At 42.7% G+C, this 66,762-nt stretch overlaps 12 protein-coding genes and 1 pseudogene across 22 annotated transcripts in view; 9 read left to right on the top strand and 4 right to left on the bottom strand.

Moving 5' to 3' along the window:
• Nucleotides 1-641: 641 nt before the first annotated feature.
• Nucleotides 642-4,598, bottom strand: Spn42De (Serpin 42De). Of its 2 annotated transcripts, none has more exons than XM_044393330.2 (4): nt 4,517-4,598; nt 2,667-3,586; nt 2,073-2,214; nt 642-872 (listed from the first exon to the last, which is right to left on the bottom strand). In XM_044393330.2, exons 2-4 carry the CDS (start codon nt 3,537-3,539, stop codon nt 742-744), a joined length of 1,146 nt encoding a protein of 381 aa, XP_044249265.1. In that variant the 5' UTR covers nt 3,540-3,586; nt 4,517-4,598; the 3' UTR covers nt 642-741. The 2 variants fall into 2 exon arrangements, with proteins under 2 accessions (XP_044249265.1, XP_070070081.1); XM_070213980.1 differs by lacking the exon at nt 4,517-4,598 and adding an exon at nt 3,661-3,810.
• A 1,326-nt stretch (nt 4,599-5,924) lies between these two features.
• Spn42Dd (Serpin 42Dd) lies at nt 5,925-7,548 on the bottom strand. Its single transcript, XM_044393328.2, has 4 exons — nt 7,407-7,548; nt 6,346-7,196; nt 6,146-6,287; nt 5,925-6,082 (listed from the first exon to the last, which is right to left on the bottom strand). Exons 1-4 carry the CDS (start codon nt 7,417-7,419, stop codon nt 5,964-5,966), a joined length of 1,125 nt encoding a protein of 374 aa, XP_044249263.1. The 5' UTR covers nt 7,420-7,548; the 3' UTR covers nt 5,925-5,963.
• A 10-nt stretch (nt 7,549-7,558) lies between these two features.
• On the bottom strand, nt 7,559-9,893 carry Spn42Dc (Serpin 42Dc). 2 transcript variants are annotated; one of them, XM_070212253.1, is made up of 4 exons: nt 9,773-9,893; nt 8,302-9,183; nt 7,853-7,994; nt 7,559-7,795 (listed from the first exon to the last, which is right to left on the bottom strand). In XM_070212253.1, exons 2-4 carry the CDS (start codon nt 9,175-9,177, stop codon nt 7,596-7,598), a joined length of 1,218 nt encoding a protein of 405 aa, XP_070068354.1. In that variant the 5' UTR covers nt 9,178-9,183; nt 9,773-9,893; the 3' UTR covers nt 7,559-7,595. The 2 variants fall into 2 exon arrangements, with proteins under 2 accessions (XP_070068354.1, XP_070068355.1); XM_070212254.1 differs by lacking the exon at nt 9,773-9,893 and adding an exon at nt 9,251-9,390.
• A 247-nt stretch (nt 9,894-10,140) lies between these two features.
• Spn42Db (Serpin 42Db) lies at nt 10,141-11,695 on the top strand. The gene is made up of 3 exons (XM_070212255.1): nt 10,141-11,004; nt 11,067-11,208; nt 11,279-11,695. Exons 1-3 carry the CDS (start codon nt 10,150-10,152, stop codon nt 11,470-11,472), a joined length of 1,191 nt encoding a protein of 396 aa, XP_070068356.1. The 5' UTR covers nt 10,141-10,149; the 3' UTR covers nt 11,473-11,695.
• A 173-nt stretch (nt 11,696-11,868) lies between these two features.
• Spn42Da (Serpin 42Da) lies at nt 11,869-14,903 on the top strand. 6 transcript variants are annotated; one of them, XM_070212247.1, is made up of 4 exons: nt 11,869-11,996; nt 12,496-13,424; nt 13,482-13,623; nt 13,717-13,945. In XM_070212247.1, exons 1-4 carry the CDS (start codon nt 11,972-11,974, stop codon nt 13,890-13,892), a joined length of 1,272 nt encoding a protein of 423 aa, XP_070068348.1. In that variant the 5' UTR covers nt 11,869-11,971; the 3' UTR covers nt 13,893-13,945. The 6 variants fall into 6 exon arrangements, with proteins under 6 accessions (XP_070068348.1, XP_070068353.1, XP_070068352.1 ...); XM_070212252.1 differs by lacking the exon at nt 11,869-11,996 and adding an exon at nt 12,204-12,412; XM_070212251.1 differs by lacking the exons at nt 11,869-11,996; nt 13,717-13,945 and adding an exon at nt 14,715-14,903 and having other exon boundaries at nt 12,204-13,424.
• Nucleotides 14,904-14,998: 95 nt separating this feature from the next.
• LOC108061938 (nose resistant to fluoxetine protein 6) lies at nt 14,999-17,690 on the top strand. The gene is made up of 10 exons (XM_044393327.2): nt 14,999-15,143; nt 15,200-15,649; nt 15,728-15,868; nt 15,928-16,469; nt 16,541-16,620; nt 16,671-16,784; nt 16,842-17,182; nt 17,240-17,382; nt 17,436-17,550; nt 17,605-17,690. Exons 1-10 carry the CDS (start codon nt 14,999-15,001, stop codon nt 17,658-17,660), a joined length of 2,127 nt encoding a protein of 708 aa, XP_044249262.1. The 3' UTR covers nt 17,661-17,690.
• Nucleotides 17,691-18,132: 442 nt separating this feature from the next.
• Nucleotides 18,133-29,127, top strand: coro (protein coronin). 4 transcript variants are annotated; one of them, XM_017148358.3, is made up of 7 exons: nt 18,133-18,314; nt 23,866-24,120; nt 25,728-25,994; nt 26,057-26,470; nt 26,540-26,833; nt 27,572-27,781; nt 27,842-29,127. In XM_017148358.3, exons 2-7 carry the CDS (start codon nt 23,923-23,925, stop codon nt 28,067-28,069), a joined length of 1,611 nt encoding a protein of 536 aa, XP_017003847.1. In that variant the 5' UTR covers nt 18,133-18,314; nt 23,866-23,922; the 3' UTR covers nt 28,070-29,127. The 4 variants fall into 4 exon arrangements, with proteins under 4 accessions (XP_017003847.1, XP_017003846.1, XP_017003848.1 ...); XM_017148357.3 differs by having other exon boundaries at nt 18,134-18,330; XM_017148359.3 differs by having other exon boundaries at nt 18,135-18,330; nt 27,593-27,781.
• A 2,404-nt stretch (nt 29,128-31,531) lies between these two features.
• Nucleotides 31,532-33,938, top strand: LOC123002686 (putative N(4)-(beta-N-acetylglucosaminyl)-L-asparaginase GD10667; annotated as a pseudogene).
• Nucleotides 33,939-35,473: 1,535 nt separating this feature from the next.
• Nucleotides 35,474-36,520, top strand: LOC108061924 (putative N(4)-(beta-N-acetylglucosaminyl)-L-asparaginase GD10667). The gene has a single exon (XM_017148360.2). It carries the CDS (start codon nt 35,492-35,494, stop codon nt 36,518-36,520), a length of 1,029 nt encoding a protein of 342 aa, XP_017003849.2. The 5' UTR covers nt 35,474-35,491.
• A 22,118-nt stretch (nt 36,521-58,638) lies between these two features.
• On the top strand, nt 58,639-59,116 carry LOC108061911 (uncharacterized). The gene has a single exon (XM_017148327.3). It carries the CDS (start codon nt 58,787-58,789, stop codon nt 58,997-58,999), a length of 213 nt encoding a protein of 70 aa, XP_017003816.1. The 5' UTR covers nt 58,639-58,786; the 3' UTR covers nt 59,000-59,116.
• A 206-nt stretch (nt 59,117-59,322) lies between these two features.
• LOC108061945 (probable basic-leucine zipper transcription factor Q) overlaps nt 59,323-66,762 on the bottom strand; it is a 9,185-nt gene continuing 1,745 nt past the window's right edge. The window contains exons 2-6 of the mRNA XM_017148404.3: nt 64,982-65,283; nt 64,135-64,207; nt 62,956-64,064; nt 61,586-62,162; nt 59,323-61,129 (exon numbers count right to left, since the gene is read on the bottom strand). Coding sequence (XP_017003893.2) covers nt 60,963-61,129; nt 61,586-62,162; nt 62,956-64,064; nt 64,135-64,207; nt 64,982-65,283 — 2,228 coding nt within the window. The 3' untranslated portion in view covers nt 59,323-60,962. The remainder of the gene's footprint in view (nt 61,130-61,585; nt 62,163-62,955; nt 64,065-64,134; nt 64,208-64,981; nt 65,284-66,762) is intronic.
• Nucleotides 65,787-66,238, top strand: LOC108061947 (uncharacterized). Its single transcript, XM_017148415.3, has 2 exons — nt 65,787-66,012; nt 66,085-66,238. Exons 1-2 carry the CDS (start codon nt 65,801-65,803, stop codon nt 66,185-66,187), a joined length of 315 nt encoding a protein of 104 aa, XP_017003904.2. The 5' UTR covers nt 65,787-65,800; the 3' UTR covers nt 66,188-66,238.
• The window catches only part of LOC108061946 (uncharacterized), a 505-nt gene continuing 497 nt past the window's right edge, over nt 66,755-66,762 (top strand). The window contains exon 1 of the mRNA XM_017148414.3: nt 66,755-66,762. This exon is cut by the window's right edge and continues 246 nt beyond it. The gene's annotated coding sequence lies outside the window, so the exon portion shown is untranslated.

The raw sequence follows: 66,762 nt of genomic DNA on the forward strand, positions 1-66,762 counted from the left end.
TGTGGGCTAAATGTTTGTGGGCCGTCATCGGTCAAGGGTCTGGAAAATCCTCGCCGAAAAGGAGACCAGGAAAAAAGCAGGCGAACACACAGAGAACAACAATTTAGCTGCACTCATAAACATTGGCTCCTGGGAAACGGAAGGACGAACAGGAGCCAGAGGATGTGTTGTTGGATGATTGCAGCAAATTGCCAACACAGTTGTTGACTTTTGGCCATGTGCGTGTCCCTGTCTCCGCAGGTCCTTCTCTGTCTATGTGTGTGTGCTTGGACTTTGGCCACTTACCACTGGCATTCAAATTGCCAGTTCTTCTTCGCTCTCGACTCTTTTTGTCCGCCGTTGTGTCATGGATTGATAGCTATACTAACTTTGATTTATTGCCCGCTGCACACACACACAGAATCAGGAGACTGATACAGGACTGCCAAACAGCCTGGCACTCGTCCAAAGTCGAAGGATTGCAGTATTGGAGGTTCGGAGGCCCTTAATAAACTATCAATGTCAACTGCAACTCTCGGATGGCTCTAATTACAAACAAGTAGCAAAGGGCAACCAGCAACCAGCCAGGCCAACAGCATTATGCAACCCCAACTAATCAACCAACAAGGTTGACATACCTGTCGGTACTCGTGTCCCTGCTCTTGACATCGAAAATTGGCATTTATTGGATGCTGACAGAACAACATATTGGGTTTCAGGTTTCAGTTTTAGGGAGGGCACAACTTATCGCACAACTCCGACTCAAAGTTGGCTGACATGGCCCAGGAAGTAGGTGCTCTGTGCGTCCTTGATGGCGAAGAAAAAGGGATGATCCGCAATAAACTCGAATACTTGCTCTCCTTCCAAGAGAGATTCCACCTGGGCCTTGACAACTGATAACACAGGTACACAGCCAAAAATTTCCACGAACCATTTCAAGTTTTCCATGATATTTGGGTGCTCCTGAGTAAAAGTCCCATACAAAATTATTTTCCATCACCTACAGGTTCCGCGGTATAGCTAAGAATACAAAAAACCGATGTTTGCCGACATTTTGAATTACGTGGCCTATATAATTGGACTAACCTTTATTATTTTCGGTAGGACCAACTCTCAATACATCACGGCATTCCTAGAAAATAGTCCCCATTGTGAAGCATTGCCCATGTCTTTGGAATTCGACGCCAAAGTTGAAAATCCCAAAATTGTAGAGCTTTTTCTGATGGAAAAACAATTCTGAGGTTTAAATTTTGAATGGAAGTAATTTTAACTATTCGTTGTATCTATTGTTCATTGTATGCTTTAATTTCGGTTTAAAGCGTTTTCATGAGGACATTTTATTGGATTTCTTATACTAATAAAACCTTTTTTTTTATTTTATTATCTACTCCTAAATGTTGTCAAATTTTAAAAAAGTCAAGGCATCCTACAGAATGGGAGTAAACATTTACATTTCTTTATGTATGTTCAGTGAACGTATTTTAGTTTCTTAGTTCTAGAGGTTGCCATGACTTATTCGAAATTTGACAACATTTAGGAGTAGATAATGAAATAAAAAAATCGGTTTTATTAGTATAAGAAATCCAATAAAATGTCCTCATGAAAACGCTTTAAACCGAAATTAAAGCATACAATGAACAATAGATACAACGAATAGTTAAAATTACTTCCATTTAAAATTTAAACCTCAGAATTGTTTTTCCATCAGAAAAAGCTCTACAATTTTGGGATTTTCAACTTTGGCGTCGAATTCCAAAGACATGGGCAATGCTTCACAATGGGGACTATTTTTAATGAATGCCGTGATGTATTGAGAATAGGTTCTACCGAAAATAATAAAGGTTAGTCCAATTATATAGGCCATGTAATTCAAAATGTCGGCAAACATCGGTTTTTTGTATTCTTAGCTATACCGCGGAACCTGTAGGTGATGGAAAATAATTTTGTATGGGACTTTTACTCAGGAGCATCCAAATATCATGGAAAACTTGAAATGGTTCGTGGAAATTTCACAAAGTTTAATTTTGTGTTCCTGTGTAATAAAAAAAAAACAATTACAAATGTTCCTTTGTTATTTTTCTAGGATAACTCACAGGTAGTTCCACTAGCAGTAGTTCCCTTCTCGTTCACCTCGATGATGGCCTTGTGCTTCACCTCCGAGATCCGAAGTGGTTCCGATGTCTGAAGTAGACTGCTGAGGTTCGCCTCGGGAGCAAATAGTTTCTTTATTCCCAGCTGGAAGGATACAACAATTTAAGGTTATTTCCTGTATACTTTCTTAAGAAGACAAAGTCCACACAACTAAAATTTTTTTTATTTTTAAACACATACATTGGCCATTGGATAAATTCCTTGAAGAAAGGATTGATGTCTACGATTTTCAAATGGTTTTTTTTTTAGGACTAATTATTTTGGAATATTTTCAGTAAAGAGTCATTTAAAATGCTAAAGAGTTTGAAACCCCGAAGAGAGATTATAAAAACAATTCCAAAATTATTAAAAGTTTAAAAAAATATATGAAATGTTCCTACTTATGACTAACTTTCTCAATTTCATTATCATTTCTTTTGATTCAATAGAGTATTCAATTTATTAATTATAGTTGGGTTATTATAGTTGGGTGCTAACTGGGCTAATATTTTAAAATGATATAAATATTTTTCTCACGAATACTATAGAAAACTCACCTCCTCGAGGGCCGGCTGCAGGGGTACATCGAACTCGAATTTGAACTTGGGCAGCTGCACCTGTACTTTTTGCCTGCTCAACTGGGAGCTTATTTCATTGAGGTCCAGACCCTTCAGCTTCTCCTCAACGAAGGCCAATCCCTGCTCCTCCTGGGGCAGAATGATAAGGAAGACTATATCTGTCCCGGTGTACGGCAATTCCAGGGCCTTAGCCTTTAACTGCGGCAGCTCGCCGAACCTGAAGTAATCCTCTTGGGACATGGTGTCCACGCTGACCTTCTGACCTCCGTGATTGACAAAGTCGCGGCCAAAGGTGGCGTAGTCGGGGAAGCTGCTCTGCCAGTCGGCCTTAAAGTAGATGGAATTGACCAGAATGGCAGCCGTATCTTCGTCGAGGGAGTCCGGACCGATGAGGTTCTTGATTTGCTGATGGGTCTGCTCCTCCACCCAGGAGTTAATGCGCTTGGCAGTATCGGCACTCTGGGCGAAGTCCACATTCTCGGCAGCTGCTGCAAAGTTTTTGCTGACCAAGTCCTGATAGGCTTGGGCCAGCTGAAATCTCTGAGCCACGTAAATCCGATTGGCATACTTCAATTTGGGTCCATCCTCGTCCCCCTGTCCTTTCGCCAACAGCTGGGCGAATTTCTGGGCTACCTCCGATTTGTCGGCCCCCTCCAGGCCCAATCCCTGCTTCAGCTCGTCGGCGGTGCTGCCCTCGGCGCCCAAGTAGGCCAGAGCCAAGCCCGTCCTAATGGACGAGGGTGAGAGGACGATATTCCGTCCTGGCTCGGACTTGGCCAGCTGGCCATAAAGCCTCGAGGCAAACTGGGCCTCCCCGGCAGCTCGTTCGGAGTAGTTAACAGTGTTGGCCATGGCCAGAATCAAGCCCTGGAGCAGCAAAAGTGAACACGTGGCCTTGACTGCAGGACAAGTGGACGGGGAAAAAGAATAACCAAAAAATTAGAAAAGGGCGAAATGGGAGCATCTTTCCTACCTGACATGATGACACGAACTGAACTATTCCGATTTTTTGTTTGAACTGCGGTTAGATTGTTAACTGAGCTCAGACAGGTTTTATATGAATTTTATTTCTGTGTTCTGCTGTAATTCCCATAACCCACAACTGGTTTCTCCTATTCTTTCTTTTTTTATTATGATTTAATACGTAGGAAAGATATTTGGTTTTTTCGATAAATAAAACCACAATTCCTGGGTAAAGTTTTAGTACCACAAAGTTGGCTTAAGTGTACTATAAAGTTCTTAATTAGAAGTATTAGAATTAAAATACCGCAACCACACATTTTTTTTTAGATAGTTGCTTTATTTCCCCATCTAATCCTTGTTATAATTAGTATTGAATTTTTTCGAACACAGTTTCTGTGCTTTCTTAGTAAATAAGATTAATATTTAATATTAATATTTTTATTTATTCTTAATATTACGACTTTAATTAAAGTTTTAATTAGTTACCTTTACAATCCAATGTAAACTAAAGCACTGTTTTAATGAGCAATAGTCGCACTGACAAAGTTATAATTTCCATTTCCCCATATCGTGACTAAACCCCATTAAAATTAGGAATAAGATTAAGAGCAAGTATTTCACCCACAGCTCTCTTTACTGTGCTCTCTTCATTTGTGGCCATTCTCAGCACTCTTACTATCCGATATACTCGCAGTTGTTGACAAACAGTGATGTCATTTTGTTTACAATTAAAAATATTTCTCTCTGCGGAAATCACTTCGAAAGTGAAAGAATGGTTTATTAACTAAAAATATTCTATTCAGTATATCAGCAAACAAAAAAAATACAAATGCATAGATGACTGCATAGGATTTGTCAATACTTACAGCTAAATCCAATGGATTCAAAAGACTGTGTGGGTTTATCGAGCGGTGCGAGGCCTTCTGCTTTCCACAGAGAACTGAATTTTGTTTGGGCCCCACAAGAGCACTATTTGTGGAAATATTTGTTAATTGAATAAGATACATCAAAGTGTTTTTTACTGCATCGCCCTAAACTCAACCAACGTATTTCAATAGGAATAGTTCAAAAGATGCCGCCCAAGATAAATGTGTCCCAAAATAGTTCAAGACCCCTACATGGCGGTGTTCAATATTTCTTCTTCAAACTTTTTTCTTTTTATTAAGCTAAAATGAAAATCGAATTCAAAAGAATTTGCATTCGATTTTTAAATTAAAAGTTAAAAGAAACCACTATTTTAATCAATTACATAAACTATTTTAATCAATTACATAAACTAGTGTAATTGATTAAAATAGTGGTTTCTTTTAACTTTACATAAACTAGTGTAGTTGATTAAAATTGTGGTTTCTCTGTGGTTTACACTCTCGTGGTTTTTCCAAAACAATAAATTTATACAAATGGTAAAGTTCATGATGGGGGTTTTTCCTCCGTATCTGTTAATCAAGAACAATATTTTTTGACCTTTCACAGTCATGACAACGTATAAAGCTAAAAGTTCTATAAAAATGATAGGCGACGAAGAAATGCTTTAACGTTGAAATTTATTTAAGGTTTTAATTTTCAATCTGTCGGGGAAGAATATTTTCCCTTAACAGCAGACTATGAAAATACTCTTTATTGTTAAAATAAGTATCTTCTTCGAGTCCGTATGCACTATAATTAGAGGTCTAAAAAGCGGACTGAAGACCTGGGGGAGATTAAGCGGGAAAGAACTACTCGATATGGATATGGAAGTTTGGAGAGCGCATAGAGTGGGTATGCTACCGACAGTGCGATCAAGCGAAATGGAGATGTGAAAAACCTAAAGTTGACTTAACATTTGACATTTTAACAAATAAATAAACACTTTGAAACAATGCAATGTTGCCAGTATGAACTTTTCTTCTGTTAGGGCTAGTACTCAACCCAACAAAAAGTCGTCCAAAACAAAAACTTCATATGAAACAAAATTTTTTGACGTTGTTTTTCATATGAAGTTTTTTGTTTTGGACGACTTTTTGTTGGGTTGAGTACTAAGCCTTAGTCCCAGCAACATATTAGTTTTTATAAAAGAATATCAAATTTCTAAGCATCCCATTTGAGCATCGGTTTGATTCATAGCACTTGATTTCATGATTAATTTGTTTTCCTCTGTTTTCTAAGATTAATCATTTGTTAGTCACCCATTGAATAGATTTGATCAACACACAATCACTAACAATCTAATTGGGAAAATCAAATTGCTATTAGCAATTTAAATTGTGAGAGTAGCCTAAGGCTTAATCAACATGCTTTATAATACAAGTCAGCACTTTAGTTTTTTCCATTTATTTAAGGACTGACAACATGGCCCTGGAAGTATATGGTGTTCGGATCGCGAATGACGAAGGCGAAGGGATGATCGGCGACGAAGAACATAGAAAAGCCGGCTCGATTCGTGACGGAAACAGCTGGGGATTAGCGTAAACAGTGAGTATATAGTACGTAGTAACGATAACCGAATCTCTACTCACATGTGGCAGCCGCGGCCTCTGCCCCCTCCTCGTTCACCTCCAGGAACGCCTTGTGCGAGACTTGGCTGACTTTTCCGCCTGACTTATCGGCGAACAAGCCACCTAAATCAGAGTTGTCGGTGAAAAGCTCTCGGATGCCCAGCTGCAATGGAATTCTAGAGTAGCAAAACCAGATATTTTTTGTTGTACAACCGACTTACCTTCTCTAAGGTCTCTTTAAGTTCGTCTCGAAACTCGATTTTGAACCTGGGCAGCTTCACATACACCTCATTGGCCTCCAGCGGCCGGGCGAATCCAGAGATCTTCTCCTCCAGCGCGCTCAGGCCTCCAACATCGCGGGGCAGGAAGATGGTCATGGACAGGTTGGAGTTCTGGTACGGCAGCTCGATGACTTGTGCGTCCAGGTCTCGGAAGTAGTTGGCCCTGAAAGTCCCCATCTGCATCATCATTGGGACAGTGACATTCTGGTCGGCGGACACTTGGAAGGTGGAGGATCTCGTTTTATCTGGCTCAAACTTGGACTCCCACTGGCCCTTGAAGTAGATGGCGTTGACCAGCAGGGCCTTGACATCGGACGTCATGCTGCCGGGATCGATCATGTCCTTGATCTTGCCACCCGTTTGGCTGAGCACCCACTGGTTGATTCGCCCAGCAGCCAGGGGGCCATTTGCCAGACTAATGGACTCCGCCTCGGCCTTGAAGGGTTCCCGCACAGCCAGATTGTAATCCTCTTGCAGGCCGTACTGATCGTTCACGTAGATGCGGTTGGCCAGCTTCAGTGTGGCTCCCTGCTCCTTCTCCTGACCCTGAAGTTGGTTGAGGAGTTCCGCGTATTTGGTGGCCACCGCCTGCTTGTCCCCGGAAGGCAATCTCAGGGCACTTTGCAGCTCCTGCGCCGTCGACCCTCCTGCACCCATGTAGACCATGCTGAGGATTACCTCTATGGAAACTGGCGAGACGATGAGGTTCTGGTTGGCATGGCTCTTGGCCAGCAGCTGGTAGATCTCCTCGGAGGCCTGGCAGGCCACAGAAGTGGCCCACAGAATGAGGACTATGGCAAGGAAAACAAATATCAATTCCCACTTAGTTTCACACAAGGTAAAAAAAATGCCTCGAGAATAAAAGCTCGATATTTATTCCAACTTGTTAATTAATATGATAAATATCACGTATCAATTAAAATCAAAAATTATAATTTATAACCAAACGATTTGGTTTTCCCAACAATTTATTTCACTGGCTTCCAGCGATCGCCACTTACACAAGTAATACATTTGACCGCCTCCGACGAACTGGTCCCCGAGATAAGTATCTCTGTAAACTGAGCGGAGAGTGCCAAGTCGAGCTTATATATGCACTTTCGCAAGTGCCGCGAACTGCGCACACAGCTCTCTTAGATTGAAATTCAATGACTACTAGTGGGGATTTCCTAGCTGAGTTTTATTTGGTCTCACTGCTGTTCTGGGACATTGTACATGCTGGCATTGGAACCTTCCCTCGAGGCACCCTCCTCTTTTAATCCAGACCTGGGGTTCGAGTATCTCCCGGCAAAGAAGACGGCCTGCGAGTTGCGAATGTAGAACACAAACGGGTGGTCCACTTTGAAGAGCTTCTTGTTCATGTTCAGCATCATGGGTACGATCTTCATGACTGCAAGTGGGTGTTAGAATCAGTATGGGAACGTTGGGAGTAGCGGATTCTACTTACAAGTGACGGCTGCTGCCTCTGATCCCGCCTCGTTTACGTTGATGTAGCCACGGTGCTTCGCCGCCGAGATCTTTTGGCCAGTTTTCGAGGTGAAGAGGCCGTCCAGCTTGGCATTATCGCTGAAGACTTCCGCAATGCCCAGCTATTGATAAGCAGTTAAAGTTAGTAACAGGCATTATTAAATTACAAATAAATAAATAAACCCAAAAAAAACCAATATGAAACGTAGATTTTACATTATTTAAGATCAATTTTAATTTGATATGCGCCAGGTAAATTTGAAGTGGTCGAAAAGAGTGTTTCATGTAAAAACGACATGGGTTTGCATGGCCATATTGATTTAACGGAAACATGCTTTTTTTTGTGTGTAGTATAGGCTCTAGTTTAAAATTCCGTAATAAATTCGCTTTTAATATTTTTCACTCCACCAATTCCAATCCAATTCTCACCTGATTTAGTATTTGTTTGAGGTCCACGTCGTACTCTATGTCCATCCTGGGCAGAAAAATCTCCACATCCTGCAGAATCATGGCCGCATCAATGTCAGCTAGATCCACATCCTTGAGTTGCAGTTCCAACTCCTGCAAGCCGGAGATTTCGTTGGGCAGCAGAATGAGCATATGGATGTTAGAGTATTCATAGGGGAGCTGGACAGCCCGGGCTTTCAGCTGTGGTAAATCAGCGAACCTGAACTTGTCCTCCTGGTACATCATGTTCACCTCCACCCGCGTGTCCGGGTCCACGTGGAAAGCGTCTAGCGAGGTGGTCTCCGGCATAAAGGGTTTCTGCCACTTTCCCTTGAAGTACAGGGCGTTGATGAGCACGGCGCTGGTCTCGTCGTTCACGGCGTCCGACTGAAGCAGGTTGGTGATCTTGTGCTCCGTCTCCAGTTCCACCCACTCGTTGATCTGCTGCGTTGCCCCTTCGGAATCGGCAAACTTGGCAACCTCCGCCTTCGACTGGAAAAAGTCAACGGCAATCTCGTTGAATTCCGGATGCAGTTCCAGGCTATCGTTCACGTACAATCGATTCACGGACTTCAGAACGGGTCCTCGGTCGCCATAATTGCAGTTTGTCCGCCAGAATTCCCCAAAGGAGCGGGCTATGTGATGACGATCTCCTGGTCCAAGTTGCAGTCCATTCCTCAGCTCCTCGGCCGTCGATCCTGAAGCTCCCATGAAGGCCAGGGTCAAGCAACTTTGGACGGAAGCGGGTGAGAAAACCGTGTTTATTGGGGAATCTCTGTTTTGCTGCAGGGCATCTTTGGTAATGGTGTCTATCAGGTTGCGGGAGAACAGATTTCTACTTTCCTGGGGGTCGCTCATCTTGATCTGCAGATAGAAAACAAAATTCTTAAAAAATTTAAAATATATTTTAGAATAAGAAACTCAACAGTACCGTGCTTATTCTACTTTACCAGAAGTAATTGCAAATGCTTACAAAAATACTGCCTACCGTTCATGACGTTTTCGAATCAAACTACTACGGTGTACTTTTTATTGCCGAAAAAATATTCCACAAATTATAATCAATTCAACTCCATAAAAGAAAAAGTATAATAAACAAATGGGCAGGCACTAATTGCTTTCGTCATTAAAAATGGCTTTATAACAAACGCCACGAAAGCTAATTAAATGATAAAAAAGGAAACACGTCAACTGATAAAGTTGTTGATGTTTATATTATATTTTCTTATCGCTCATAATGCACAAATCTCAAAAAAAACAGTATAGTGGGTGGTGCATTCTTTCTCTCCTATGAAACACTACTCATTTGGCTTACCATAACCTAGTCTACCAGGAATCTGATAGATTAAGCACTACATGGAACTGGTAATATAATTTCTGATAAGCTGCTGGGCTCGGTGAAAGAGGTGAGGAGCGTCTTTGATTGATAACTATTTATTCGCTGATAACTTACACCGGAAAAGAGAGCCAAACGGAGGCAACTGGGGAAGGTGCGTGAGGTCTGTCAAACGGCGCGGAACTGACTAACGCCCGGAATTGCAGTGACTCAGAACTGAACGAACCGTGCCTCGATTAGATAAATTCCAAGAGAGTCTGGAGTGGCAGGTGCTCTTGGCTGAGAGAGCCTGCTGATTAGCCAGCTGGAACAGAAGCTTCCTATCAGCATATCCGCCAGGTCGATAGCTTATCTGGCTTCTTATTATAATAATTGCTCGATCATAGGGTCTTATCAATCAAGTTCCCATTATTTACTCTTATGTTTCCGAAAAAAGAGTAGCCACCGACTCTTCAATTGCAAAGCTGAAATAAATTCTTCTGCTTTTCTTCACCATGAAAGATGAGGAGTTTGCCCAGGGCTTGGAACAGTTTGCCTTTTGTCTGCTTGACCAGTTGTGCCGGGCCAATCCTGGCCAGAATATCAGCTATTCTCCTCTATCCGTGAGGACCTCAGTAGGCATGCTGCGGATGGGAGCCACGGAGGGATCGGCTACAGCCAAGGAGTTGGACGAGGGTCTCCGTTTCGGAGGGAAAGATGTGCAGGAGGTAGCGGAGAATTTCGAGACTGTGCTCAAGTCCTACGAACAGTGTCAGGTCCTTAAAATGGTCAACGGGCTTTATTTGATGAAGGGCCTCGAGATCGGCGGGCAGTTTGGCAACATTGTGGAAAAGAAATTCCACTCCAAAGCAATGGAGATTGACTTTGGCAGCGATCAAGCTGCCAGTATGATTAACAAATGGATGGAGTCGCAGACCAACGGCCTAATCAAGGACATTATCAGCCCTGGAGTTCTAGACAAGGACTCTCGGCTGTTGCTTATCAATGCTATTCACTTCAAAGGAAATTGGTCAATCAAGTTCAATGAAAACGACACTCAAGAGGAGGATTTCTTCTTGCAGTCCGGTAAATCGGTCAGAGTGAGGATGATGCATGTGACCGGAAACTTTTCCTTTGCCCCGCTTCCCAAGCTCCAAGCAACTGCCCTCAAAATGAACTATAGTGCTTGTAATCTGGTCATGATCCTCATTCTGCCAGATGAGAAATCGAATCTCACGAGCCTGGAAAGCAGACTAAGTCGCACTTCTCTACAAGATTTGTCATCCTCTATGAACCTGGAACAAGTTGATGTCAAGATTCCTAGTTTTAAAGCGGAATTCCAGCAGGAACTATCAGAGACGTTTAAGCTGGTGAGTCGAAATCGTCGAGTGATTAGTTTTTAGTTATATATTTGCCTCCTGATTACTCACAGATGGACATCAAACGTATTTTTAGCGAACAGGCCGAGTTTGGCGCTATGCTAAAGTCCCAGGCACCTCTTTTTGTGTCCAAGATCATACACAAGGCCTTCATCGAGGTAAATGAAGTTGGCACAGAAGCTGCAGCCACAACAGGTGAGCCAGGGAAAATATAGGTTCAAAAAATATTAATTTTGGAACTTTTATTTCGAATCCTTTCTTTCAGCTGTGGTTGCCACATTTAGAAGCGCAACTGCTAAGCCTCGTCCTCCAAAGTTGTTTCATGCTAATAGACCTTTTTTCTATGCGATCTATGACAACTCCCATGGTCTTCTCTTTGTCGGACACTTTAACACTACGAAGTTTGAAAAGCGGGAAAAATGTGATGCCTGTACTTATAACAACGAATGCAAATCCTGAGGAATGTGAGGTGTCTGTGAAATAGATAAGAAACACTCTTTATTAGTAAAGTAGACATCCCCAGTTCCAAAAGTCATTTTCGTGGAACCTTTTTACATTGTCAGTAAGGATGCCACTAAATAACTTATGTTAAAAATTAATTATTAATTATAAAAGCAACTTAGCTCTATTGGTTAAAAATTTGACAGGAAAAAGGGGTAACCTGTAACCCCAATAAACTCAATCCTATTGTTAAACAATACAAAACTGAACCACTCTGGTTCAACAACATTCACATTCAGCTGGAAAATAATTTGAGTTTCAGCATTCTTACGTTATCAGTGTGCTAAAAAAAGTTGTATTATTGTCGAAGACAAAAACAAGCTCAAGCGGAGCTTTGCTGATAAGGGCGCAGTAAATAGTGTGGGCCTGAAGTCAGGTCAGTCTATAAAGCACGCTTCAAACAATAGGTTACACAGCGATCAAGTAATATTATTATTAAAACGAGAATAATTGAAAAATGGGGAATACTACAAGGTTATACGGTAAGTTATTCGATAAGCAGACATACAAGACTATAGAAAATAAATGAAACAGAGAGTGCCACATGATATAAATGTAAAGAGAGAAAGCAAAACAGAGAGTACTAAGAGCTAAGAGAAAAACCCGTTTGGTAGGTGAATCAAAGAGAGCACGCTGTTGTGGGGCAATAGATATGCGGGCATAAAAACAATGGGAGCTCGTTGAGAAAATTCAGTTGTTGCTCAAAGACCTCCTCATAAAAGTCGAGGGCGGCACCCGCTTGAACAGAAATCGAAAATACCAAATAGAAGCCGCTGGAGAAAGCTCGTCGAGAATCAGCAGGTGCAGGCTGTCCAATATACGTTTCCGATAAGCGAAGCCCAGTGAATCCCCGGCGAAACGGCATATCCCAGAGCTAAAGCGCAGAACATTCGTGGAGGTGACTCATCGGTCGACTGCAATTACATAAATTTATGAAACCAAGCACATCCACTCATCCACGGTCGATTTGGGCACTTACAGCTTGCTGGTCGCTTCTCCTAGCCCTCTCCCTTTCCCTCTGCCCGCTGGTCCGCCCATCTGACGTCACCATGACCGACGCCGCCCGCCAGGAGTACGCCCGCCGGCTGGCCCTCTTCTCCATCAACGTCTACGGCAAGCTGACGGCCCAGAAGCCCGGCGAGAACATCGTCTTCTCGCCCTTCTCCATCCAGACCTGTGCGGCGATGGCCCGCCTGGGCGCCGAGGGCGAGACGGCCGCAGAGTTGGACCACGGCCTTGGATTAGCCTCCAGCGACGCCGGCCAAATCGCCCAGAGCTTCCACCAGGTGCTGGCCGCCTACGAGAACAGCCAGATCCTGCGCATTGCCAACAAGATCTTCGTGATGACGGGCTATGCGCTGCGCCAGGAGTTCGATGAGTTGTTAACCAAGCAGTTCCTCTCGGCGGCGCAGAGCGTGAACTTCGCCAAGAATACCGAGGCGGCAGCCACTATCAACGGTTGGGTGGAGCAGCGCACCAATCACCTGATCAAGGACCTGATTCCGCCCAGCGTGCTGAACGCCGATTCGCGACTGGTCCTGGTGAACGCCATTCACTTCAAGGGCACCTGGGTGCACCAGTTCCCCAAGCACGCCACGCGTCCGGACACCTTTCACCTGGACGACAAGCGCTCCGTCCAGGTGCCGATGATGGGCTTGAAGGAGCGGTTCCGCTATGCCGATCTGCCGGCGCTGGACGCCACGGCCCTCGAGCTGCCCTACAAGGACTCGGACCTCTCCATGCTGATCGTCCTGCCCAACAGCAAGACGGGTCTGGCCGCTCTGGAGGAAAAGCTGCGCATCACAGCTCTGTCGCAGATCACACAGGCACTGCACAAAACCCAGGTGGTGGTGAAGTTGCCCAAGTTCAAGGCCGAGTTCCAAGTGGAGTTGACAGACGTTTTCCAGCAGGTGAGCCTGGTCTTAGCTACATAAAGGATTAAATATAACTAAAACCCCTTTCTCCAGCTGGGCATGTCAAAGATGTTCAGCGACGCAGCTGAATTCGGCAAGATGCTGCAGAGTCCCGAGCCTCTGAAGGTGTCAGCCATCATACACAAGGCCTTTATCGATGTGAACGAAGAGGGAACCGAGGCTGCGGCTGCCACGGGTAAGTGATCCTTTAGTAGTTCTTGGCATCCATCATCCTCTGCATGTCCCATTTGTTCATCCGTGTCTGTGTTGTCTTCTTACCATCCCGCAGGCGCTGTTGTGCGTATGAAGCGCTCTGTTATCTCGCTCGAGGAACCGATTGAGTTCCTCGCCGATCATCCATTCACCTATGCCCTTGTCCATGAGGAGGACCTGCCCCTGTTTTGGGGCTCAGTTGTGCGGCTCGAGGAGAATGACTCCGCCAACAGCGAGCACGATGAGCTCTGATGGTACCTTATTTTATGTCAGACCAATAAAGGCAGCTATTTAATTTACAAGAAGATGTCTGCACGTTTCTAATACCTGGGGGTAATCTGAAATGGATCAAAACAATCACGACATTAACCAGCTTCATTTGTAAGAGTTGTCCAAACATTACCCGCATGACCATCTGCCTTGAAACTAACTCAAGTTTCTTAATCACTTGAGCGCCGACTTTGATGTTCATTTACAGGAATGGTCATGTGCCGCGCCACGATGCTCTCGTTCGAACCGCAACCCGTCCGATTCCATGTCGTGCATCCATTTAACTATTACATAATCAATAAGGACTCGACAATTCTATTCGCGGGAAAAATCCTCAAGCTCTAATTCATCATTCCATTCACAATCCGCCAATGGTCTCGTTCATTGAACTGAATTCCGCTGTCATCTCAATTCGCAGGAATGGTCATGATGCTATGTTCGATGCCCATGCCGGAGCCGGATCCGAAACGATTCTACGTCGACCATCCATTTAACTTTTACATCCTGAATAAGGACTCGACAACTCTTTTCGCTGGCAGCATACAGAAACTTTAAATAATCCGGGGTGCCTTCTACTAATCAACCATGCAAATCGGGTGTCTCATCTTCATTCGTCGTATATTGATGTCCTGGTTCGGTAAGGAGGCCACTAAAGCTCCAATCTATAATCGCAAACCAAATTTAATAAGCTTGAGACTGCGCACAATCGATGATCTTATATTTACACTTACTATTTTTGTACTAACCAACCAAGCATGTAGCCACAATAAAGTGCAATTGTCTAAAATTCTCCATCGCTTTTAGGATTCCGGGTGATGCCCGTGGCGGGTTTCAGACGCAAACACTTCATTGCTAACCATCCCTTCGCTTTATACGTGAAGTCTGATATTGATCTGCCGATCTTTGCTGGTCGACACTTGGGTTAGGCAATCTGAAGATGCCAAGGAAGCTAATTTAAGTTCAATGAAAATATAATAAATGACTGCCACTTAATAGTTGTGATCTCGTCAAGTCGAAGTAATTTATAGAAATACCTTTTGGGAAGCGCAGTCAGGCCTGACGGCTTAGCACGCTATCGCTGAATTAGTATGGCAAATCGAGCAAAGATTCCCAATAGTTGTTCTTCAAGTGCTAGGCGAGATACTCCTAATATGATTATGTGGCTGAAAATTTGTGTTCTTTTGACGATTTTGCCTTTGGGGAAAGGGAACTTTTTGTCTGGCTCATTTAATCGTAAGTAGCGGGAGCTCTGTATTGAAGAGATCATTTAGGAAGAGCTCCATATGCAGTGACCCTCTACAGGCAAATGCCCGCCTTGCATTATCTGGATGACTACGATCTCTGCCTGGATAGTCCCTCGGGTAGCTACTGCCTGGTGTATGTGGAGATTTTACCCAATGCTAGCTCTGCTTTGTGGCACCAAATCAACGAGGTTTCGCTGGACTCCAAGCATCGCTTTCGACATGATCGCGTATTTAGAGGAGTGTGTTTGGAGAGGTGTAAGCAAAGTGTAATTGACTTTGCTAATTTGAGGGAGAAAGGGAAAGAAGATATCCTGGACAAGGAACTCCGCTCTTACTACGCCAAGGTGCACCGGCGATCAGGGGATTCAGAGGAGCGCCTCCTCTACGAAGAGTTGGTCAACAGCTGCCTTAATCTTGAGTTCGTTGAGAAGTTTTCTTTAAGGGTTCGCAGCCTCATTGAGTATTGTGTGACGGCAGATGAGCAATTGGACCTAGGTAAGTAAAAGATTATTTAGTTGGTAACTTCAGATAATAATAGTTAATAGATAAAACTTTACATAACTGCTATAAAAGATGGACTTGATCTTACGTTTTACGGTCTGCTGATCTGTATGGTCCTTCTAACTTTGTGCTCCTCTTTCCACGACTACCGAATGAGCAAGAAAAATCCACAACAGACTGATAATTTCTATCGGGAGGCACCAAATAGTCGTCGTAAGTTTATAAAATCTGTGGAAAACAGCCATTCATACGTTGATTTGGGTTGCCAACAGGTGAGCAGCTCCTCACCTCCTTTTCAGTGCTTCGAAATTACCATCGACTGACCCAATCGGTTGATTCGGATTTCTCGCGTGACGTGAGCTTCTTTGACGGATTTCGCGTGATCGGCGTGTTTGTGGTAATCTTGGGCCACACGCTAATGGTCTTTATGACGGTGCCGATAGAGAATCCCGAGTACTACGAGCAATTCTTGTTCAGATTCGAGACCTCGATATTCCAGAACGGCAGTCTGGTTATTCAGATATTTTTCGTAATGAGTGGCTTTCTGCTCTATGTGAAATTCACCGAACGCCAATTGATTCAACCCACGACTGGCACCCTCGATTGCATTGCCGTGTACTTCCGTGTGTTTTTCTACAGATACTTAAGACTCCTGCCCTCGCTCCTCGCCCTCATCCTGTTCAATGGAACTCTGCTAGTGCGGCTCCAAAACGGACCCTTCTGGCGGCATCTAACCGAGGCCGAGCGGGTTTTCTGCCGCAGCAACTGGTGGAAGAACGTGTTCTTTGTTACCAATCACATGCTGGAGGATAGTGTATGTTCTGATTTTACTTAGAGAACCAATAGGTTCTGTATAAGATTACATTTTAGCAACTTTTCCTTTAGTGTTCCCATCAAACTTGGTACTTGGGGGCGGATATGCAGCTATTTGAGCTTTTTCTGATCGTGATTGTTATAACCAAAAAGTAAATACCTTTCTGTTGTTGGAATATTTGAAAAACTTGTGTGTTTTTAGGCATCCCAAGCTAACAAAGACGATCTACACAACTATTTCGGCCCTCGCTTTAGCAGTGCCTGCAATATTGACTTACATTCTTGAGTTGGATGCTATCTACCATCTGCGCCCAGAGTGGGTTACTATAAGTTTCGAAAGATTCCTCATATATTGACAAGTGTTTAACCCTAGGACCTATCGCTACTTGTACTTCCGGCATTCCGACACATTCTACCAGATGTATCCGCCCTTTTACACAAATTTAGGAGGCTTTCTATTCGGATTCCTCTGCGGACATCTTTACCTCGAGCAGCGTTGCAGGAAAGTAGTGCTTCGGGGACTTCTTAAGTACGAACTGGCCATGTGGCTGCTGGTGGCGGCCACTTTGGGAGTCCTTTTCTCAGGCTACATCTTCATCCGCCACGACTTTGAGAAGCCTTCTTTTTGGTTGGCCTTGTATGCCGGTCTGCACAAGAACTTGTGGGTGCTGATTTGCTCGGGTTTCGTGTTCCTCATGTGCTGCAAGGTGGGAGGTGGGTTGAAGAATACTTTTTGATGAATGTTTCATGTTACTCACGAATCTCCGATAGGCGTGGCCTATAATTTCTGCACCTTGCCGGTTTTCCGGCCGCTGGCAAGGATCTCATTTCAGTCCTTTCTTTGGCACATTGTAATCCTGCGAATAGTAGCGGGATATTTTAGGCAGCCGGTCTACGTGTCCAGCTTTTACCTGGTGAGAATTTTCATTGTAGCAAGTTGCCTTACTTAATTTTAGCCCACTTTCAGCTGTGCAACGTGCTGAGTGTCTTCTTGCTCACTCAATTTGTGGCTGCCGCGGTGGCACTGCTGCTGGAATACCCACTGGGAGAGGTGTTGCGCTGCTTGATGGAGCCGGAGAAAGGTGGGTTGCATCGCCGTCTAAGGAAAAATTCCAATTTAATGCGGGAAATTGCAGGTCAGAAAGAAAGCCAATCGGAAATTCAAATGAGAGGCGCGCAGTCAGCTGTTTAAAGTGGCCGTACTCCGACCAGGGATGCAGGCGAGGGCTGTATAGCATTGCTGCCAACTTTTTTGGCTTGTTTTTAATTAGCTAAAAGGATCATTGAAAATTTTATAAGTATTATGTCAATATTGTAATTAGCATTATATTCAACAAATTGGATGAAAATCGGTTCTTGAAATATATTCTCTTCCTTTTGAAGTTTTTTAAAATATTTGGGCTTAGAAAAATAGCACACTATAATATATAATAGAAAACCAATCTTGACTTGAAGTAATTACAAAACTTGTTAATAAAATAAGCTAAAGACAACTTATTATAGTTTCAAGATATGTACAAGTTAAAAATTCTAAAACGCCAAATAAACCCAAATATAAATCCCCCGAGCATCTCTGGAATGAACCCTAGCCAACTCTAGCTATCTCCCCCGCGGGTGGCAACTCTGCGCGGGTGAACGCGGCGCGGTGAACGCGAACGGCGCTGATATCAACAACTCGCCTCGAACAACAGTGTCGAACTTGCTCTTAGATGCTCTGCGCGCTCTCGTCGGCATTTTGTACTCGTCCCGTCTTTCTGCTGACTGAAAAGTCTTGAAGTAGTGCCTTAAGTTCCCAGTCGTGTGCAAAATCTTTGGTGGAAATCCCCCGCTGAATGCGCTGGCCCCAGTGAGTGATAAATAAAGTGAGTGGTGGTAGTGGTATTTTGGTGTCGTTTCTTGCGGCCGCTTTTCCAATGCGCTGCCTGCCTGCCACATTAAATGTCAAAGCGGTGGGGCAATGAATCACGGCGGATTTTTTAGCCGAGTATAAATACTCCCGATTGGTGTCAGCGGCAGCTGGGCATTTTCCAAGCTACGTTGCGAGTGGCCGATGCAAATGCGGCGCTTAAGTAATAAACGCGCGTATTACAAAATCATTAAAAATCACGGTAAAAAATAAGTGCGACAGCCGCCTCTGCGACTGTGTGAGTGCGCGTCTGTGTGCGCCGAGTGAGGCGTGCGTGTGCTTGTGTGCGTGCTTTCTTGTGCGAGCGGAGCGGCGAACGCAGTGCATGTGAAGAGTACCGCTATAAAAGTTCAGCCATCTGCTCTCCCGCTCGCTCACCGTGTTATATGAGTCCAACACCCAAAAAAGGGAATAAAGAGAGCGAAGCAGCGCCAGTGCCGAAAAACGTTGCAAAAACGAGCGAAAGAAATCAAATTTGTTGCTTCGCACTTGATTGTATTAATTGTTTTTTTTGTGTATTTCTTTTCCTACTTTTTTCCCTTCCTCGCATTTCGCTGTAATTTGTGTGGCTTTTCCGGCTCTCACTTGTTTACGCTGAGGGCGAGCGAGAGAGAGAGCAGGGAGAGCGGGTGCGGAGCGAGAGAATGTGCCAATTGTTGCTGGCAGAAGCAACAAGTTACTGGATGTGGCGGGGGGCGTGGCGGGGGGCAGAGCGTGCCGAGGGCGCCAAAATGAGCCAAAATTTGAAATACGGAATATTGGCCAGCCACAAACGTGGCTTCCAGTTGGCCCCAGCGCAGAATTACGGTTCATTTGGTGTGTGCGAGCGAGAGCAAGTGTGAAAAACAAGCGACCTCCAGCGGCGTCTTGGAATGGAAAGTGCGAGCGAGCGAGAGAGCGCACAGCATACGCCCCCACGCACAGCTATTTCGGTTGCTCCCCAAATGGGTTAAGCAGCGAAACTTAGCCAACACCAATTAGTGACAAAAATATGAGAAATGCACTGGAATGAAGCCGACACTCACTCACACACACTCGCATGTCCGGCGATCGCGTTTATGCGTCAGCCAATGTCGCGATTACTATGCCGCCAACAGCTGTTTGGCCACGATCGCAAAACAGACGCACGTATAAACGCCGATTGGGCGACTAACAAACATGCCAATTGGCCACAGTCACTCTAAGAAAACTGGGAAGTCACTGTTTGCATACCCTAGCAGTTTTGAGAAAATGTAAAGCTTCAAAGTAGATAAGCATACTTCAAATGGTCATTGGAAGAGAACTAAGCTGTCATATCTTATAGAAAACTCCACACAAAAATGTTTTTAAAGATTTCAGTAAGGTTTAGAACTTTTTGTAATTTTATCTTGTTTTAATGTCGTTTTTTGTTCTGCTGGATCATTGGATAAATTTATCGAAAGGACTAAGATAAGGATAAGCTTACCTGCTGGCACTGGAACTTTTTATTAGGCGTTACTTAAATACGGCTATAAAACTATAAACAAGTTACTCAGTGTAAATAATGTAAATTCGCATATTTACCAATGACACCTTGTTCAGCATCTTCTTTACAACCGTTATAGAAGAAACTTTTAAGATAAGAAAGCGACGGAAATTTGTTATCTTCCTGAAAAAACTTACAACTTGTAACCTACAAAACATTAAAGATAAGAAATGTTGCTTCCGTTATAAGAACTGACCGATCTCTTCACCATTCACCAATGTTTATTGCTACCTAGTTACAATAGATACATATATGTTTTTATGTATTTAATAGGCAAATCCATTTCGCCATTTTACGGTAATGAAATACGCACATGTCACATCTGATAAGAATCATAATACCCGTAATACCTAGGGTATGCGGGTTACTGCAACTGCCGCCCGGTCTGACTAACTCGAATGGAAATGCAAAAAATAGCAACAAATGGGCGACGGAGTGGGGCATAGGTGCAGAGTAGAAGAAGAAGAACGAGCGGCAATTAAGACAGCAACAAAAGCCAGCGCCACTTGTGACAGCGAGAGGGAGGAAGAGGGGGGAGATGGGGGCTGTCGGGTGGGGCACTGCATATACATGTGGTTAATTTTAGCAGCAGAGTTCCACTTTCACTCGGCCAGCGACGACACCCACTGTGCAGCAAGCCACCAAGTCTGCCGCGACACTTGCGCGCTTTTTGTCAAAAACTTTGGCTAATCGCCGTCAGGCATGCACACTCTTCAGGCAGTTTGATGAACCCTTACACACACACGCGTTGCACATCCAATGACGTTGCAACTGCACCAATGACATCATCATCATCGCCATCACCAACGAGTCGAGTCGATCGGCGAAAGTTTCCAGTGCAGCAGACGCCCGATAAACAGTGGTTCTCTTATCACGGATGACTCACACATGTGGCACTGTGATCATTGGCCAGCTGATTAGGCCTCGCCAGCAGCGGTGCACTGGGGAAAAATGTTAGCATGATTTTTTTAAATTAAAGTTTATACCAGTGTGATAAGGATAGTTGTTGACCAGATACCGATAAGCAGGCAAAGCTGAAACGATTTTTTTACTTTACTTACTTTTTTTTATTTAGCAGAAAAACATCAGTATAATAGTTTAAGGAGGTGGAGGTGAAACCATATTCCAGTTTTTCACAATTAAAAAAATGCTTTGTCAATAAGTTTTAAAATTAAAAATGTTCCTAACAAAAAAAATTTTTTTTCACGTTTGCTTTGTTTGTTGAAAGTTTTTAATTGGCCTTCAACTGTTATATATATATTTATTTTATATATTTATTCATGGTATTAGTTAGTAGTTCTCGGCAACTAATAAAGGTTTAAAAAACCAAATAATGTTGAAAATATCATTTTTTCGAGTGTATATTTGAATGGAGATGTCATCAGAGCGGACGGGGCCCTTGCAGCCACAACTGGAGCAGTGTCCCATTCCATCACCACTTTATTTTTACCCAAACACTGTTTTATTTTTGCTCACGCCCCATTGCACTGTTGCTGGAAACTACTCGTACTACGCTTAATTGACTGCACACCCAAGTCACCAAGTCAATCGAAGGGAGAGGGAGTTAGAAGGGGGCCCCACTGCGTTTTAGTCACGCCGCCAAGAAACAAGAACAAAACACGACAGCATTTGTTAGCAATTAGAATTGGCCGGTGAACACAACGTGTCGACAAAGCGCCAAGATTTGCAATCAAGCATTAAGTCAATTTGCGGCCAGTCCCCGATCGCTGGACCATCGCGATCGCAGCAATTGAGCAGCAGTTGCATCTCGCGCGATTGCAACACAAATTGCTGAAGGGCTCCGCAACAGCGCCATTGTTAAGTGATCAACACGATTGTACGACAGTGGCTGCTAAAAGTTGGTTGACATCAATTGGTTACTGGGCATGTGGTGTTAATTAGGTATTTAAAATGACTCAGCAGCAGTCTGTTTCTATTCATGGGAATGACTTCTATAATAGAGCCTAAATCTAAATTAGCGTACATTTTCTATAAACGTTTCTCTAATCGAACAGTGTTATTCCAGGGATAATTGCTTTTGAAAGTAAAAGAACCAAATTTCGTAGGCTCCTATTTATAGAAAATATTTTTAAGAATTCAAAAACAGACCCATAGTTAGGTAAAAGAATTATGTTCGGCAAATTCATTCAAGTAATATTTCTTTTGGAAATTAGAATTTAGAAATGAATTTCTGAACCAATTTAGTATTCTTTGGTTTTTTTTTGAATATGTGTGACCTGACTTTCCCCATGAGGATTATCATACTTTAGACCCACTGTAATGGATAATATCCAATCCGCTGTTGGGATTCAATCACATCACCCGCATAACGACACTCGGGAACTTGTGTACCAGTGCGATTTTCCATTCTTAACAGAGATTTTCTTAAACCAACTTCCGTTGTGAGCATTCTTTTGTATCGCTGGTCTTCTGCTGATTAAACCAGCAGCGAGTTCAAGTCGACATAATGCTGAAGGGGCCACATTTTTGGCATTTGCGAACTGTAATTGCGAATGCAATGGGGACCAAGCGGGGGAGTGGGTAAGCTTCGCCCGGCTATGATAACTCAGGCATGGCAGATGCCAGCGATGCCAACGAAATAAATAAACACATCAAATGCGATTTACAACGCTCCTACGAGCATCGTGCGCCTGTGTTTGTATATGAAAATTTAATTTCGCCTAAGATGATTTAATTTTCTATTAATAAGTTTGACCTTCAGCGGCGAAACAAAAATTTTCCCGCCTGCAAACGAAGGTGTTTGGCATATAAACACATAAATAACAGCGCATATACGTATAGATATATTCTGGGTACAGCGCTTTGGAGTATATTCCATTGGGTGCCGAACATTTCATAGGCGTAGCACTTAACATTATCTCTGTGGTGTTTAGCCAACTCCGTGCTGATATTTCTTTATCAGTCGAGGGGCCCCGTCGATAGGACAAACACTCAGCTAAAAAATGGAACCAAAGATATTCACATACTTAGCCTAGAAAGTAATCAACTATTGGGGTCTGCTTTGGGGCCCGTTTTTAAGGGGTCAATGACAAAGTTTAGTGCTTGCAATAAATATGAATATCTGCGAGCAAAACAAAGCAAAAGAAGCGAAACACTTTTATGGCACTTTTCTGATTAAAAACGAAAGCTGGTCGGAGGCAAAGTTTAGTCAGCCTGTCGGCCTCGGCCCAACCCAGAAATGATTTTTGCGACTGTGCGCAGCACGTAGCTATCTAGAAGTCTCTCGGAGTGTTAGGTATATGGGTTTTGGCTTTGGCTTTGGGTTTAGGATCGGGTTCGAGTTCGGGTTCGGTTCTCTGCCCATAGCCATAACTCACGTGTTGGCAGGCTATTCATTACTGGAGTGAGTATTTCAGCATTATGATGTCATATAAAAGAAAGGGGTACGTCGTCGTGCTGGCCAACTGATAATTCGACACGTTCCGGCTGGCGATTCATTAACGAAAGTGGCGCCATTTGAGGCAGGTGGCCAGGTGAAAGCGTTCTAGGCGACTTGAGTCGCCGATATTGATGCCATAACCAATTTTGATGCAACCACTCGCTGACAAAGTCGGCTATTCAATGGCTGCGAGTTGCGAATGGGAAAGCACTCATTGATTTTCGCAACAAGCGAAATTAACATATGCAAATTTATAAAACTAATCGAGGCTGCGAAGCGCGGTGAAAGAAAACGCGTTAAGTTAATACATCAGCAGCGAGCGAAGCTGAAAGCGAACAATAATATTATACTATTCAATGTGTTTATGCATAGCCCGTAACTCGAATTATAGTTACTCGAAGTTAAAGTTTGAAATAGATACTATCAAATGTGTTTTTAAAACCCTGCCAAAATAAAGGGGGTTTTTTTTATCACATGATACTGATGGGGTTAGTTAAATCCATCTGTGGGTTTAAAATAAGATAAAAGGTCTGCAGTTATATTTACCCTATAAATTACGAATAATCTTGTATATTTCTTCTTTCCAGAGTTAGACGTAGAGAAACTCAGGACTGATCACTGACCCAAGCCACTTCACCACCAAGATGTCGTTTCGCGTAGTGCGCAGCTCCAAATTCCGCCACGTCTACGGACAGGCTTTGAAGCGGGAGCAGTGCTACGACAACATTAGGGTGTCCAAGTCCAGCTGGGACTCCACATTCTGTGCGGTGAATCCCAAGTTCCTGGCCATCATCGTGGAGTCGGCGGGCGGCGGAGCCTTCATCGTCTTGCCACACAACAAAGTGAGTGCCCCACCGGACCTATTATAGCTGCATTCATTCGCCTGCTTCGTCTATTAACGTTGAGGGGTATTTTTATCGAAGACAATGGCCAACTATTTATAGGGACCTTTTTGGCATAAAGTTTGCGGCCATTTGCGGGCTTGTTGCCACGTCGCGAGTGACGTCGACGGACTTCGGATGGGTCCCCCCCAATCGCTCATGTGTTTATAAATAGTTATGAATTCTGCTACCCTCGCGGCAGCGGTTCTCTTAGCTGGCGCACTTTTGTAATTTGGCCAAGAGCCAACATGACAAACAAAATCGTCTAATTTTAGAGAGAGAGACGCAGGAAAACGAATACAAATAATTATATTCGTTCGAATCATTGCATTGAAACGCACACTCTGCTGGGCGAATTATAGAGCAATAAAATAATTGTTTATATTCTAATAAATTTCATTTTCACTCCTCGAAATCATTTGGCCATTTGTGCTCCAGATCTAGCCGCATGGGCTTCCGTTCAGTTGTCGCTGTATCCGCAGCTCCCGCAAGAGTGTGGGCGTCACAATCCCCACTCCCCCGATCCTCCATCCATGCTCCTCTTTTGGTCAAAACGTATTTGGAAGCAGGCCGAGTGTCGTTCTAATTGGAACAAATTTGTATGCAAAACGCGCCGTAGCCTCTGCGACCGTTTTTTTCTTTTTTGGACCGACTTTTTGACGGTTAAGCAGCTGCCGCTTCTTTAAGTGACGATTTCTATGTAGAGCGGCTTTCACACGCCCTATTTTACTTATTTTATGGGTACTGGATTTGGTCGGTTGGAGGGCGGGGCAGATGATAAGTGAGATTCATCAAGTGGCCAAGGTTGGCCGCATGTGGCAAGTGTGGAAATGAGCAAGCAAAAGTTCTTGAGCAACTAAAATAGATTTATGCGCTTGGAAGTCTTGTGAAAAATGTTTTGGAATTATATATATTTTTCTGTTACCTACCTTTCTTCCAATACGTATTAATAGAAGACCCCAATTCAGTTTTAAATTGCAAAGCAAAACGTTTTCAAAGTCTTGTAAAGAGTTAAAGTAGGTAAAGTTAAATTATTACCTATAGAAGGTTTCTATACCCAGTAGAATATGATCTTCTTTTTCCCTTAATAAGAAAGATGATTTCTTATTTTCCTTGCCTTTTTTGAAGGAAAAGAAAAGTTCAATCCCTACCGCAAAAAAAGGACTGAGGGATCTATATAAATTTCATGAGAAATCCCTCTCCATGTAATTATTATAAAAATATCCGAAAATTAAAAATAATTTAATCGTGAGAAATATATAATTTCGGCCCTGTTACTTGCTATCCCCATACACATCGCTGTGGAAGTAATCCGCATCCATATTTTCTATAATTCGAGTGCACTTCTTCCCATGAAGTTTACAATTATGGAATGCTTGCTCCGCAGATTAGTGAACGCAGCAGAACCAAATGCAGTCGGAGTCGGCTATAAATAATAATTCGGGAATGGGGCCAATGGGTTGCGAGGTTGCAGTTTTCCGTTGGTGTCTGCTTATGACGTACTCGTCGTCAATTAATTAGTTCGCGTTGGCATATCGTACTAATTGGTATTTAATGGACTTTTCCAGGTTGGTCGCATAGCGGCAGACCACCCGTTGGTGGGAGGACACAAGGGTCCTGTGCTGGACATCGCCTGGTGCCCCCACAACGACAATGTGATCGCCTCCGGATCAGAGGACTGCGTGGTCAAGGTGTGGCAGATTCCCGACGGCGGACTGTCGCGCACGCTCACCGAACCCGTGGTCGATCTGGTCTTCCACCAGCGTCGCGTGGGCCTGGTGCTGTGGCATCCCTCGGCCCTCAATGTGCTGCTCACCGCCGGCTCCGATAACCAGGTCAGTAAATGCTAGTCTTCCTTCACAGAACCAATACTCATAATACTCTCTTTCCGCCTTAGGTTGTCATTTGGAACGTGGGCACTGGCGAAATCCTTGTGCACATCGACTCCCACCCGGACATCGTGTACAGCGCCTGCTTCAATTGGGACGGCTCCAAGCTGGTCACCACCTGCAAGGACAAGAAAATCCGCATCTACGACCCGCGCACAGGGGAGCTGGATAGCGAGGCTATGTGCCACGAGGGCTCCAAGGCCACGCGGGCCATTTTCCTGCGCCACGGTCTGATCTTCACGACGGGCTTCAACCGGAGCTCGGAGCGCCAGTACTCGCTGCGCGCACCGGACGCCCTCAACGAGCCCATCGTCATGGTGGAGCTGGACACGTCCAACGGTGTGATGTTCCCGCTCTACGATGCAGACACGAACATGATCTATCTGTGCGGCAAGGGTGACTCGGTCATCAGGTATTTCGAGGTTAGTAATAGGACTTTGAATGTGGCTTTCCCTTGTAATCTAATCCTGTATCCCTTTTTTTTTTTAAAGGTAACGCCCGAGCCTCCTTTCGTGCACTACATTAACACGTTTCAGACGACAGAGCCACAGCGTGGTATTGGTTTGATGCCCAAGCGAGGCTGTGATGTCACCACCTGCGAGGTTGCCAAGTTCTATCGCATGAACAACAACGGTCTGTGCCAAGTCATATCGATGACGGTGCCGCGCAAATCGGATCTCTTCCAGGAGGATCTCTACCCCGACACGCTGGCGGAGGATGCTGCCATCACCGCGGAGGAGTGGATCGACGGCAAGGACGCGGATCCGATCACATTTTCGCTCAAAGTAAGTTGCCGCGGTGGAGGCGACGCCACTCCGTTTGTACTCCGCGTTGGAACATACAGCGCTCGCAGCCGAATGCGGTGAGGGTTCGGCCACCATGCCAGCCATTCTGCCGGCGATCAGAGCGTACAAGATATAGGACTTATATCAGCATGCCTTCTCGCGGGGCCTGTCCACAGTTGGCAATGCGGCTCGAAGTGGATGAGGCAGCCGCTGCCACTGTGGGTGCCCCTTCTCCAATGTATTCCAACGGCTTTTGCAGTTGCTTTTTCTTGTGTGAAGCGAGCTTCCTGCCTTTGTTGCCTGCGCTTGCTTTGCTTGCGTTCCTTTCTGCGTTATCTACGTTTGTGTCTCGTCCGCCCAGCCACAGTCCACTCACCTACACTGACTACAGACCTCATTTTAGCGATAAACTTATAGCTCCAAGAAGTGGCATTGTAAATACAGGCCTAGTAGAAGTTTACCTAGTTACCCATAAGCAGATTAAACTCATATTGAACTGCAGAGATGTCTACTATAAGCCAGGATATTACCATAACTTAACACGTACATTTGTTTGTTTCACATCTTAAGTAGCAGTTTATGTAAAATTATTTATCGAGTACTATTTTGGCCAGTAAGACGCCGCACACATGCACACTTGGCCCTAACACGCACGCGAATGCGCGTGGCGCTTGTTGTTGTGTTCATTGTTGCTTGTTGTGTTCTGAAACGAACAGATTTTCTAATCCACCTAATAAGGATCGCGTTTCCATTGTACAGGGTGGCTACGTCTCCTCGTCGGTCAACAAGTCGCTGCCGGCGAAGAAGGCGGGCAACATTCTCAACAAGCCCAGAGGCGATGGCGGCAGCTCCGGAGCGGCGAGCAGCAGTGCGGGCGGCGGCGGCTCCTATGCGTCCGGAAACAACAACGAGGCTAGCGAGGGCGGACCGCCAGCAGCGGTTTTGTCGGTGAGTATTTTCGTTGCATCAATGGGTTTCCCGACTAATCCAGTGCTTGATATCCCAAAGGAAAAGGACCTGCGCACCATCCAGGATGAGATCCGCAAACTCAAGGCGATCATCGTGAAGCAGGAGAACCGTATACGCGCTCTGGAGGCCAAGGAGGATGCCCGCAACAAGAACGGAAGCGATGCTGCGCCAGCTTCTGCGGCATCTGCTGCCTCCGATGGCAAGGCCAGCGAAAGTGCCAATGACCACGCGTCCACATCAGCAGGAACGGCAAAGGACGAGGACTAGGTCTGGCCAAAAAGAAGGACTGGACTGATGGAAATGGGCGGAATGGATTGGAGGAGAGACAGAGAACTGCTTGTAGAAGCTCGTAGTTACCGCTTAATTTCTCTAATGCAACATAACGTTTATTTCGTACGCAATGAGGGCGAATTGGAAACGAGAAGAAGTTATTGTCTATTATGATTATGGTTTCGATTATTTATTTTGTATAATTTAATATTAGGTCCTTAGCGAGCGAAATCAGTTGAGTGTGGCACAGATAGGGTTAGAGAACGCCGAGCTTAACCATCAAATCGAACACTAGCGAGCAGAGCTGAACGGTTAACGTATAAAGAATAACATTAAACTACATCCTGCCAAAAATATATAAAAACCTAACGAACTACCTACGATTTGCGCCCAAAATCAAGCTGAGCGAAGGGCAGACACTCGGCCCTTCAATCGTTTTTTGTAACGCAAGTGTGAAATTGTTGTAAATTTAACAAAGGCAAATCATAGACTAAACCTCAATCACCTAAGAGTTAACATTTACCTACCAAATTTGTACGAGCTCCTTTCTGTAACGTCCTGTATATTTGTACGTCCCGAAAGTTTTCATGACAGTAGTTAATAGATTTGATACTGTTCATCCTAGCTGAGGGCCCCCAAATCAGTCACATTTCCCTGCAAATTGTCGTGTCAAACATTACGAATTTAGTAAGAAAGTGAGGGGGGTCATCGGACTTAATTCGTTTTCATAATCAAAATTTTCTTGTTCAAACTAATGATAAGCTGTATTTTGAAATAATAAGAATAACAATAAATGCAACAAAATCAGAAAGAAAATAAGAAACCAACGAACCTATTTTTATAAAGACTTCTTTTAATTTTACTTTTCTTTTATTTCTTATTTTATTTGTTAAAGAGGAATGGTGTTATGCTGCAAAAGTAGAGAGCGAGAGCGCCACTAAAATGCCTACCGATTTTGTAATTGAATTGTAAAATGCTGACTATAAACATATACATAAATACTCTATATACAAATAATTTACAATTTGATACGGAATAAAAGAATATACAACAAATGCCAGAAGAACTTGATTGCTCAAAATGGAGTCTATTACATGTTTTAAATATTTTAATGTTTAAATATTTTAATGTTTAAATCATTTTTAAAACTGCTCTTGGAAATATGTATAATTTATTATAGTTTTTAATGGTACCTTTGAATGCATTTTAAACTAATTGACAACTTTTAATTGCACAAATAAGCTCATCCATGCGCTATTTATTTGTGGGAGCTCATTTGTTCGGTTCAATTGAATATGCAAATGCATTTAATTTCTGCCTAAACAGTTTTAGAGCATACTGCAAATGTGTTGTGTGTAATTATTACCTTAGCAAGCAAACCAAAAAAATGTAATTTCAATTTACGTGTATAACGAATCTGACATTTTAATTAAACTTGGCCGAGTGCGCTTTTGTGGGTGTGCGTTGCAATTATGATAGAGTGTGTTCCCAACCAAGTTGTTGATTTAATTAAAATTATGTTTGTTATGCAAGTTCCGGCGATTGCCGGTAGCAATATGTTGACCTTTTCTGTTGGCCAGAGGTGCATGTGTGCCTTAAAACGAACGGAGTCCGTATGGATATTATAAACGAAATGCTCAACAATTTAAAAAAATCATCGCATACTCTTCTATATAATTCTTCTCGTATCATTCTTTATAAGGATCAATGGCTGTTTTGATTTTTATAATGGAACTTATATGATTAAAGATCAATGCCACATAAAATTTGATACCAGATGTTTTTTTATGTTTAAAGTGCTATCTTAACTATTTTATATTATGCGATATTTTACTCCGCATACTCTACCGCTGGGCTGTGACTGTGTCTGCCACTGTGTCTACTGCCTTAGGACAAATGAAGCCGAACTTCCATAACCCGGAAGTCAAATTTAAATCGAAAATCGCTTAGTAACTATATTTCGTACCATATTAGCATTAAATGGGTTTTTTTTGTGTCTACCAAAATTTCTAAAAGTTTCAATTAAAAATTTATGAGAATACGATTATTCAGACACGTGTTTTTTTTATATCAGGCCTAAGCCTACCATTACACTTAGCTTTAATAGTAGTTCTTTTTCAAAGCGGAAATGTGAAAACAATATTTTTAAATATAGAACTATTGAGAAATATAAATTCAAACATACATTATTTTTTTTGGTACAATCTAATTTTGTAAGCTTCTGCTGACCATAAAAGGATCTATCTCATCCCGCTAATCTCACAAGTTAAATGCTTTTCTTTCTGTGCTTATAATTAATTCCTCTGATTGGGCGGCCTATAAAAGCTGACGTCCCGAAACGGGCTAGTTCAGTTGGACTGTGCTTACTTACAAATGAGTCAAAATCTGCCAAGTGGGCCACCCCTGTTCCGAAGGTCCGAATTTCATCGAACTTTTTTACTTTTCCGGTTCACAACGAAAATATAAGAACTTCATTTGAACGGTTTTGCGAAATTTTGAGTTTTACCGGAGTTATAGGGGTCAAAACATGGCATTTTTGACACTTTTTCGAAAAAGTTGCACTCAGACATTAATTCATAACTTCGGAACGGAAAGAGATATCTTTATGATGTTTTCACTAATCGCTCAAGAATTATTATGGCTTTTCATAAAAAAATGTAAAAAAAAATTAAAATTTATTTTTCTTAAAAATAAATCAACATTTTTTGTTAGTTTTTATTTTTTTCAGTGTTCTTCACCAGCTATAGAGTTTAAAACCATTTGAAAATGAAGTTTGATTCATTACGAAAAAGATCCAAAAAAAAAAAAGAGTGGCCCGGCCAAAGGTTTTTCGCAATATCGATTTGAAGAAGGGCGCACAGCGGTTTTCCATACAAAAACGGCTTGCTCGTGAAAATTGGCTGGTCAACACATGCCGTTGCGCGCGTAGCGTCAGCCGACTGAAGATGTCAATGAGGCACTTCTTGTCGTTTTGTATGGGAATCCGCTGTGCGCTCTTCTTCAATTCAATATTGCGAAAAACCTTTGGCCGGGCCACTCTTTTTTTTTTTTTGAATTTTTTCGTAATGAATCAAACTTCATTTTCAAATGGTTTTAAACTCTATAGCTGGTGAAGAACACTGAAAAAAATAAAAACTAAAAAAAAATGTTGATTTATTTTTAAGAAAAATAAATTTTAATTTTTTTTTACATTTTTTTATGGAAAGCCATAATAATTCTTGAGCGATTAGTGAAAACATCATAAAGATATCTCTTACCGTTCCGAAGTTATGAATTTTTGACTGAGTGCAACTTTTTCGAAAAAGTGTCAAAAATGCCATGTTTTGACCCCTATAACTCCGGTAAAACTCAAAATTTCGCAAAACCGTTCAAATGAAGTTCTTATATTTTCGTTGTGAACCGGAAAAGTAAAAAAGTTCGATGAAAATCGGACCTTCGGAACAGGGGTGGCCCACTTGGCAGATTTTGACTCAAATAGTATTACATTATTTTGATGATAATTAAGAGATATGATGAAACTTTTAGCAGTATACGTGTGCCTCCTTTGGCTGGCAACTAATGTTCGGTAAGGATAGGAATTTCTTCAAATGTAGTGAATTCTCTGTCTAAAATCCGAACACCTACAGGGCAAAATCTGCTTTAAACGTAACGAGTTCCGGAGAGAGGAGCACTGGACAGCTCCTGCCAATGGTTATCAACACCTGGCCCTTTTCGGTCGCCAACGAGGAGGCGTGGCGCATCCTGAACCTAAAAAAGGGCGGAATTGGTCAGACGAGGGATGCCGTGGTGGGCGGAATTTCAGAGTGCGAAAGGCTACAATGCGATAAAGCTGTGGGCTTCGGCGGCAATGCCGACGAGCGTGGAGATGTCTCGCTGGACGCCTTGGTCATGGATGGAAGCACCATGGAGATCGGAGCAGTGGGCGATCTTCGGCGGATGAGGAGCGCCATTAAGGTGGCCCGTCACGTTCTGGAGCACACACATCACACTCTTTTGGTGGGCGATGGAGCCGCGGATTTTGCCAATGCCATGGGATTCCAAAACGAATCACTGAACACTCCAGAAACCGCAGCCATAACGCAAAATTGGACGTTGCATAACTGCCAGCCGAACTTCTGGCGAAATGTCTATCCGGATCCCAGATCCTCCTGCGGTCCCTACCAGCCCTTGTCTTTGTTGGATGAGCAGGCTACTCGAGCTGAGCAGGTTGAGATCGGGCCCGACAACCACGATACCATCACCATGGCCGCAATCGATGAGGAGGGCAACATCCACGTGGGCACTTCTACCAATGGATTAAGACACACGCCAGTGCTGCCATCACTCAGCTTGAAAAACAGGACAAATAAGCCAAAAAATTCAGGGAAAAAAAGGACAAAAACATTTTAAAAAAGGACAAAAGTAAATGCGCCTCCATTTTTCTGTTTTTACCAATGGGTTATAAATTTACTTAATTTAAATGGATTTTGTATAAAATTCAATTATGTAATGATCTCCTGCGCCCGACTCACAACCTTCTTCGTTTGATAATTTTACCATGGTAAATTTTTGTGCGTATACGTAATAATCTAAAATTATTCAAATAATAAAAGCATTTCAAGTGACTGCATAGGTTATAAAGGGTGTTTTTTTAAAGGTATAGAACTTTAAGTTAGCATCACTGTTCAAGATGGCGACCGATTTAACAGCTGTCAAGTGATTTATTCTCAGTTTGGTTTGGCAATTCATCATGAATAGACTCACGCCTAAACAACGCTTGCAAATACGAATACGTATCGCGCACTAATTTAATTTAATTTAATTTAATTTATTTTGGTTTTATCCCAGTGCTACAGGCTAAGTGAAGCCTTTTAGTTATGACACCAGTCACAGTGTAAAGTCATTGGTCTAAGCGGATAAGCCACAAACGCCAAACCATTTGGAAGACAACATTCGCCGTGTTATTGCCGATATACGGCCGCAAATGTTGGAAAAAGTCATCGAAAATTGTACGTCCAGATTGGACTACATCCGAGCCAGCCGCGGCGGTCATATGCCAGAAATCATATATAACCCAATAACCCGATAAGAGTCGTTCAAATCTGAATTTTTTTCTGACAAAAAAACAGAAAGTAAAAATTGAGAAATTTTTAAAATGTTTTCCTCTTTTTTTTGCCACAGAAAAAATTGTACTATAAAGAAAATTCATCGACTGCTTTACGTCTCTTTGATAATTTGTAAAAAGAATTATTTTTTAAGTGCCGAGCTGTAAGACTGATAGTTAAAAAGGCGTTTTAGCATATAAAAACAGGTTTATACACTTTCGACTATCAAAAATAACACTCAAAACCGCATTTTTAAAAAAAAAGGACAGATTTCCGGATAGGGGATGTTTGAAATTTTTTCCGGATAAAGCCGTTAAAAAAAGGACAGATCTGTCCGGAAAAAGGACAAAATGGCAGCACTGACACACGCTACCCGGACGTGTTGGGGATGCGTCGATCCCTGGTTCCGCTGCCTACGCAGATAACGAGGTGGGCGCTGCTGTGGCCACCGGAGATGGTGACGTCCTGATGCGCTTTCTTCCCTCCCTCCTGGCTGTGGAAGCCATGCGGGCGGGCAAGACCCCGGCGGAGGCAGCGGAATCGGCAATCAAGCGAGTCCGGAAGTACGGAAATCGATTTGATGGCGCCATTATCGCCGTAGATCGCCTTGGAAACTATGCAGCGGCTTGTCACGGTGTTACTGCCTTCAAGAAGGAATTCTCCTTCATGGTCAGCAGCCCGGCCAATTTGAAACATCCCACCCGTAAGGAAACGGTGACATGCACGACGGATCTCTTTGCAACCTCATCCAAACACAATCGTGAAGTTATTTGGTAGGCTTATTAGTTGAATAGTTGGTATATATTTATTGGGTTTCATATAGGAATATGGGTATTTGTATAAACAATAAAAATAAAACTTATTAAGAAGTCATTATCTTGGGAAATTTTAATTTGGCTAATCTAAAGAACCGATTGTATAAATAACATATTTTTTGAAACCTTAAAAATAAGTATTTAGGGGTAAGCAACACACAAAATTCTATGGTTATCATGTCGTTATCATCGTTCACGATGACTCAGTAAACAATGATGCTGCGGCATTAAAAAGCGGGCTCAATTTTTGTCTTCTTTCGCCATCGAGATGAGGTTACTGCCATTCATTAGAAATTACCTAATAAAACATAAGTTAAAAACTTATTTTACTTTTATGGAAACAAATTGATTTTTGAGATCACCAGAAGTATTGAATGTTAAAGGAGCGATCGTAACGAGTTTATTACCTCGTTAAGAGTTGATTGTTTATAATAGTTACCTTTGTAAACTTTACATAACATAATAACATAACCCGGACTTCCTTAATTTTTCAAATTCGATCCAATTTGATTGTAAAATCGCTTAATTTTTGGGATTTAATTAAAATGAGTTTTTTATTTGTGTTTTCTTCAATAACCGGACGAATTTTTCCAAAAATTGCTATTAAAAATAAAGGAGATAACGATTATGAAGGCACACGTTTCTTCTTGTTTTTGTCATGTCAGTGTCTTTCTTATCTGCTAGGCCTAGGCCTACAATTACACTCAGCTTAATATTTTCTTCTTTTTAACACTTTACACTTTAAGATATAGAAATATTGGGAAAGATAAGACTTTTCAGCACAATCTGAATTTTTATACCCGTTACTCGTAGAGTAAAAGGGTATATTGGATTCGTGCAAAAGTATGTAACAGGTAGAAGGAAGCGTTTCCGACCCTATAAACTATATATATTCTTGATCAGGATCACTAGCCGAGTCGATCTAGCCATGTCCTCTGTCCGACTCTCTGTCTGTATGAACGCTGAGATCTCGGAAACTATAAAAGTTAGAAGATTGCCATTTTGCATGCGGATTCTAGGAGTTCCTACGCAGCGCAAGTTTGTTTCAAAAAGGTGCCACGCCCCCTCTAACGCCCACAATCGCTTATATACGATTTTAAAAATTTCGGGGCACCCGACTATAGCGTTCTCTGTTGTTAAATTAAGTTTATTTTCCATGAATGGAACTTTCTGAGCTCGCTAATCACTGTTACTCAAAACTACAGTTTTTTTCAGTGTTTATTCTTAATTCTTCTGATTAGGCGGCCTATAAAATCAGAAGACCCAAAAGAGTTTCGCTCAGTTTGCCTGTGCTAGCTTACAAATAATATTAAATTATTTTGATTATAATTAAGAGTTATGTTGAAACTTTTAGCAGTATACGTGTGCTTTCTTTGGCTGGCAACTAATGTTCGGTAAAGATAGAAATTTCTTTAAAAGTAGTGAAATAGTTCACTTTCTGAAACCCGAACCCCTGCAGGGCAAAATCTACTTTAAACGTAACGAGTTCGGGACAGAGGAGCACTGGAAAGCTCTTGCCAATGGTTATCAACACCTGGTCCTTTTTTGTCGCAAACGAGGAGGCGTGGCGCATCCTGAACCTAAAAAAGGGCGGAATTGGTCAGACGAGGGATGCCGTGGTGGGCGGAATTTCGGAGTGCGAGAGGCTGCAGTGCCATAAAGAAGTGGGCTACGGTGCCAATCCCGACGAGCGTGGAGATGTCTCGCTGGACGCCTTGGTCATGGATGGCAGCACCATGGAGATCGGAGCAGTGGGCGATCTTCGGCGGATTAGGAGCGCCATTAAGGTGGCCCGTCACGTCCTGGAGCACACTCATCACACCCTTTTGGTGGGCGATGGAGCCGCGGATTTCGCCAATGCCATGGGATTCCCGAACGAGACTCTGAACACTGCAGAAACCACAGCCATGACCCAAAATTGGACGGAGCATAACTGCCAGCCGAACTTCTGGCGAAATGTCTATCCGGATCCCAAGTCCTCATGCGGTCCCTACAAGCCATTGAATTCGTGGGATGAGCACGCTTCTCGAAATGACCAGGTTGAGCTCGGGCCCGACAACCACGATACCATCACCATGGCCGCCATCGATGAGGAGGGCAACATCCACGTGGGCACTTCTACCAACGGACTAAGACACACGCTACCCGGACGTGTTGGGGATGCGTCGATCCCTGGATCCGGAGCCTATGCAGACAACGAGGTGGGCGCTGCTGTGGCCACCGGAGATGGTGACGTCCTGATGCGCTTTCTTCCCTCCCTCCGAGCTGTGGAGGCCATGCGGGCGGGCAAAACGCCGGCACAGGCAGTGGAGTCGGTAATCCAGCGAATCCGAAAGCACATAGATCGTTTTGAGGGCGCCCTTATCGCCGTGGATCGGTTTGGAAATTATTCAGCTGCCTGTCATGGTGTGGTTTATTTAAAGCAGAGCTTCAGGTTCATAGTTAGTAGCCCGGCCTACCCGAATCAGCCGACGCGTAGGGAAGTTGTTAAGTGCACTACGGTACTAAAGGAAACTCCGTCCGAACTTGATCGTCAAGTTATTTGGTAGGTGTAAAACCGACAGAATAATAAGAATAATGAAACTAACAGTCCAAATAATAAAAACAAAATCTTTGATAACAAATCGCTGTAAAATCATGTCGATATGATCGTTCTCGATGAGCCGGTAAATCATGATGCTGCGGCACTAAAAAGCGAGCTCAATTTATGTCTTCTTTTGCCATCGAGATGAGGTTACTGCCTTTCATTAGCGCTCAATGATTGTGAAAAGCGTTGCAAGGCATTTCTTAATTAAAAGCAAGCAACAAATACGCCCTGTGCTAGGAGCTGTAGGACGTGGGAACACGTGCTAAATAAATACTCCAACTTGCTAAGTACCAGCAGACATATCGACCCCCCTTAGGATTGCTCCTCTGCATTCACTCAACCCCCTTTGACAACGCCGCTGTCGTAAATTCACACGGGCCGCGGCCTTTGTTTGTGTGCGTGCCCGGCGCCGCTTGAATGCATAAAGAAATATACTCGCGCACAAAAGGAGCCGTCAAAACATTACTTTCTCCGCCGACTCGTGTTTGGGTATTTGTTTATTTTCACATGAAAATAAATGCGTTTAATGGCGGAAGTTTATGCCTCGTAAAGAGAAGTTAATTAGCTTTCTCGAGTATGAAATTTGTTCCGCACTCTGTCCGCAGCCATCGCTTTCCCATCCTGCCGCCCGTTTTCAATAGCAAATTGAAAATTTTCCAATAACGCATACGAGTATATGGCCACAGAAAGTTGTTTAACTTTCACCTGCTGGCATGACGGCGATTGCTGCACAGCAGATAAATATTTAAAGTATTTTCTTTGAATATTTTTTCAATGATTAAATGAGTTTACCAGTCTGTAATCTATACTAATAAAATTAGGGTAAGAAAAACGGGGTGTGAGTCGCGCTGACAAAACAGCTTGACATTAAAATGTAAATAAAAAATCTAAATTCGGAACTACTTTAAAGACTCTTGTCATTAAATAAAATGATCCAAAAGTTTTAATGGAAATGGTCTGTATTACTATCTAATTTTCCTTAAAAAATTTATTTTAATACAAACTTTGATAAACATTTATTTTGTACCGTAATTTTCTTTATTTCTTTTTTTCCCCAAATTTATATATGTTTCGATTTATTAACTCAATTTATTTTTTTTCGAGTGCTGTTTCTGCTGCTGATGTTGCTCCGGGGCAGTTAACACATCAACTTCGTGGAGGGACGTCCCTTCAGGTGAGTCTTAAAGTCAAACTGGCGACGTGTTTGCATCTACATCTACGCCGCAAAGGCAAATATTTACGGCATCCTGGGCTGGGATGGGATGGCCCATAGTTTCCGGCACAGACAAAAGTTGAGTTGAGGGACAGCCGACATAAGAGGCCGAAAGTTTCGCAAAAGCGCACGCAACCAAACAACATGAAAATAGTTTTTCTTCTACCACATTTATGAAATGTGCACCGCAGGGTTTGTGTGTAAGTGTGTGTGTGTTGCCCGTACAATAACTTTCACTTTGACTGGGGTGGGAAAGGGGGAGGGAAGGGTAATGGCAAAAGGGCTGGGGACTAAGCGGCTTAAAACTTGCGCTAGGATGGCCAAAAGTGTCGAGCCAGCAACTCTCGCAGGAGCAGCCAGCGACAGGATAGGAGACAACTGCCAACTGCCATTTTTGGCAAATATTTGCACAGATAATGAAAGTGCACCATACACCCCATACACTCATGTGTGTATTTTGGCCATAGTTGGGCAGTTGGACAATGTGTTGAATTCAGTTTGCTGCCTGCTTTTGGGCTTCGATTTTGTTGACAATTCACTTTGTAGCGGTAATTGACCCTAATGCTGTTGCTTCTGATTTCGTTCGTTCGTACTGCCTTTAAATCGATACCATTTTTGGCAGCTAAATTCAATTTGGCAAAGAAGCCGAGCACACACACACTCCCTCACTCGCTTAGATGGATATTGCACGTGCCTAAATACATTGCAAAAATGTCAAAAAGCACGTTTCAGTGTTTTGTGATTTCGCCTTTGCATGTCATGTGCCCCAAAACAAAAACTTTCAACTTCGGTGGCTGCTCTTTCAGTTGCTACTACTACGTGACTAACATGGAGCTACCATTTTGCTGTACCAATAAATGTCGGCCCGAGATGAGTGTGTGCGCCATAAGCGTAAGGACGCTTGCCAGTGCCAAAGTCAAAACAATCCCATCCAATTCAATTCAATTACAATTATTCAAACATCGATTTTCGCTAGGCAGAGAGGCGAGGCCACAAAAATATTTAAATGCGGATCGATTCGTCGGGGGACTTCCAATACCCAATCCTAATCCCCCCTCCATTTCGCCTGCCTCCCAGCTTTGTTTCAATGCAATCGTCTGTGGCTAATCGTCTGATATTTGCCCGATGTCTGTGAGGACCGTCTGGCCTTCCGGCGCTCAAACATTCACATTCACAGTCCCATTCACAATCACATTCACATTCACATTGTCAGACAGGGCCATAAATTAGGCAGTTGCTAAGTGCTTCGATGTTTGGCTGTGGCTTTGGTTCTGCCTCTGTTTCTGCTCCTGTTCTCTAGGATCCAGGATCCAGCTTTCCGTTCCGGCTGCACAGCCACCAGGACAATGCTGGCCAAGATTTATTCCATGTTCGCACTTTCCTTTCGTATACCCATTGTGCTCCTCTTGCTGTATCTAAATTAAAGCTAAGCCATAAAAAGGCAGATGCAAAAATTTAAAAAGCATGTTAGACTTCGACTGTTTGAGTGCTGGAAACTCGATATGTGCAATGTTTGTTTAACTGGCTTCAAATTTTGAATCACTACAAAAAGTGAGCCGTACTCAACAGTTAAATAATGGAATTTTCACAATTTGTTTGGTCAGCATATTAAATATTTAACTCTACTCGCCAGCTGACTCCATGCTGACTAGCTAAATATTTTCATTACATATGAGCGGGCATATCAAACAATTTTCAGCACAAATATATTTCTTCCGCCCTGCACTTTTATATCTGCTCCTGCAATTTTCCAGAAATAGCAATTAGCAAAGGGGAAAATGTAAAATGAAAGAGCCTGGCACTAAGGGCGTCTCTGATGTCCGTTGAACGGCAAGAAACCCAATTATCACATATTCAAGTCAAGTGCCTGTCCATCGTCTCATCTGATGACCGAACCCGGTTTGCTCTGATTGTGAATCCAGCTTTGGCTTTGATTCCACCTGAAAACTAATTTACCTGGCCTTAGGGCTACACCAGGAAAAAAATAACAAAATATTATCCCTAGGCAAACTATAGAAAAGGATATGGAAGAAATTATGAAGGCCTTTTTCTGTGAAGAGATGAAGCAAATGAACAAAATAAATAAGTAACAGATACATTTTGACTATCAACAAAATTTCATAAAATTATTTGGGCCGCTGGAATCTTTATTTAGAATATTTTATGACTATTTTTGCTGTCATTTCTTTTCGTGGACAAGATAAGAGCTGTTTTGGTTTGCGAATTAAGCCCGGTCAAATGTTAATTGAAAGACCACAGGCACCAGGAATGTGCCTCTATTAACTGGGTCCTTCGCCCAGACGAGTTCTGATTCCGGCTTATGGTTATAGATTGGCAGGCAGATAGCCCGGCCGCCAGCAATCAGTAAGCCAGCCGAGGTTCAGGACTCATATTCCCCCAAATTACCCCCAGCTCGGGCACTGAAAGCCCTTTCGCTTGCCTTTTTCTATTTGAATTGCTTTGCCAGGGTCTGCACGTGCACACACTTTTAATTACACTGCACATTTGCACTTCAGCTGCAGGTGCAGGTGGAGGTGCAGATGTAGCCGAGACACGTTGACACTGATGGTTGGGTGGCTCTTTTTCGGGGGGCGGGCAGGTGGAAGAGACCTCTACCGTTGCTCATTCACGCCACGTTGCACAAACACAAAACATCGACGCTGGCATCCTTGCCGCAACCTTGGAGCTGTCGTTACACATTTCGTTGGAATGGAATGGAAAAAACGCTGCGATCAAGTGTCTGGCCAGAGATTAAAGCTTAAAGGAGATACGAAAAGTATCTGCAACTGTTGTCCAATTTAAATTCAAAACAATTTGTATTGCCTCAACCACCTGCCGCCAGCTGAAGCTTGAGCTCCATTTGCGTATTCTTTCCTCTTCCTGTTTCAGCTCCTCTATTCCTCTTCTGTTTTTTTTCGGCCTGCCCTCGTTCTCGTTTTCCTCCTGGACGTCATCGCATTTTTCTTAATTTTTTAGCGTTTTATTCTGATGAGAAGCCATTTATTTTCATTGCCGCCCCGCCCAGCGTCGTGCAACATTTTAAGTGAATTTGTTCGCTAGCCGGGCGAATTTAGTTTCACGGAATTTAAGCAAGCCTTCCCCACCCCGCACATTAACCGCTGTATTGGATTGGCCGCCAAAGAGTTGGCTCCTTGGTTTGGTTTGATCAGCGGGTGCGAAACTAGCAGAGCAAACACCAACGAATGGCGTTAAATCAACGCTCAAACACCTCGACGAGCTTCCTTCGGGTGTGATTCCAGATGCCAGATGCTAGACTCCAGATAGAGTCAACAACTCTTGGCTCTTCAGCCATTTGGCCGGAGTGTTTGCCGGGTAAACAGTCAGGTAAGTGAGCTTAAAATTTCACATCACGCATACGGCACGTTGGCCGAGCATTTTCGGGGGGTGATGGCGGCAATCGAATTAATTATCGAGATAACAGGCGAAACAAGACCAAGGCAGGGTTAACCGCAAACGAAATAAATTCACCATGGCAACGAGAGATTCTCTGTTTTCGTTTTGGTGTTGATTTTGCGGCCAATAGGAAATCGAATAACCTCCCATATTTGTTGGCTGCACTTTAAATTACTATTTGGGGCTCAGATACAGATGGAAACAGCATCTGCCTTGATTACAATGCGCTGCGATTTCACTCGACGATATGCTCGATATGCGTTGGCAATAACTTTTTCAGGGAGGGACAAAGTCTTCACTTCGGCATCGGAGGATACTGAACTGAGGCATCCGGCTAGTCAACCTTTGGCTTTTTGCCTGGGGAGGGAAGGCAGTGCATTAGCAGATTGAATGCGGAGCGGAGTACAGGGCTTTGTGAGTACGTAGATACAGCAGCTTGGATGCAAGACACTAACATAAATAAGCGGAGAGCTCGAAATCGAACTCAAACACAGACGGAAACTATGCTGCCGACCAGGTTTTTCCATTCAATCAGGAGATATGAACCTTTGCATATCGAGATGTTCGAGTGGAGCGCCTTTGAAAGCCTTTGAATCCTTTAATGATGTGCTCATTGACCAGGCAGCTCGAATTGATTTTGTGAAAGGGGCTCAAGGTGGAAGGACTCTTCGAGTGCATTAATTATAAGCAGCCTGTCGGCCTAAAGGATTCGCATGACGCGGCGCTTTTCGAAGGCGACTTTTTCGCATATTTAGTGAAGTGTGCATAATGGCCGACAGTAGACCCAAAACTGTCAAACTTAACACTTTGCTATTAAAAAATGGATGGTAATAAAATAAAACAAAAATGCGGAGCGGAAGGCGAAGGGCTGCGACTGCTGAACCAAAATTAATCAAGCGTGAAAAAGTGTTTGCAAAGAATTTTGCGCCGCCATTTATAATTTTTCCTTTCCTCCATCTGCGCTTCCTTTCCGCTTTTCCCTCACTTTTCCCCAGCCCCCACTTATTTTTTTCTTTCGCCTTAGCTATGAGCCATTTCCATTGGCATTTTCCGAGCTGTAAATGCTGTTGCCCGCTTGTTACTTACAATTAGGCGCACGAGTCAGCAGAAAAGCACGCCGAGGAAAATAAAAAGGCAGAAAAGACACTAAATGAGAAAAGCAAATTGGAAAATTACAAGACCTGCGAAATGCATGGGGTCAGCGCTTATGGAAATTGAAAGAAATTGAAAGGATTTTAATGCACATTAGGGAAAAGTTTTTAATTTCAGAAAAGGTCAGCAACAAGTAAGACCCCAGCTGAAGGAAAGAATTCCCGCACCATCGTAATGTTTTCGATTTCAACCCTTTAATGATTTATTTATTTATGAAAGTCATCTATTCGATTTGCAAAAGCTCTTATACTGGTCAGTTAGTAAGGGTAAAATGGAAGGGAATAACAAAAAACCAGAAAAGGATTAGAAAACTAAACAATTATATTTATTCCATTTATAAATTCAAAGTTAGAAATATTTTTATAATTTTCTTGTGCATAAATAAGACGATAAATTTACTATAATAGATTTTTCATTCTAACAGCAGTAGAAATCAAATGAGTAGACAAATTAGAGACTGTGGATTCACAAAGGTTCAAATGCTATTAAAGTTTTTACCCAAACATTACAAGCAGATCCAAATGTTTCCGAATGCCTTCTAAATAGCTTGTGTGTTTTTAGAGAGTAAAGCGGAACATTACAGTAAGTTTGGGAAACTCCTAAGTCTATAATCGTCGACGTTGGCAACTTTTGAGAAATTTTCTCGCCCATTCCGTTGCTTGACTTACTTGCCGAATCGAGAAAAGTTGGGGCAATTCGAAATGCTTTGCTATTCTATGCCGATAGCCTTTTATGTCCAATTATCAGCGACAGCGAGCAGTCCAAAAGGAGCAAATGAAATTGTCAGGACCGGTAGTGGCAACCGAAAAAGGCCCAGTCGAATGGGGCTGAGCTAGGGTTTAGGTTTTGTTTTTGGCAAAACAATAAACTGAAATTATGGCCAATGACAGCTGACATTTAAGCCAAACACAGAGGCGCACAATGGCATCGAATCGAAACGGGCTCGGAGGCATTCGAATGGAAAACTCGATCCCTTGTACAACTGTAAATGGCACACACAAAGGGCTCGGAAATTGGGGGGCTGGAATCTGGGGAGCTGGGAACTCTGTTCGCTCTGGATAAAGCCTCAATCAAGTTTCAATGAAGTTCTTTAAATGTAAACCATAATTTGCAATGCCATTTTCGAGCAATTTGTGATGGAAGCCAAGGCTAATGCAGCATGACCACAAGGAAAACTCTGAAAAGCCAAACGAGACGGGAAACTAATAATAAAAATGTTAAAATAAATCTTGCGTGCGCTCCAAAGGGCAGAGACTTTCACCGACTGACTGTGTCTCTCGTCCCGCCCTCGTCCATTCGTCCTTTCTGGCTAAGGAGCGTAGATTTATGCATCCATTGTGCTGGGGATATGAACAACCCTCTTATATTTTATGCGCATAATGGCCAACTACAATACTACACCAGCACTCACACACACACACACACAGTAGAGGGGGCGGGGGGATTGAGATTGGTATTGCGCCTTGGGGGCGTGGTCGGAGAGGTCGGAGCCTTCTTCTCGACGGCCCCAGGATGTTTTTGTTATTTTCGTGTTATTTACACGAAATTGCGCCTGAGGTCATACAGCTGGCTGTCATTGAAGGTGTTAAAGTTCAAATTGTGTCGCTTTGTGGGAGCCTGAGTGTGTGTGTTAGCCATGATTACAAAGCATAAAAGCATAAAACCATCAAGAGAACAGCAGCTTAGACAGCTTTCTTTTTTTGTATTCTTACTTTTTGACCTTTCACCGCAGTATATGCAAATGTTGTTTCTTCAGAATTGGTTTCAGTCGGGCTATGAATGAAGTGGAACGAAGTTGCACTTACCCCCAAATATTCATTATTTACTGTTACTCTTTAAGGTAAATATATTTTTGATGAATATTAACCACCTAATAAGTCGGTCTGCACTCTCTGTTTTGGTAAATTAGAAAACTCCATGACAGGAAGCTTTAAACTCATACCATACAATTTTTAAAGCTGTAGCAAATAAAACAATGCCAAATAATATATACCTTTTTTAAAACAAATAAATTTTCTTTTTCATAAAAATACTTATAATAATTAATTAAATATAATAGTTCATTAAAAAATTATTTAAAATATTCCAGTATGTTTAGGTATTAGCAACTACACTTTATATGATATGTACAAGTATTAGACTCCTAAGGAATCAAGATTATTTTTCCATCACAGGGCAGGTACACCAAAAGAGCGGATTATGTCGGTGGTTTTCTTTAATGTTCACTAAATCCCTACCGGCTTAAACCTAGAGAGCATGAAAAAAGACAAATGTAAATCAAATAACATGATTTTTCACCGCCACTACTGAAAAATCGCTCAAATTGTTTCGTTGCCTGGGGAAAATATCGCTGGCGAAGAGAAAATGTTCCAGCTCGCACAGATTTAAGAGCAATTAACATGACCGGTTGCGACGATAATTGAATGTGAATGCACATGAGTGCATTGCGCAATCCATAATTGGACACCGTTGGTAATATTTATATTTGCAAATTGTTAAACATCCACCCGACGACGCTGAGTTGGACCAATTAGCGCGAAATCAATTAAGAGACCGCCATCCGCTGATGCCGTGAAGCGGGTGAAGCGTGTCCAACAAGTGGATGCTGTGCGGGAAAATGTGGAAATCCTGGCCCATCCTGACCACCACCCACCGCATCCGCAAATCCCCCTCGTGGCCCAAAAAGATATGCCTTCCCTGCGCTGTCTGCCAATATGTATTTACTTTCAATTTTAGGCACAACACTCATTTATTACCAGCGGAGAGCGTTATTTTCCTTCTTATCTGCTCCGGGGCCAGCTTTCCCCGCAATTTCCATTTGCATTGGGCTTGGCTTTGCGAGGACGCCGGAAAACCCAGCAACTCGGGCTCCTCGTGAGCAATGCAAACAAAAGAAGCAAAAACCAAACGATGGCAAACAAGCCGCCGAGCGCCTGCCAACAAATACATGTAGAGAAACAGAAAACAAAAAAGTGAAAACATGGAGGGGAGCGGAGCATAAAGCGAAAAATGTTCTTGTTAACAAATTGCAAAACATTTGCTTTTTGAAGACAAATTACTCGTGGTAAAACAAATTGCTTTGCTCCTCGCCAGCCTCTTCATTCCAGCTCCTGCAGACATTAAATTTCGAGTGTGTGTGGGCCGCATTTAAATTTGATATATAGTAGACCGAAAGTAATGCACTCGATGGCAAAGCACCCTTGACAATCACTCCAATTCTATAATGCCACAGCTCATTGCACTTAAGTCGCATGGGTCAACGCCTAATTAGCAGAAAGTGAACCATATCCACCCACCGCCAAATTACACCTTGCTGTTCGCTGGAACGGAAACGGAAACAGCAATGGCAACAGCAACAGCCGGTGGCGGATTAAATCTAACTTTAAGCGCGCTAATGAAGACAATTAAATGGGCTTAGGCGAATGCTCAAGCGGACTTAGCAGTCATGGAGACGTCTTTCGCAACACAAATACCACACAGACCTAGCAGATCTAATGTCTTGTAATTGCCACAGTGTTGAATTCCAAATGCCTTAACGCGGCCATCACTGCGTATGCGTAACAATTGGCTGCATAACGTATAACGTATACGCCACCGTGGCTAGAAAGCTGACCCAAAATTCATTTGTTAATTTGTGCATGCACTCGATCATAATTTGAGTAATTATTTTTGCAGTCGGTACGCCACACATCCCGCGGCACTTCCGATTCCCTGATTTCAGTTGTCGTTGCCAAGGGAATATCCAGCGAGCTGTTGACCACATTTTTCATAGCGAATTTTGGCGTGGCCATAAATTGAAACCAGCGACGGGCAGCGGGATATTGAAGTTTGCGGCTAGTTGGCCGCCAAAAACATTCGCTGCGCTTTAAGCTTGAAACAGTTTGGGTTTGTAAAACCTTTAGATGAAACTACTTGCCACTTTTCGCACGCATAAATTTAGCACTAAGTGATGTATTGCTGGCCTAAGTAAACAGAGTCTATCCATCTATCCATCAGGAAAGTTCCGTCGACTTTAAAGAGATTCCTAAGCGATTAGCAGGGATAGAAAATGGGCTCGGGGAAGGGAGCCAGAGCAGAACCCTTTCAGATACGAGGCATTAATAAGTCAAGTCAAGCCGTCCCGGCCAAAGGGGTGTGAAAAATACAGGAAGAATTATATGCTTCAGCGCATAACTTGGCCGAGAAGCGAGAATTGAGAACCGAGAGCTGAGAGCCGAGGGCCGTGTGCCCTGCATAACCAAGTCTCCTGCGCTCCATCGATAGCTGGCCAATTCGGTAAACAATGCGGAGGCAAATGCAAATGAGCATATTAGTAAAGCCAGCCGCAGAATTTGCATAATTTTCCCACAGCTTGACGAGCTGCAAACGGAGGAGGAAAGTGTAGCCGCCTCTTTTGAGCCAGAAAAGGAGAAAAGGGGGAAAAGGTGACCGCAGGCGTTGGAAATTTGAATGATGTGCTCGGTTGATTTGTGGGAAAAAGTGATCATGGGAGGAAAGGATACCGGGGAATCGCATTAGCCTGTGTGTCCCCGACTGACGCACTTTATATTCATGCCGCACTATGCGTAAATATAATTTCTTATACCGCTGCTCTCTCGGGGAATCCAGGGGAAAAGGCACTAAAACAGGGGACTGCGACTGGGTGAAGGACATCGATTTATGCCGGGCACGTGCTACACTCTGCATCCTCCGCTTATTGGCATTTGTTGCACTCTATAAAATCCGCTTAACGTTTGCCACTGCAACTATGGACGCAATCAAAGTAAAAATACATCACCATTAACGGACGACCACAGGAGTTTTGCAGCGGGAGAGATTGCAAATTCAATGGATTGTGCGGGGCTCCATTGAAATATCAATTATTGCCTGTCCACTCAAAGAGTCGGTGGGTTTTGGTTCGGCTTGGCTGCTTTCGGTTCAGTCGAGCATTAAAATGCTGCTTAATTGTGCTGCGTGCCTGGCGGAGATAAAAAATACTGAAATCGCAACAGTCACAACATCCGACGGACAGTTGCATCGACAGCCAGCAAATGGAAATATAAACATTAAAATTAATGACAGCCAACCAGTTCACGGCGCTGTAATTGTGCGCTGAACTCTGCCTGCACATCTGACTGAGCAGGGAGTACTCGGCATCGGCATCAGTCTAAAACGATAGCATACTTAATGGGGCTGGTTTCGCTGGACGGGCATTACTACGACTCTTTGGCACGGGAAATTAAACATTCAGCGAGGGATTTAAGTAGAAACGCAAAGCTAAGTTGTTTTTCACTCTATATACCATTGCACTAATTAATGAATATTGTATCGCCCATCGCCTGAGAGCAAAATGAGAAGAAATTTTGATATTCACAAAATGTTCGGCGATACGGTGCAGGCTGCACTTTAGAATCGATTCCATTCTCCAGTAATAAGGTGAACTGGCTGAAGGGGAAGTAAGAGGAAGACTATAAGCCAAAACAATTAATTTTATCTAATGCATCCGATCTGCCTATCTACATGAACAATTGAGTTCATTGTGAACCATTTAATCCTTAAAAGGTGATTTTGCGTAAGTAAACTACTCATGTGAGGGGAAAATACCAATTAACAAAGTAGACACGTCATAATTAAAGTGAAATAATGAAAATTAACAAAAGAAGAGTCTCAGTAAGCAGAATACGCCAATCAAACCATCAAAAATAAAGAGATAGGTTTTTGGGACTTAAAAAGAAATGAGGTTATTTTAATCGTAAAACGTTTTTATTGTTACTCACGGTAACTCAGAATGTCTGTCGAGAAAAAAACAAAAATTTAATAAAATTTACTAAAATAATATTGAAGTGCAATGTATATTGAACTCTTCTTTCTCCTTTTTTTTTTGTAAACTGATCGATGATAAATGACAGTCTATTCAACTTCCAGCTAATATTTTGCGTAATTTCCGAACCTACAGTCTCGTTATATTTTCCAGCCTGCAACAGCATCAAATTGGACCTCATCTTAAATTTCATTCCTCCTTTTCTCAGTACACTCTCTATATCATTGTTCGCTTACATAAAATCAATTTGTCATAATTACGTGTAGCTTTCTTCATTGTGAAAGAAGAAAGTCAGCGAGGAGGGAACAAAAAGGCATTCATAAATATTCGATGTACTTTACACTTTGTACTTAATCAGCGCATTTAATAACTGACACGCGCAGTGTCGCAGACGGCGGAGAAATCAATGAAAACGGAAAAAAACAACAATATTGGAATAAAAAAGTTGTATCATAAATCAGGGAATACTGGGGGCCCAATACTCACACCTATGGACCCGCAACTCACTCAATATGGTTGCCGCCACTTGACGGGCATTATTCAAAAAGGGCCTCCTGTCACGGCCGCCGAATGTCACGCGCACACTTCGAGTGCCTCAGGAGTTGGCCAAGGAGGGGGCTCAAAAAAGGAGGAGGAGGAGAAGGTCCTTTGTCTGTCTGCCTGCCTGCCTCTTGGCCAGGAGCTGCAGGTGCCGCTGCAACTCCGACCGGGGTGTTAATGCCGCCGACGACCCAGGGGCCAAATGGCAACGCGGAGCACATTATCGGGCAAAAGTCCCATTACGTGAGCAGGCGAATCCTTTTTCCAGCAGGAATCGGGAATGCAGAAATGAGCAAAATCCCGTTTGCAGTTAAGCAAATTTATAATGCTGCTTAAATGCTTTATGAAAGGACATAAGTTGGGCGCGGTGGAGAGTGCTTATGAAATATGCTGCCGGCACCCATTCGCAGGGTTTGGACATTTTAAATGAGTTTTGGCTCTTCGGAATTTACAGCTACACCAGAAAAAAAAAGGTTCAAACTGGGAAACGGGTTGCCAACACTTTGCAGCGCCGTTTGTGGAAGTTTTTATGGTCCGTTGTTTAATTTATGGTTTAAATACATTTCAACAACAAAGCGCTGGGACTGCCGAAAGGCAGGTCGCACCTGTTACATCGCCGAGGATCCCAGCACCCAGCAGCAACAAACATGGAGGCAATTAGACGCGGCAGCAACTTAATGTATTCATGGCTGCGCTGACGGCTGGAGCTGCCCCGAAATGGCTTTCAAGCCCCCCACATCCAGTTATCAGCTGATATATGAGCTTAGATGAGCCGACAAAGGCACAACACACCATCTACCACCCACATGTGTAATTAATTGGCAGCCATTTGTTAGCCAAAGTATCGAAAGTGAGTAAATTAAGGGAAAAGTTACCAAAATAATGCAATTTAGTCAGCGGATATCGATGTGATACTTTACATTGCAAATGAGGGAAAGAGATTAAAATAAGCTGGATTTAAAGTTGTTTAATAACAATTTTAAGCTTGAGTATCTCTTTCCAAAATAACTTTTAATTCATGAGCACACAAACGAGCATGACGACAAGGTAAACTGCATAATTGATCAAGACTTTAAACATTTAACCAAGTTTGTACTGAGCACATAACCTGCCACATATATATGTTAGGTTGACAAATAAATATTGCTTAAGTCCTGCAATTCTCGCAGCTTTCGCAAAATGTCAACAGACGGGCAGGGCAACCCCAACCCCTATACAATTTTCACATAAAGATGTCAACTGCACATGCAGTGTGCTATATACAACACAAAAGTTTGCTTCGCTTCTGCTTACAAATAAAATTTAATAAACGCCAGACAAGCGATTTCGCTCATATTAAAACCCTTACGACAATCAGCAACAAAGTCTTGACTTTGAAGTTGGAAAAAAATTAATTCGAAATTCAATAAAGTTTGTTTTTCGAGGAATTTCATATATGTCGGGGCACGAGTTCGAAAGCGATGAGGAAACGGCTTCAGCGGCAGACAATATGGACCAAATAAATTCATAACAAAGGCATTTTTGAGTTTTAACGAGAATGCTAAGCGAGATTGTACTTGAATAAATAACAATACACACAAAAATGCATTTCCAAGTGGTTAAATTTGAAAAATTCTTGTTTAAATATTTTTCAAACATAAATATATGAATTTGAAGAGCCCATAAATCCTATTACATTTTGTGAAATTTTATTAAATGGGTTCGAACTTGGAAGGCGAGTGAATTTTCGAGTAAAGCAATTCGCGTTAGCCTGCCATCGTGTTGTAATGGACATCTCAAGTGAGTGTAAGTCGAGCAGACAGATAGATATAGGAACCCATAGAGGTTGGGTTTTGGGGAGGGCCTTCGAAATTTCATTTTGCGCTCGTTGCGCGATTTATGTTATTATTGATTGCGTACAACACGAAAACTCACAATGAGTGCAGTGCCTGTGTGCGCCAGGCAGCGTGTACTTGAACTCGATTGATTCAAGCAATTTAATATTCATTTGTGCGTGTAAATCAGATTTGCACATGCAAATACCCAAAATCGACAGAATAATTGATTGAGCGAGCACACATAGCCCCGCCATTTCCCCCCGAAATCAGGGCAAAAATAATTTGATAATTTTTATTTGCAAACGCGTTAACAGATTGACGGTGGATTTTCGCACATTCAAATGGCTGAACAAAGGACCTCGTGACGTTGTCAAAAGGGCCGTAGGGCGCGTAATTTAATTACCCAACTCAGGAATCTCGAGCCGAATTGAATTCCAGTCCGGTTGGCCATTGATTTATTAGATCCCACCGCTGTTTATTAATCCATTTCATGCATCTTGACTCCGAATAATCAGCATCTAATTTGATTGTGATTTATGATGCTGGCAACCCTGGCCAAAGGGAGATGTCTGTGGTCGCCTTGCAATAAATTGCAATTATCCAGCGTTATCCACAGTGCCTTAAATTCACTTCGCCAACCAGTTAACAGAGCTGGCTGTGTTTAGTGCTCACTGTTGGCCAAGTCAGTGCCCTTGGCTGTTAACTGTTAGCTTTGGCCACTGCGTTTGGCATCTATTTATTATCTTTGAGTCGAGGAAACTATTTTCGGCATACCATCAATATGCATGAGGGGTCGGGAGTTGCCTCGGGCCACACATAACTGTAGTTATTATGTATATTACGTGTTATCATAGCAAATGTTTCCTATGGAAAATTATGAGCCTGACTCCTCACAAAGCTTTATTTCCATTTTCATCCCACAAGCATGTCGTACAGTGCGGTTTGAGTATTTAGAGCGTTTCTCAGGAATTCCAATGTTGGCCATCGACCATTGCAAACCCATTTGCAAATAAACGTCAAGGGTAAACATTCCGAATTCAATTACTCACACTGGGATTGATGCTTAGGTCCCAGGTATTCTAATGTAATTACTTAACTTGGAATAGTTAAATTCAACAATGCTACTGTACCTTAAAATACGTTAAATATATTTCAAAAGAAAAAGAAATTATTAATTCTGATATATATATTTTTTCAAAGCCACGTCTTTCGAACTTCCCTAAAATTCTGAACCCTACTGCCCTTGTGATATATGTATTTCAACGTAATGGTGTTTCCCGCTTGTGTATGTGCCGCAATTTATGCGCCAAAACTCCACTAATTTCTCATAGTCATATCCTGCGACTGACTGCCTTCCTCCCCGATTTTCCCAATCCCCCTTCTGTTTCATGTTTCCCCACTTCCCCAGCCCTTTTCCGGATTTTGGCTTGTAGCCTTTTCTGTTTCCGCTTTGTGTACACCAACATACGAGAATCGCTGGATATATTTATTTGCCTGTATTAAATGTCTTTTTGGCAGTGATATCCCCCGGTCCCCTCCCCGCTGAACAGATGGCCGGAATTGTGGCTGGCTTTACGACTACTACTACTGACAACAAGCGCTGTCCGGGATTTGGTTAGCCAGGTTCGGGAAGTTCCTGGCCCGCATGCCTCTGTTATCTGGCATCTGTAAAATATATATAGTAGTTGTGAGGTAAACTTTCGCTATTTCACGTGGCTGACGATGATGACTTTTCCCACAATTTCTCTTTGTGTCATTATCTTTTGATTATTTCATTTCCTTGGCCGCACAGGAGTCGCAGAAATAAAAACAATTTATATTTTCCTTTGCGGCCCAAGGAGCCAAAGGAGCTCGGAGGAGCCCTCAAGTGTCTGGCTGCTGTTGTCCTGGCAAATTATGAAGAGGGGGATCTAAGCCAGGTTAAGGCCAGTCGGACCACTAGGCCAGCTTTTGGGCAACCTTTTCGTTTAGCCAGCAATCAACTTTGGCAACTCTTTCAATTTGTTCGCCACGCGTATGTGTGGGCGTACGTGTTCCCCGGTGCTTTTCGGGAGCCTTGAGTGACTTCTTGTTTAGTTGGCAGTTTTCAAAACAGATCCAGCCAACTTTTTTCTTCACCAAATTGCTTACAAAGTGTTTTTTTTCCTCCGGCCAGGCTTTTTATTTTTGGGTCGCAAACAAAATAAACGGCTAAGCAGTAAATCTTTGTCGGTTTAGGTTATTGAATATTTCATGCCCGAGTTGATTTATTATTTATTTCTTTTTAATGCCCGCCGAAGGTCAAGCAAGCAGTTCGCTTTCGATGAACCCGTTTTATGGTCATTATTTTGGGACAAAAGTGAAGTCGAAAGCCGAAAGGAGGCGATCGCCTCCCCAGTTCCCATTGTCCGTGCAACGGAAATGCCATCGTTGATTTCCACCCGCCCCTTTTGTTTGCCTGGGGCGGGGCCAGAGAAGAAGAAGCCCAGGACACCAGGCGACCAGGACACCAGAAAGCCAGTAAACCAGCAAAGCATAAAACCAGCAAACCAGAACACCAAGCGGGCTCCGAGAGGGGAATTAGGTGGAGACGGCATAATTAGAGCACGGCCAGCAGCAGGCGTTGCAAGCCTAATGAGTTCGGTTCGGCTTTCAGTGCTGCGTTTGATGGCAATTGCACGGTGCCTCGCATTGTCATCGCTCGGCCAGAGGGAGTCACCGAAAAAATCAGCGGGCCCCTTCATACTCAATAATGCACGCCACAGCCCCCCGAATCCCCAAAAATCCGGTGCCGTAGTATCCTGCCCCTTTTGTTTGCCGTTGTGGCGAGCGGTCGAGCAAGAAACCCCCGACAGGGTGACTCAACCTCCCAGGACTTAATGACAACAAATTTATTTTTATACAGATAATTTAATTTAATTCCAATTTATTTTTGATGTACCACATTACTTTTCACTCGAGTGTATGGTAAATTTTGTTTTCAAATCTTCCCGAATATTATTTATTCGAATATGTCAGAGAATCTCCGAGAGAGAGAAATCTGTATTGCACGGTAATACCGATATGCCAGAAATTTACCATGTGCATATCGATTTGATCTCGTTTTTTTTTTGTGTTTACAGAGTTGTAAGATTTTTTTTTAGACTTTTTTATACCACATACTTCTTATACTTTTTACTATTCATTAAAGTGGAGGGTTCTTCGACTTTGCCAGTACTGTTCCATTGTTCCCCAACTATTTTGTTGTCAGTCAAAGTGAACCACCCTGCTGCAGTGGTGGCAGGAGTCCGGCAGGAAGAAGCTGGGCTGCAGAGCCAAAATCCGTGACTGGTGGCCGCCATTCGGTGCTCCGTGGGGCATTCTGCCTGTCCACAAAGTGCTTCCTGCAGCCGGGCTAGTCTGCAGGATATTGAAGTCAGGAGCGGGACAAGGCGCAGCTGGGTAAAAAAGAACTGGTACTGGTACACAGCCAAAGTCCACTCACGTCCTTGTTGAACTTTCACCCTCCACTGCTTCAACAGTTATTATGTTTGCATATCTGGGAAAATTTCACGTATTTTGCTTTAGTTGGGGCTGTTAAATATTAATAAATCTTTTTTCAGTCAAAGCTGGCTTTTGCATTGGGAAAAAGCTTTTCAAATGGTGGCAAAAACTTTTCCGCTACAATAGTTGCTTGTTTTTCTAAGTGTCTGCCTGGCTGTGTTTGCCTTTCCCTGGATGGATATGGATGGTTGGCTGAATGTTGAATGTTGAATGTGGATAGGGGGGTGGAAGAGGGGTCTGCGTCTGTTTGGGGCCCTTATGTAAATCGGTCGTTGTTCCTTTTAGCACTCGTCCTCTCTGCTCACTTGTTTTTTGTACTTCCAAGTGTTGAGTGTTTTGTTATTGAAGCATATTTTCCTCATTTGTTCTCGAGCATCAGCACCCGCTCCTCTTGAATTGTTGTTAGTTAAACACCAATACCACGAAGAGCAACCAGGAAAAAGTGGGCTCCTAAGGTGTGTGTACAACTTTCGGTCCCGAACCCTTTCATAAGGGACAGACCGAAAAGCAAAGGGCTTAATGTGTGTACTCGCTAAAAGCCTGTTACTGTTACTGCCACTGTTCGTGGCAATGGCAACCGTGGGCTCCGGCTGGTAGGCACTGTATTAAAAGTTTTACGGGCTCAAACTTTCGCCAACAAACTTGCGGCAGTCGCATAAAATGTTTCTACTACCTCTGAGCCGGGCCTAAAAGTATGCACAACCCACCAACACACACGCGGCAACAAAGCCAACTTAACACACAATTGCGCTTTTGCATATTTTCGCGCTGCTACAAAACAAACAAAATTCCGCGAACCAAATCAACAGGAGAGCAGCCGGAAGAAGGATTTGATGGGCGGTAGTGGGGTTCCACTCTAAACCAGGTCAAGAGCTGTTAACTTGAAAATTACACAATTTGTGCATTTCGCCATGGAATTAGCCAGTCCACTCGCATTAAAGTGATCAGAAATGGTGAAGCCCGTTTGTTTTGATGAAAATACCAAACCAAAGCTTTGAAAATTAAACAATCTAAAAGGACTAGATAAACAAATCAAAAACACCGAATTCCGTTTGTTTCAGGAAACCCAAAAGCCAAACCAAAGCTTTCAAAATTAAAATCTACTGAACTTAAATGAAGTACTTGATTTTTGTCATATCTACAAAAAAGCAGTTACAAAATGGCAGTGGCTGCCAATGAAACCAGTTCATAATTGCTGACAGTAATTAAGAAAGGCGGGGAAAAAGTGACTGACACTTGGTATATACCCTGTGGGGTGACTTCAACTAAAGGGGAGAGATCTGTTTGTCCCAGTGGTTTCTGACCGCGGGGAGAAGGAAGAAGCTGACTAAAAGGCATTCCTCGACGGAGATATTACACAAAGGTCCACAAAGCCAGTGACCGACGAACTGTTTGCTAAGGTCGACTCACCGAGGAGTTCCTAATATGAAGTCGGTTTTTGGTTTACACTCAAAGCAAGGGGATTTAACAGGTTACATAAATTCAACTTAAGGCAAGGAAGAAAGTTATTAAAACCACTTACCAAGGAACTCATACTTGTTTGAAATACGTATTACAGCATCTCTTATTAAAAAATTATTTAACATTGGAATATATATATAACAGTATTCATTTAAATCTTATCTAATCGAATTTTAGCCTTAATTGCCATATAATTAAATAATATTTAGAAAGTTATTACAATCTTACATTGCACAGAGATTTTTCATCTCTTTAGTGCAGCTTTTTGATTTGAATTGTATTGCCTCGAAACTATTTCGGTTGCTTTCCTTGGCGCTTTTAAATGGCAAACTTGTGCAGGCCCGAGGCAAAGTGTGTGAGGTGGCGTTGGTGCCAGATGAAGATTAATTTATATGTTCACCTCTCGAATGCCACTTGAAGACTCCGAAGACTGAGGAGACCCAACACAAGGGCACAGTCACGGCCATCAGCTGCTCATCTCGAAGCTCCTGCCAGTGGTTTCTGGCTGGCCTAAGGTAACAGACACATCAGCCAGCCAGAAAAAGGGGGCGGGACACAATGGGGCGTTGGGCATTTGTGAAATTCTTGTTTGGGACCCAGACACGGTGCCAAATGAATGATGAATGCTCGCAAAAGAGCTGGTTGTTACCCTCAGCTGCTAAATGTTCTGTGTAAATTCGAGAAAAGTCTGGCTTAAGAGTTTGTATGAACTAGGATTAATGCGCTTTCTCGGTTTAGCAAACTAACAAATCAAATGTATTTTAATTACCATTTTAATAAATATGGTATATCTTTTGTCAGTCACAATTTTAGAATTTTAGGATATTTTAGATATTTATTTTCGAATGGATCTCAATAGTGAACCAAACTAATCTAATGCCAATTAATCATTACATATAGATTCCATGTATTTTTAATGCCTAAAACGACTAATAATAACCTGAGTCGTTCTGGAGACCTGAGGATTAAAGCTTTTGGGCGCAATGGCGGCTTAATTATGCCTGCCAGTCTTATACGGAGTAATCCAATCATTTAATTTATGAGCTATCGCCAAGGAGCCATCAAAATCAAAGGAGTTGAGTCGCTGGCCCCGGGGCCTTTTAATCCAAACCAGAACGTGCCCCCAATACATACATCTATCTTCTGGGATTCCGACGCGGAATGCATTTTGCAATAATTTAACCTGAGTTATTTTGACCCAATTTGTGGCCTGACACATCTTAGCGAAATTAAACCGCTTGCCTGAGGAAACTTCTCTTCGCAGGTGTGCGTCTGTGTGTGGGAGGGAGGTGGTATGTGGGTGTTCAAGCTGAGGGGCTGTGTGAATGCTTACACTAATTAATGCGACACCTGCCTCATGTCACGTTCTAGTTAAGTCTTCCTTTTTTTTGGTTTGCAGATTTAATGAATGCAAGCGTTTTCAATTTTAATCCGCAAAAGCCGCAAAACTTTGGCTAGCCGCCATCATTAGCCGTTGTCAGGCGACAGGCGTCAGGCTGTCATTAAAAATGGCTTAAATGACAGGCCAGTAGGCGGTTTGGAAAGCCTTTTTCCCAAGCGCCCTGTTTGTTGGGTAAAACACGAAGATGGAGAATGGGCAGCAGAAGAGGTTTTCCCCATTTAATAGTGACAAAATGGAAAATGCACTCGCTGCATTTAAAAGGCTCCTTGAACTTCAAGAATTTCAAAGGCATATCGCTGAATGTATTTCCATTAGCGATCACTTCGATGAGGGGGCAGTGGGACAAGGGGAAAACTCTCTGGACTAGAAGGCATAATGGAAAATGCTGGGTTTCCATTAGCGCCCAGAATCGAAGCAGAGGCAGTGAAATTTAAAAGCGCCGTGCGCCCGTGCCTTTTGTTCTTCAACTTTCTCTCCTTTGCATCTCATTGAAAGGCATTCTTTGCCCTCCAATCCGCCACCCCCTCCTCCCCCTCCCCCTCCCCCTGCATCGCTTTGTGCCCGGCTTACTGGGGTTAGGCCTGCGGGCAGATTCCAGTTTGAAGGAGCCCAGGCTCTAATGCAATATACTATATATAGTTAAGCTATAGCAATGTGGGTCCATGCCTGCAAACGAGGTCACTGCTTTGGGACAAAAGTTGTCAACTTGAAAATTACACATTCTGGAAATCTGTAAAAATACATACTACTCACAAATGTACAAATGTGCAAATGCAGGGGGGCGTGGCAAAAAGCTAAAGCCAACATATCTTTGCCTTTGGCCCGGCACAGCAGCCAACTGCACACAACTGTTGCCTTTATTTCGGCTTATCAGCCTGTAAAATGCGCAATTCAAATGCAAATGTGCAGCGTAATTAAAAATGTGCATTCTTCATTTTCCCCCTTGAAACGCCGCAGCCAATTTAAATATGTGTATGCAAACATAACACACATATATATATGTGGGGGAAATTTAATTAGTCGAGACCTTCGGGTCCGCAGTGCTGCTGGCCATAAAAATAATAATGCAGAATATGAACTCGGATAGGGAAAAGTGGTTAAGGCTGAAATGCGACCCTTTGTTGGTTTCCTTTCCGCGCAAATCGCTTTAAGCCACACTATTCATTGGCTCTAACTGAGAGCGCTTTCCACCTGAAAGGGCTCTTGTAAATATTCAATTTCACACGTTCTATCAGCATAGCACCCCGGGAACTCTGGCACCCCAGCCGCCACCCACAAACCGACAAACCATCTAGCAGCTGTCAGCCAGCTTGGCCGCACCCGCAAAAATCGGCTCGGCACAGGCGGCAAATAAAGTCGCACATATTTTCAAATAAAGCTGACGCTATCACAAATTGACAGCAAAGTATTGTGTGGCCGACTACTTTGTCCCATGGTGGGATGTGGGATGTGGTTGGGTTAGGGCTTGTTCCCAAAATGGCCAAATGGCTTTATGCGGTCAACGGACAGCGGGTCCGCTTCCGCTTCCGGTTACACATACACGTACACGTACAAAAGCTGGAAAGTACCCTGCGGTCGCCTGTCACTGCGATGATTGCGCTGCACAAACACAGACAGCTTTGGAAAACTAATAAAGCCGCCATGCGAAGGGAGCCATTGGCCCTTCCCGATGCGCTTTATTAAACAATATTAAACAGGCAATATGCCGCTGGCCATTTCAGCATTCGTATTGCCTTTGTTTGGCCTGTCACATTGGCCCAGAAATATTCAAACACATTTTGAATGCGGCTCGAACAGCAAACACTCAAAATTCCAAAAAGCACTAGCCGGAGGCGAATCAATTGTTTTTAGCCTTTGACTTTCCACTCCCTTTGGGAACTAATCGCATCGTCTTCCAAAATCCTGCCATGGACGGAGGAGGGGACAACCAGCTGGCAGTGAGATCCTTTCGCAGGCAACGCGAGGCCTTCTCCTTCTATGCCGGCGAACCCGCCGATATCCTTCCAGCTCCTGATCCTGCTCAAGGTGACGCAGTTGCCCTGCAAATGGCTCTACATGCCTTTATCCTGGCAGAACTGGCCGAGGATTCTGGTTTCGAGTCCGGTAGTGAGGGTGACTGAGCTCGAGAGGCACGGTCTTTGTAACGGTAGAATCTGTAGATCTCTTGGTTTAAATATAACCTCAATAGGAATGTAATCTCTCACTTCAATAAATGGCAAAAGTTTCTGTATGCAATAAAATAAACTCATTCTATGATTTCATTTTTACTACATTTCATTAAAGTTAAAAATCATATTTTGCATAGACTTTATTATTAAGTAGGTGTTGATGATTTTGATTTTGCTGATTTAATACTAATTACTAATTAATCTTAAATCTTACCTTTTCAAATAGGCTTAAACACTACCAAAGTAAAGTAGACAAACGCAATATTTTGAAATGCCATAATTGGGTTTCGGTTTATTCATGTCGATTTGATTTCAATTTGATTTCAAACACAAATTCCATTTAAACACAGGGATGCTGGGGCATCTGTGTGCGAGTTTGTAGATTAGTTGAGAGTTGTAGTTACATTTATTTTACACATACATAAATACGCATATTTGTATACATTTTTAAAATGCTCGTCCAAGAAGAATTTGTTCTATTTTTTCTATTTTTTTCTATTTGTTCTTTGAATTTATTATATGCTCTTCCGTTTGCAATTCTCTTGTGGAACATCAATAATAAATATTTATGTTTGTTTGCCTGTGTGTACGCTCGGTATATATGTGTGTGTACGTATATTTTGCATTTTGATTTCATAGTTTCATATGTTCTGTATAGTTTTGTTCGACCTCGCTTATAAAAAACTCGCTCGAATTCATTTTGATTTCCCTATAATCGAAATTGTTTTCTACTTTTCAAGTATGTTCCGCTTAATTTAACCCCTTCCGAATAAATCAATGTTTATCACGCCTAAACTTGCTTTGAAATAAATGCTGTCTTTGCCGCTAGAAACCAAAAATCAAATATATTTTCGGAAATCGCTGTAAATTTTGAATTCACTGAATCTATTCGAGAGTTTCTAGGTATATGTTTAAATACAATTACGGGTTATGCCTTAAAATTGTTATAACTACTCGATATGGTGTCTTTCTTTGCCAAGTTCAGCTTTGTTAAAACAACTTCCATACACACTACATCGCTTTTTGTTTCGCAGATTACGTATAGGTAAATTTCTAAAGAAGCGCAAAACAATAACAGTACATGCATGCAAATGAGAAATACTTTGTTTGCTTTTAATATCAAAATTAAAATATTACACACGTTTGTTCATTATTTGTCATTGTTCAGTTTTTTTCGTTATAGATTTTAGTTGCCTATATTTGTAAAAGTTTTTTCTTCCTTTGTTGAATGTATTGAAAACTCTACACGCTTTTGTCTCAGTCGGGAAGTAATCTTCAAACTGATCCAACTGAACTCAATACACACATAAATAGGTATAGATATGGGTATAGATATAGATATATGTATATATATATATTTCTGTTGTGGTACATCTATAAATTCATTACGATTGCTACTGCTGTATACATTTAATGGTTTCTTGTTGGGCTTCGATCAACTACATTGTGGAGAGAGACGAATTCAGATTCTTATAAAATGCATAAACATTCAGCTTAAATCTAGTCTGTGCCTCGACTGCGAATCATCCTTCCTTCCCCTCTCTTCTGTGGTCGTTTTAGATCAATATATATAGAGTTTTATACGAATATATGTAATATATGTTTGCTTGCTGATAGGTTTCGTTTTTAGAGAGTGCTCGGGGCACTCGTGATAGGGAGGGCTTTACACTGAAATCCATACAATTTATATTGAGTTGAGTTAGTTGAGACCTTGACATGCAATATGAGAGTGATTCGCTTCGTTTCGTTTCGATTCCTATGGCTGGCTGCAGTTGTGGCTTCGGTTTCGGAATTTAAATCACGATTCGATCTATTTCTATTCGAAAACATCCCACATCTCCCTGGCACATGGCACCTGGCACCTGGAGTCTGGCTTCCCCTGGCTTCCAGCAACTTACAGCTCGAACCCGTAACCTCAGTATCCAGTCGCATCGAATAGATCCGGCAGAACCAGCGGTGGGCAATTGTGCGGACTGCAGGTGACGCTCGGCATCTCGTCGGGTGTCACGGCATCCGTGCAAATGCATTGCAGACAGTTGCCCGTATCCTGTGGCAGAATGTCGCCAATTTTATACAGTTTGCCTGCAACAACAGCGACGGAAGCAAGTTCGATTTGCAGTTTAAATGGGATTAGGAAGTGAGCAATTGTGACGAGCAGTAATAAAATACGGGGGACGAGGGTGTGTCGAGTTCGTTACACAGAGAAAAGAAATTTGTCTGTTATTATAATAAATAATAATTATAAATGTTTTCTATCCAAGTATTTAATTGGTTTTTAAGTAAAACAGAAATATCCTTGGTGATACTAGCAATGTCTGTGTTAAGAATAAAATCATAATATCATATAATATAATAAAATAATATCATTTAATTTTTGTTATCCTATACCACCTAACATAACATATATATTTATAAACCAAATAGGTATTACCCAATAATTTATGAAGGGTCGGAAATAATAATGATAATAATACCCGAGGATATTATTTCTCTGTGTAGCAATAATCCCTTCGGACCTCCGCTGACTTGCTTGCTTACCCAAAACATTGCACATACGCCCTGGTGCCAGCGGCGTTGTTGTTATAATCGTTGTCAGGGTGTACGGCGGAACAACAGGGCTCTGCTGAGGTTGATCCTGATTGCTGCCGCTGCTCCCGATGCTGCCGATGCTTCTACTGGCTGCCTGTGGGTCCATTGTTGTCCCTGCTGCTGCATAGTTGCTGTTGCTTTTGCTGTTGCTGTTGCCATTGTCGTTAACGCCTGACGTTCTGTTGCCATTTGCAATTAAATCCGTTTGGCGATGGGGATGCACATCAACTGCAGTTAGTGTAATGTCAATATTGACAACGCTCCCATTGAATTCACTGCTGTAATCGTTGTACGAGCTGCGAAAGAAGACGGCATCGTTGCCATTGTCTTTGCCGGGACCACTGCTCCTGTCACTCTTGTTCGTCGTGCCAACATCATCGATTATTGTCGATGCCGGCGTTTCCTGCTCCAGGTTATCGTCGAGTGAGTTTGTGTTGTCAGCATTCAGTTCGGTGGATGTCAGCCATCGGTGGAAGGCGTCATCGGTCTCCGGCTCCGTCTTGGGTCCACTGCGATCACGTTGCAGCTGTCCGTTGTTGGGGCGAAAATAAAGCACAGACTGTTAATTCGACTTGACTGCATAGTAAATAATAAAGCAGCTCGAGCATGAAAAACCCCATTACGGGAAGCGTTTCAGGCTCACTGGACACACCGAAAGTGCAAAGTTCAGACGTCTCCGCCGAGGCAGCCAATGAAGTGGCAGCGGCCCAAAGCCTAATTGGGTAAGCTTCCCGCAGGTCCTTTGAGGCCCACACGAAAAGCACAAAAATAAGACGCAAAAATAAGTAGTTTCGGTGCTCGAATCGTGAAATACCCTAAGGTTCTGAGGTATGCAAAATAATAGTCTTAATAGTCTTTCATCGATAGGTTTGGCTATCGATAGTGAAATAGCATAAAATTACTACAAAAAATAAGGAAAGCTCAAAAAAAAATTTAATTTAATTTAATTGAAAATAAGTACTTGAATCATAACCGATTTTACCGTGATTGAAGTGAATCAATGGTTAACGTTTTTCATATAAAAATTTACTTGTAACATTCAATTATTTAGCTGAGCGATACTATCGATAATAGAAGTTTCCGATATTTTAACACAATCGACACAAACTAATATCGAAAAAGTATCGTTCACAAAATAACTTAATCCTTTAGATAGCATAAAACATTTTAATTCAATTCTGGTTAAACTCAGTCTCAGTGCTTGCATTTGATGGATGTGTTTTCGGTACTACTTTACACACTTGTAGCCAACTCTATGATACCTTCTAACATTTCACAAAGCCCGGAGGCAAGGACCCTTCTCAAGCTTTCCAACTCACATTTGTAGCTGCAACTGTGGCCCCGGACTTTTCCATTCCAGACAGCGTGCTTGTCACCATTTCATTTGTTCCTGTCGCCGTTGTCGTTGTCGTTCTCGTTGTCGTTGTCGTTGTCCTGCTCGCAGACGTGGATGCGATTGTGGATGTGGCTGCCACAGTGGCAACTGCCCGGGTTGTCATCAACGCCTTGGCCGTGCTGCTGCTGCTGCCGCTGCTGCTAGTTGGCCATTGTGTGGGGGGCTGCTTTGTTGGGGGCTCTGGCAAAATATCGCTGTCGGTTTCCGCCTCATCAAAGTTTTTATCAACGGCGGGTTCAACGGCTGCATCTGCAGCTGCCCCAGCCTCCGATTCAGCTGCCTTTTGTCGCGCCAACGCCTCCTGCTGCTGCTGCTCTTGCTGATGTTGCAGCAAGCGTTGTTTTTCGTGCAGCAAGTGCTGCTGGTGGTGCTGGTGCTGATGGTGCTCGTGCTCCTCGGTCTTGTAGTCGTAGTACAGCAGGGCTGGAAGGTTTTCGGGGAAATTCAAGATTTTGCTGGACGAATGCGGCGCCTGCTGGTGCGGATGATGATAGTTATAGTTGTGCGGCGGGGCATGAGGGGGAGGGGGCGTGGTGGAGGCTGGCTGCTGATAATGCGTTGCCTTTGCTGCCTGATTAACAGCCAAAGCTGCCACATTCTGCTGCTCTTGCTGCTGCTGCTCGTGTTTGTGTTGCTTGATTATATTGTAGTTGCCACCAACGTCGCTCTTGTGTTTCTGCTGCTTCTGTAGCTGGAGCTGTTGCTTTATGGCGGACTTTTTATAATCCGGCTGCTTCTGCTGCTGCTTCTGCTCATGCTTCTGCTTCTGCCTCTGGCTGTGGTAAACTTCGTAGTCATTAAAATTCTTTTGATTCCTGCGATGCTTATGCCGCTTGCCAACTTTCCTAGCAGCTTTATGCACTTTTGTTGACTTTCCCGTTGTGCTCTCGTGGCGATATGGATCTGAATAGTCACCATCGCCATCGTCGTCGTCGTCGTTACTTTCGTTGTTGCCGTCGCCTTCGCCAACACCAAGTCCAAGTCCCCCCGACTCCGTCGCCCCTCCTGAAGCCCTGTTTACATTGGCCTTATCTGCGGGGAAAAAGGCAAAAGTTTCTCGTTATATATTATGCAAGCCGGAAAAGGCCGATGGAGAACTAACCGCACTTCTCCCACCAGCAGAAGATCTCGCCGTCCATGCAGAGACACACCTCGCAGGCATCCAGGCGGGGAACCTGCAAAGGATATGGCACATCATTTAAATGTTCCTCTTCCGAGGGTTTCGTTCGGGTCAGCAGTCGGTTGGGTTAGCAGGTGCTCTTGCGGCTTATAAACATATGGCTACATACACACATATGTAAGCGCACCCACAAGCAAACAATCAATCACTTTCTGATACAATGGATGGGTGAGCAAACTTCACATCTTGGCTCAAGGAACAGGATGTCTGCCCATGGCACTGGCATTCATTTCATAACATGTGTGGTAACGAGCCACAAACTCAAATTATGCAATCCCTTTGTTCAATTACTGCGAGTGCTCATCAGATTATCTCTATTCTAATGACTAAAAGATACTGAACTTCAGTCCAGCCTTAGTAAGGATTGCTTTTACTGCAACACCAATATTCTAGTATAATATTTCAATACGAACAGAAAAAGGGGGAACTACGAATATATATTATATAATGTGTATAGGGTAAGAAAAGTCACTTTTATAATGGTTTATTGAATCTACCTCTATAAATTGATTACCAATACCAATTGTTTATGAGGAGTAAAGTTCATCGTCTATTTATCGCCATACCTTCAATCAATTCATCTGATTAACTCTTTTTAGTACTTGAACTTTTAATTGTTTATAATTGTAGTTTCTGGTTTTTATTTGAAATTATTTTAATTTATTAAATAACTGGCATAATATCTAAACGAGCACCTTATATAAATATATTTTAACCAGCTAAATTCCCCAAATGGAAAACCAATTTTATATATAGCACTTGGCTTTACCTTCTGTCCGTGTGTGTACTTGTGGCCGTTGGTGAAGCACGCGGCTGCTCTGCTGTGCGGCTCCAGGTTCTCCTGGGCCGAGGAGCCGGCATCCAGGCCAGAGCCCGCTCCAATCCCTTGAGCCCTCGGCGAGTCGGCATCCAAGGCGTTGTCCTGCGCCCCGCTCCCCGCCTGCCGCTGCAACTCCGCATCGCTGAGCATCTGCTGCGAGAGCAGACGGGCGTCGTACTTCGCCTGGGATTGGGCCGTGTCCAGGTCGTAGTTGAAGTCCTCGTGCTCATCTACATACTCAAAGGGCAAAGCTGCGAAATGGCAAGAACAAATGCGAAATAATCCCGTGCTTATATTACTTTTCACATGCAAAAGTGTACTGTAGGGTGGACCTGTATTGCGTATTTTTTATGGCTTAAAAAGCTCATGTTAGCTACATGAGTACAGTAATTACAGAGAGAAAGACTTAAAATATAGAGCTATGTGTGATAAGCCCTTTTAGTACTTTGGTAATACATTTCAAGCTTATAATTAAACGCTTTTCTTTAAGTTTATTAAAATATTAATTAAATTTTGTAGCAATTATTTTATCTCGATGTTTTGAGATTATCAACTGGTAATACCAGTTTTCTAGCACAGAAATTTACAAAAAATTTAACAAAAATAAAAAAAACCAAACAATTTTTATAAAAAATGTCAGTAGCCAATTTCCGATTTTTAGCTTACTTATACACATAATCTCTGAATAGCCGTCGATTGATAAGGCTTATCAAGTGGCAGAAGCGAAGGCTGAGCTTTTAGTCCAACTTGAGATTTGAAGGCATTGAGATGCGTCCAGCTGTCGTGTTTTGTACGGTGATCGCCGTATTTCTGGTTTCGGAAACTGAATCAGCTGTTTCTAGGGGTGTTTTCAAGGATCCAGCCCATCCTGGAAAGTGTGTCGTTGACGGCTTGGTCCTTGAAAAAGGTCAGACTGCCCGCCACCCAAAAATGTGTGCGCGAATTGTGTGCCAGGACAAAAGCGAAGCACAGATTCAATCGTGAGTTTATGCTTACCAAATTCGATATCGCAAATGTTTTTTAATAATGTGATTTAATTGAATGTATTTTAGATGTGGTGCTGTTGGACTACCACCTGGAAAGAAATTCGGAAAATACACAACTCCAAATGCTGATTATCCCGCCTGTTGCCACCGTGAGATTATCAACGAGTAATACTAGTTTTGTAACTCAGCAGTTTTTAATAAATTAAATAAAAACCGGAAAATCGACATGAGAATTAAGTACAGAAGAATAATTGATGGGATTTCGACCACTAAATTAACTTTTTCCTCTGTGCAATAATATAAATGACAATTTTATAGTTTGGCACACTAAAACCGCGAAATACCTTAAATATTTTGAAGCAGTAAAACGAATGCAATTTTTTTGCACAATTTTTTAATACTTAAATGTGTAAAAGTAAACAGTTGAGGTGAACCTATCTTAGTCTTCACATAAAAGTTCTAGAACAAACAGACGGTTAAATAATCATAAAAATTGTACTCGAAAATATTTGACATTTTTGTTTGTCCATTATCAACTTTTCTGAAAAACCACAGATCTTTAAACATAAACATGATAAACAAATGATGTACCTAAACATACAATTAGCATACAAATTCATTTACTTGTTGACATGGCCGTAGCAATAATTTTATTTGTTTACCCACTTATAAAGTTCCATTGGGACCGACTTGTCTGACCAGCTATTGATAGATACGGCTTATTAAGTCTCAGAAGTGGCTGAG

Source organism: Drosophila takahashii, chromosome 2R (genome assembly GCF_030179915.1).
Source record: "Drosophila takahashii strain IR98-3 E-12201 chromosome 2R, DtakHiC1v2, whole genome shotgun sequence".
Lineage (NCBI taxonomy): Eukaryota > Metazoa > Arthropoda > Insecta > Diptera > Drosophilidae > Drosophila > Drosophila takahashii.

Excerpts from the sequence above, each read along its gene's own strand:
- Spn42De (XM_070213980.1), bottom strand. Across the intron at positions 2,215-2,666 it reads TGCAGCCGGCCCTCGAGGAG|CTGGGAATAAAGAAACTATT; the intron begins GTGAGTTTTCTA and ends GTATCCTTCCAG. Across the intron at positions 873-2,072 it reads TACTGCTAGTGGAACTACCT|TTGTCAAGGCCCAGGTGGAA; the intron begins GTGAGTTATCCT and ends CTGTGTTATCAG.
- Spn42Dd (XM_044393328.2), bottom strand. Across the intron at positions 6,288-6,345 it reads TTAAAGAGACCTTAGAGAAG|CTGGGCATCCGAGAGCTTTT; the intron begins GTAAGTCGGTTG and ends ATTCCATTGCAG. Across the intron at positions 6,083-6,145 it reads AGAGGCCGCGGCTGCCACAT|CTGTTTCCGTCACGAATCGA; the intron begins GTGAGTAGAGAT and ends GCTAATCCCCAG.
- Spn42Dc (XM_070212253.1), bottom strand. The coding sequence starts at position 9,177 with ATGAGCGACCCCCAGGAAAGTAGAAATCTGTTCTCCCGCAACCTGATA. Across the intron at positions 7,995-8,301 it reads TCAAACAAATACTAAATCAG|CTGGGCATTGCGGAAGTCTT; the intron begins GTGAGAATTGGA and ends GCTTATCAATAG. Across the intron at positions 7,796-7,852 it reads AGAGGCAGCAGCCGTCACTT|TCATGAAGATCGTACCCATG; the intron begins GTAAGTAGAATC and ends ACCCACTTGCAG.
- Spn42Db (XM_070212255.1), top strand. The coding sequence starts at position 10,150 with ATGAAAGATGAGGAGTTTGCCCAGGGCTTGGAACAGTTTGCCTTTTGT. Across the intron at positions 11,005-11,066 it reads TATCAGAGACGTTTAAGCTG|ATGGACATCAAACGTATTTT; the intron begins GTGAGTCGAAAT and ends GATTACTCACAG. Across the intron at positions 11,209-11,278 it reads AGAAGCTGCAGCCACAACAG|CTGTGGTTGCCACATTTAGA; the intron begins GTGAGCCAGGGA and ends CCTTTCTTTCAG.
- Spn42Da (XM_044393041.2), top strand. The coding sequence starts at position 12,447 with ATGAAACCAAGCACATCCACTCATCCACGGTCGATTTGGGCACTTACA. Across the intron at positions 13,425-13,481 it reads TGACAGACGTTTTCCAGCAG|CTGGGCATGTCAAAGATGTT; the intron begins GTGAGCCTGGTC and ends CCCTTTCTCCAG. Across the intron at positions 13,624-13,716 it reads CGAGGCTGCGGCTGCCACGG|GCGCTGTTGTGCGTATGAAG; the intron begins GTAAGTGATCCT and ends ACCATCCCGCAG.
- LOC108061938 (XM_044393327.2), top strand. The coding sequence starts at position 14,999 with ATGGCAAATCGAGCAAAGATTCCCAATAGTTGTTCTTCAAGTGCTAGG. Across the intron at positions 15,144-15,199 it reads TTTGTCTGGCTCATTTAATC|TGACCCTCTACAGGCAAATG; the intron begins GTAAGTAGCGGG and ends CTCCATATGCAG. Across the intron at positions 16,470-16,540 it reads ATCACATGCTGGAGGATAGT|TGTTCCCATCAAACTTGGTA; the intron begins GTATGTTCTGAT and ends CTTTTCCTTTAG.
- coro (XM_017148358.3), top strand. The coding sequence starts at position 23,923 with ATGTCGTTTCGCGTAGTGCGCAGCTCCAAATTCCGCCACGTCTACGGA. Across the intron at positions 26,471-26,539 it reads CGGTCATCAGGTATTTCGAG|GTAACGCCCGAGCCTCCTTT; the intron begins GTTAGTAATAGG and ends TTTTTTTTAAAG. Across the intron at positions 27,782-27,841 it reads CGCCAGCAGCGGTTTTGTCG|GAAAAGGACCTGCGCACCAT; the intron begins GTGAGTATTTTC and ends GATATCCCAAAG.
- LOC108061924 (XM_017148360.2), top strand. The coding sequence starts at position 35,492 with ATGGTTATCAACACCTGGTCCTTTTTTGTCGCAAACGAGGAGGCGTGG.
- LOC108061911 (XM_017148327.3), top strand. The coding sequence starts at position 58,787 with ATGGACGGAGGAGGGGACAACCAGCTGGCAGTGAGATCCTTTCGCAGG.
- LOC108061947 (XM_017148415.3), top strand. The coding sequence starts at position 65,801 with ATGCGTCCAGCTGTCGTGTTTTGTACGGTGATCGCCGTATTTCTGGTT. Across the intron at positions 66,013-66,084 it reads AGCGAAGCACAGATTCAATC|ATGTGGTGCTGTTGGACTAC; the intron begins GTGAGTTTATGC and ends AATGTATTTTAG.